The sequence below is a fragment of the Lepidochelys kempii genome, chromosome 2, assembly GCF_965140265.1.
Source record: "Lepidochelys kempii isolate rLepKem1 chromosome 2, rLepKem1.hap2, whole genome shotgun sequence".
Taxonomy (NCBI): Eukaryota; Metazoa; Chordata; order Testudines; family Cheloniidae; genus Lepidochelys; species Lepidochelys kempii.
In genome coordinates, this window is record NC_133257.1 from 100,460,532 (window position 1) to 100,517,413 (window position 56,882).

General features: G+C 44.4%; 1 protein-coding gene across 2 annotated transcripts; it reads left to right on the plus strand.

Moving 5' to 3' along the window:
* Nucleotides 1–28,443: 28,443 nt before the first annotated feature.
* Nucleotides 28,444–54,787, plus strand: CNDP2 (carnosine dipeptidase 2). 2 transcript variants are annotated; one of them, XM_073331770.1, is made up of 12 exons: nucleotides 28,444–28,586; nucleotides 36,950–37,039; nucleotides 38,237–38,380; nucleotides 40,308–40,470; nucleotides 45,370–45,458; nucleotides 47,892–48,092; nucleotides 48,814–48,898; nucleotides 49,722–49,882; nucleotides 51,507–51,671; nucleotides 52,600–52,741; nucleotides 53,255–53,402; nucleotides 53,949–54,787. In XM_073331770.1, the coding sequence occupies exons 2-12, from the start codon at nucleotides 36,980–36,982 to the stop codon at nucleotides 54,016–54,018; spliced, it is 1,428 nt and encodes a 475-aa protein (XP_073187871.1). In that variant the 5' UTR covers nucleotides 28,444–28,586; nucleotides 36,950–36,979; the 3' UTR covers nucleotides 54,019–54,787. The 2 variants fall into 2 exon arrangements, with proteins under 2 accessions (XP_073187871.1, XP_073187870.1); XM_073331769.1 differs by lacking the exon at nucleotides 28,444–28,586 and adding an exon at nucleotides 28,656–28,922.
* Nucleotides 54,788–56,882: the final 2,095 nt, after the last annotated feature.

The window sequence follows — 56,882 nt, forward strand, 5'->3', positions numbered from 1 at the left end:
AAACACACACACACACTCACTTTAAGCACTGCATGTTACACTCCCCAACACACACACACTTTAAGCACTGCATGTAACCCTCCCCTCCCCCCAAACACACACATACTTTAAGCACTGCATGTTATCCTTCATCAATAACACCAGCTCAAAACCTGGGGACCTGCAGTATTTGCACTGCACTCGCTAATGCACTCTCACAAACAAACCGAACAGGTCCCTGCCCCCAAAGAGCCAGCATTCTAAGAGCTCAGCTGTGGTTTTCAGCACACAGGGGTATTGGGATAGTGACTGTTTGCTGGGAGCCCTGTGTATGTCTGGGGCATAGGCACTGCTGCACTTTTCTAGACAGGGAGGGTGTGGTCATCTTCCCCATAACCACAGAAGTGACAGCTCCACCAGTGGCTGGTGTGGTGAGGTGTGGGCCCCTCTCCGCCTTGTGTGAGAGACTGGTGTTACTGTGGGGGCTACCTTCGTTCCATAAGAGCAAGGACTGCAGTTATGATTGGCCCCTGTGCTGCGCAGGATGAGAAAGAGGATCCTTGCATCCTGTCCCCACTCCTGGGCAGGCACTCAGGGCTGTGCACAGTCTGGCCTTCACGCAGAACACTGGGCTCAATTCTTCCCCCTCCCCCCATCCAGTTAAGTAATAATTTACTCTTTGGGTAAGCCCATCACTTTCATAGAATAAGGTGCAATTCAGCATAGCAAGAGCATCTGATTCTGGCCCACTATGAGATATGGCACTAAAGAGAGGACCAGATTCTTCTGCCCTCACTCTTATGGAATTGTACCTCATTTCATGAGCAGTCCCCTTGCAGCAAAATGCATTGAATTCAATGGGACTACCCACCAAGTAAAATTTTACTTAACACGAATAAAGATGGCAGAGTATGGCGCACAGGTGGAGTGAGAGTAAAGGACAAGGGCAAACTGTGAAAGATAATACAATAGTATAATATATGCAGTGTGTAAGTCACTACTTGGGAGTTTTGTTAGTAATTTAATTTCACTCATTTAATTTCACCAAGTGGTGGTCAGTATTGGATAGCTGGGCACAGTGAACCCAAAAGATGTATGTGCTGCAGCATCATGTCCAAATTCATCAGGCAAAATCTCTCTCTGCCTGGCCCAAGACACAACAAAGAAAGATGTGTCTATTGACACAAAGGAATGTTACCTCTCAAAGCAGCAAGGAATCCCTGTGCTGCAGGGATAAAATCGTGTGTAGCAAGCATGCTGCGGGCCACGCCTTTTGCATGCTTAGCACAGATCCCTTGGCAGGATGGAGCAGGGCTTGAAGTAATCTTTTAAAAAGTGTATGACAGAAAAATATGGAGAGAGGAAAAGGTTACAGATGACACCTTAGCCCTCAAGCCTTCTTGAGGCTGGTGGGGGAGGGGGGGGGGAATGAGAAAAAGAAAACAAAAGTACTGCTATTTCATCCTGAAAGAGCCCCTGGGGCTGAAACACTAGCACTAGCCATGATTTCTATTTTTACTGTGTTTTATTGACCTTTTCCCTCTTTCCACATCTACATGCTGACACAGCACCACACCCAGGCACCATAACATGTTTGTTTTTTCCCATCACACCGAAAGGTAGACTTGATTTTAAATGCTGGGGGCACAGTGCGGTTGTAGGGGAATTAGTGATGTGAGTAGTGTGAGCAACGGGCTGGGAGCCAGCAGCTCTGGATTTTTAATCCTAGTTCTCACTCTAAGAGAATTTTTCAGAAGCTGTCTCTAAGTGTGTGCCCAGTATTCGAGTGGCCAGCTTGTGACTTCGACCTGTCTCAGGATGGGCATCCAGTAGCTGAGGCACCACAAAAAATGTGGTGGAGTTTGGAATGTGCAAGGAACCCAGGATGGCTCCCTTCATGCTCACTCAAGGTTCGATCCTTCAACCTCAAACCCATCTAACTAAAGTTACTGCTCTGCTGGTTTGGGACCACGAGATTTATGACAACATTGGAGACATTAATGCAGGAGAAAAAGGTTAAAGAAGATTGGAAAAAACCTAATACAGTTAGAAATCTGTTACAAATATCTGGCAATTTTCTCTTTGTCTTTATCTTTTTGGGTGCTGCTCCCAAAAACATGTCTGCCGACCGCAAATCAAAGCTACACATCTGGTGCCACAACACCCACTCCTTCATAATGTGGCAAAACCCACAGGAACAAAGCTCTCCTTCCAGGAGATTTCCATAGAGCACTCTGTCCGTGGAGTAGTATGTTTCACCTAACTTTGCAGTTCTTGAAGATACAAAAATCCCATTGACTTTAGAAGGAGTTTTATGCATGAAAGGACTTCAGGACTTTGGACCTTATTGGTAACTAAGCATCAAAAGAACAATGATGTCTATGTAGCATTGTAGTTACAATGTGTACTAACACTGGGGACCTTTTGAGCAGAATGGGATCAGAGCTAGAAAGTTGTGGCTCAGGCATGGAGCCAAACATTTCCAAGTGTTTAGATAAAAGCCATTATACTGATGAGGCTATAACTGCAAATTTCAGATCTGGATTCAAACTTCACCAACATTCAGGGATGTTTAGATGGGGGATATTGATCTCAGCCCATCTTTACTTTTTAAGAATAATACTGGTCCTGTATAATATGAATCCATTTGTATCCATGCACTATTGCAATTTTTCTTCAGCATCCCCTCAAAAGTTATAGACTCTGAAGCAAAAAGCTTTTGTTTCCTGTATATATTAAAATATAGAAATAGGATTATGTCACATTGCAACACAGAATATATTACTGGAGGAAGCAATGGTTTTGTCATATTTTGACTGAGAAATAAGCATGATGAAAATTAAACAGAAAGTCCCAAGTCAAAGCAAATGCCATAAAGAATAGTAAAAATAAACCTGGGGTAAATGTATCAATTCATGTCCAATTAAACTGTTGAAAAGTTGGAAAGGACACAATGAAAACATTCTTGGTCTCATCTTCATCTCCATTTGGGCACATCACAAAACCACCATGCATTTTGGCACAGTTCAGGGTTGGAATAGCCAGAGAGTTTGAGGGCCAGAGGTGAGATGCCTTGGCAGAACTGTGTGGAGAAACCTAGCATGGTGCCTACCAACTGGCTCAAGCCAGGACCATTAGGACTCAATATTGGTAGGAGCTGAGCACACACCTCTCCCATTGACTTCAATAGGAATTGACTTTGCTCAGTCCATAGCAGGATTGGGCGCTTAGTCTTCATTTTCATGAGCACGCAATTCATTATCTGATTTTAAAAAGAATAAATAAATAAGACTCACCACTCACACCCAAATTAATGAACTGTGCAGTTGGTTCATTATGTCTGAAAAAGCTCATCACCGAGTATATTTTTTAATGTCATTAGCATGAAAGTTGTGGGACTTGTCTTTGAAAATGTGATATGGTTTCAGTTATCTTCCACTCAGCACAAACAAGTCTACTATTTCTGCTGGAAGCTCAGAAAACTTGCAAACCCCACTGGACTGCAGTTCAAAAATACATTGTAGCATATAAATATTTCTTTCGATTTCCTGTGGCGAAGTTAAGTAATCTGGAAACATCACAAAGTTTGGCGTACATTTGAACATATCCTTCAGGCATGTAATTTTCCTGCTGAGCGCTAGGTCTAGCAGGGAAACCAAAATATATTTTCCTCATTCATGCCACTAATCAAAAATAAAATGTTGCAGGCTGTTAACAAGATTTTCACAGCATTCTGTGCTGTTTCTTTATATTGCAGACCACAGTGAGACAGATGGTATAATATAAAGAATTCATTTCAGAACGCATGTAGCTTCTGGGGCTGCAGGGGAAACTGGAAATCATGAATTCCTTTGAACAAGAAAAGTGTGTAAATGGAAAAACTTTGTCACATTAGTATGTCACGAGGATGATGGGATTTATAGTAGATAGTGGCCTACTCTGGTTGTATTTCACTTGCTTGCAAATGTTCCGTAGGTATAGTTGCCCATGTGACCCCAAACCTGTTTTGTTTTCCTTATTCTCCTTTGCTCTTTTATGGATTCCACCTGTGACAGAGTGCTGGGAACCAATACTTGAGCCTGCATTCTGATCACTTAAACACTAATTAATTCCCCACCACCACCCTGCCTAATTAGCAGTTTAGAATGGGCTGGGGAGGATTAAAGAGCTAATTAGCCCATTAACACAGAGAGTAGAAGAAAGCACTGGAAGGCAGTGCTGGGGAAGAGGGTCAGAGTAGGAGAGTCAGAACCAAGAAGGATCTCTGGGTGACAAGACCTCTTCCCTCTCTTTGCCAGATGGCTGAGGAGAAACTGAAGCTGTAAATGATGTGGTGTATGGATCAGTAAGGTGATGTGAAGAGCAATGTAAATAAACTACACTGTGATGTTTAACAGCTGAAGATCTCTGAATACTGTGTGTAGACAGAGCAGAAGATAAGGGCAGGACCTTGCCCTCTCACAGCCTACATGTTTTAGATGTACAACTTACCTTGTTCTTCTCTTCAGATATCAATCTGGAATCAATGTCTTATCTTGCGCCAGCTTTGTCCATCTCAACTGGAAACAGTGTCACTTTAGGAAGAGAATCAGGTATCATGGCAGTGACTGTGGTATACATGCCTAGATAGATAAGACTGGATTAGACAAAACAACCAGGATCCAAAACCTCCCTCAAAACCAGGAATATTATTCCATGTACCAAAAATGTTTTAAATCCCAATACTTCCAGAGATCATGTAATCTCTGTGGTTCTCTCCTCTGTCAATTCATGTTGCCTCTCATCAAGAGGTTAGGTTCCCTAAAAGCTGTGTGGTGTAGCATGTTGAACCCCGTTATAGTATTGGCCTTCACAACACCCTCTGGCAAGGAGTTCCAGAGGTTGACAGTGCATTGCATGAAAAAATACTTTCTTGTGTTTGTTTTAAACTAGCTACCTATTAATTTCATTTGGTGGCCCCTTGTTCTTGTATTATGAGAAGGAGTAAATAATACTTCCTTATTTACTTTCTCTATACCACTTATGATTTTATAGACCTCGATCATATCTCCCCTTACTCACCACTTTTCCAAGCTGAAAAGTCCCAGTCTTATTACTCTCTCCTCATATGGAAGCCGTTCTATACCCCTAATCATTTTTGTTGCCCTTTTCTGAACCTTCTCCAATTCCAATATATCTTTTTTGAGATAGGGCGACCACATCTGCACGCAGTATTCAAGGTGTAGGCGTGCCATGGATTTATATAGAGGCAATATGATATTTTCTGTCTTATTATCTATCCCTTTCTTGATGATTCCCAAAATTCTGTTCACTTTTTTGACTGCTGCTGCGCATTGAGTGGATGATTTCAGAGAACTAACCACAATGACTCCAAGATCTCTTTCTTGGGTGGTAACAGCTAATTTTGACCCCATCATTTTATATGTATAGTTAGGATTATGTTTTCCAATGTGCATTGCTTTGCATTTATCAACATTAAATTTCATCTGCCATTTTGTTGCCCAGTCACCCAGTTTTGTGAGATCCTTTTGTAGCTCTTCGCAGTCTGCCTGGGACTTAACTATCTTGAGTAGTTTTGTATCATCTGCAAATTTTGCCGCCTCACTGTTTACTCCTTTTTCCAGATCATTTATGAACATCTCAGAATAAACTGCTACAACTGCTTCCAACATTTTGCATAAAAAATTTCTGTTCTTTGGGTCAAATTCAGCTGTGGTGGTACAGCCATTTTACACTAGTACTTGTAGCCAAGGACACAAGATATAAGGTATATTTAGGATATAGTGGTGAAATATAAGTATTAATTAATGCTGTAACACAGGACCTTCAGGACTCAGGCTTGTAAAATATTTAGCTTTGCCAAAATAGGCTTTAGGATTTAGGCTAAATTAGCTATAGTATAAAGATATGTGAGCATAAGTAAGTTAATAATAAATGTGCTGAGCTTCTGTCTATGTTTGCGATATGCTGATGTATTGAAAATAACTACTGAGTTTGGATAATAATGTGTAGGAAAGATTAGTAGACACCCCAAGATGACGGTTGGTAGCCAGGGTGAAATGTGAGAGACTTCCTTAAGGTTACTGCCTTTTACTGTGGTGATAAGGTGATATAAATGCTAATGAGCATAAGGGAAACTAACAAGTTAGCCAATGGAAAACAGGGCACCCCAGAAGTAGTAGGGTGTGGAAGTTCAAATAAGGAAAAGGGGTAAAAATCTTCATAAATACGTATGAACACCAGTGGGCATCCGCCTAACACATCATAAAAGGTGTATCCCGGCCTGTGTGATTCCAGGATGATGACACTGGTGAGGATGATGAGTAATGTTTTGGGTTTTTCCACAAGGCATGGTGTGAATAATGCAAATACTCTGTGTTCTGTGTTGGTGTCTCTCTCTCTCTCTCTCCTTTACCAGATTGCAGTGTGTGTATCGTTGTGGGCTTGGCTAGCTAAAGTAGTTATTATAAAAAGAGCACTGTGTTGTTCCGGTGGTACACCATGGGGTCCCCCTTCCATTGATAACCTCCCTGCTGTTGTCAGTCTTGGAGCTGAAGAGTCACAGATTAAGGGAGGTGTAAACCCTCACTTTGGAGAGGGTGATTGGTTAAAGTAACACATAACTATAGATAAGGCTACGTGCTGAACCTGGCTCTTTGTGTTCTCCCACATGGGGTTCTGAAACAATTGAATAAACATTTTTAACTGTCTAACCCAGAGGTTCTCAAAGTGCAATCCGTGGTCCACAAGCTCCAGTCAGCTGGTCTGCGGACAGTTCCCTCAAAGGTGCACGCCTGGGTGGCTGCACACGAGAGAATGAAGGGCCACCCACCTAATTAGTGGAGCCGCACAGGCGTGGCTCCACTAATTAGGTGCCTGGACCCAGAAGAAGACGCAAGGCGAGGTGGTGGCCTTGGGGGGAATGGGGGTTAGGTGGGAGGGGGCAGTGCAGTGAGAAGAGGGGGTGTGGGGAATTTGGGATGTACAGGGCTGCCGCGGCCAGAGAAAGAGGCATCTTTCCCTAGCTCCAGGGCTGTGGCTGCTGGGGAGAGACAGCCCTCCTTCCCAGCCCCAGCTCGGGGGCTGCCGCGGCGGGGGAGAGAGGGCACATCCATTGCATTAGAAAGGTAAGACTACTGATATTAAAATATGAGTTGTGTGCTTTTATTTGTAGAACAAAAAGTGTTTATTATTTTTTATATATATAGCGCTTTTATCCAAAGCACTTTTCCATAGTTAGCTAATGGGACAAACAACATTTGGAAAGATCATTAAGTGATCTGCTGAGACACTGGGCCGTGAAAAAAAAAGTTTGAGAACCACTGGCCTAACCTATATTAGTAACTTGTTTAAAATTGTGCAAGGGTTATTTAACACACAAAGACCATCATTCATACTACATCATTACAGAATAAAAAATACAGGTCTGATTCTCCATTGCTTTTCATCTCCTGTATTTATTTACAGATTCCATGAATCCAAAGTCCCTCAAACACACACAGATTCTTCCATGTTTTCACGATAGTCCTGTGGGTATTTCAGGGCAGGATCAAGCATTTAGTTACATAGTACAGCAAAAGGGAAGGAGAAGTAATCTTTCCTTTTCCTACAGTATATCACTATGACATATGTCCCCCACATAAGGGGAAGATTCTAAAGGCTTGGACTATTTTAGAAAAGTTACAGTGTTGAACTCAATTTTAAACTAGTCTAGTTACATATGTGCTGACCAGTTTAACTGCATTTACATTACAGGTTTTCACCTATGTAACTAGACTGATTTGAAATCCATTTCATTACACAAATGCAACTTTTGTGACGTAGACAAGGTCTGAAGCTTGCATTTTGTTATGTTATTGTGTTTTAAATTTAAAGAATCTGGCACAGGTGTTTCTAGAGTTTTGAATGTTTTCTGTTACTAGGAGAGAAATGAAAAACAAATATTAAGTTTTGCATATGGAAAAAGGCATCTTCATTGCAGGCATAAGAGACCACCATGTGGATATTTTTGGTACTACATACTTGAGGTTTTGTAAACTGGAAATACACCTTTTGGAAACAAGCTGCTCTGCCCCTTCGCATTCACATGTGTAACTCTTCTACCAGGTGAAGCCAGCAGCAACAAGGGCCGGGTTCAGTATGTAGGGGTTCCTTTTCACCAATACAACACAAAACTGGCTCGAGCCCCCACACAGTGACCTGGAACAATTACACACCACCCCCTAGGCGCCTCTAAGAGGCAATACTTCCCCTCTTGCAAGCACAGAGTCTGAGTGAAGCAAAAACTTTTAATAAAAAGAGGGAATTAACTCAGCATTAATTTGGGAAAACACTGCAAGAAGGGCTCATGAACACAAACCATGAGCAAAAGACCCACCCCCAAGTAAGTTGGGCAGTCTTAAGTCCAGCAACCCAAAAGTCCCTTTAACGTGCCCGTCCCTTCTCTGTACCCCACTCACAATTGCTGTCCTTGGCCAGTGCAGCCCCAGAGTTCAGAGGTTCATCTGCAGAGTTCACCTTCCACCATGTGTGGAAGGCAGGGGGGGTAAGGAGGCACCTTATGCACAGCACTGCCCGGGCACTCTCTCGTCGCCCCAACAGCCAATCGCCACGCCTCTGCAGGGCTCTGCTCTGGTCCTCTCCATCAGCTTTTCTGCTGGCTGTTGGCCACGTCTCTCCACCAGCCTCCTTGCTGGCCGCTTTCCACATCTCTCTGCCAACTGCCCTGCTAGCCGCCCTGCTGGTCGCGCCTCTCCGCCAGCCGCCCTGCTAGCCACTTGCCACGCTTCTCCACCAGCTGCCTGCTCACCAAGCTATCTTCAGCTCCCCCCCACCCCCCCCCACACTTAACACAGCTATTAGTTATTTCAGCTGTTAGTGGGGGAGCCTCACCGCTGGTGCACACTGGGCAGTCTCTTGCAATAGAGACACTGTCCCAAAGTAGGTCTAATACTTAGACCTAGGTATCAGTGATTTCAGCTCTGCAGAGTGTAACAAGACTCTCAATTGAGTCTAAATTAGCTCTTTTATTCCTCTCCATGGATCATCACCTTGTAGTGGTGGAGAGGCTTGTGTGTCTCAATGACCCCGAGAGCAATGCTGCCTGGAATCGTGTACTCCCTTAGGGTCACCCATGGCAGAATGGTCAAGGGCGAGGTTCCAGACAAAGTGTGATCCAGGAAGTCCCTAACAGCAGAGCAGACGAAGGATAACTGCACAACGGAGATAAAACTGTTGTGTAATATTACAACAGCTGTGAAGGTGGATGAAGGCTGCAGCAAATAGAGGATTTCCAATCGTCATGGTGTCCATGCCATTGGTTTCAAGTCCTCTATCTGTCAAGGATAGTGTGGTGACTGTTGTGCACCAGTCTCCCCTCTTTAAACAAAGTCCTGCACAAGCATCTTCTAGATTTTGGGAAAATGACATTTGCACAAGTCAAAAGTCCGGTGGCAATCGACAAGTGGTGACAGGAACAGGACAGTGAAATCTGGAATTTCGTAGTCACAGACCAACTCACAGGTGGTGGGTGTGTGATATAGTTGTCTTACTCGAGGATTGAGGCGGGTCGAGCATCTCGGCAGCTGCACCCACTACTGAGTGGTCCTTTTTAGGATCTACTCTGCTCACCCCACATGGGGAGGGGGTTAGAAAAGGTACCCTAAAAATAGTCTTGCCTCTGTTTTTCCTGGCTGGATAGCCACATCCAGCAGGATCACCACCTCTGGGGTCAAAAATGTAAGAAAGTTTTCAACTTTGGAACTTGGAATGTACGTACTGTGACAGGGTCTGGCCAGATGGCTACAGGAGAGTGATAGAAGGTAGATATATTAGCCCCAGGTTAAGTAGGTCCATTTTCCCTGGGTAAGGTAACAGGGAAGGTTCCAGAATAATCAGGAACTTTCTGGAAACAATTAAGGCAGACAGGCTGATTAGAACACAAGCAGCCAATCAAGATGCTGCCAGAATCAATTAAGACAGGCAGGCTAATCAGGGCACCTGGGTTTAAAAAGGAGTTCACTTCAGTTTGTGGCATGCGTGCGAGGAGCTGGGAGCAAGAGGCTGACAGTGAGAAGGTGTACTACTGGAAGACTGAGAAGTACAAGCATTATCAGACATCAGGAGGAAGGTTCTGTGGTGAGAATAAAGAAGGTGTTGGGAGGAGGCCATGGGGAAGTAGCCTAGGGAATTGTAGCTGTCATGCAGCTGTTACAGGAGCCACTGTAGACAGCTGCATTCCACAGGGCCCTGGGCTGGAACCCAGAGTAGAGGGTGGGCCCGGGTTTCCCCCATCCCTCCATTCCCCCAACTCCCTACTTGATACTGGAGGAGTTGAATTGGACTGTGGGTTTCACCAGTGGGGAAGGTCTCTGGCCTCTTCCCCAATCCACCAGATGGATCAGCAGAGACTGCGGGGATTGTTCTTCTTCCTGTCCCCACGCTGGCCAGTGATGAGGCTAACTGAGTGAATGGCAGATTTGAGCCACGAAAGTGGCCAAACTGAGGGCTGCCATGAACCTCTGAGGTGAGCAAATCCGCCAATAAGCGCAGGACCCACCAAGGCAGGGGAGGAACTTTGTCACAGTACCCTGATGGACAATTCAAACAGCAAACAACCAGAGTGATGTACAGCCATTATTGCTCTTGAATTGAGTCAGTTTAACATCGATATTGCTGCTTTGTCTGAAACTAGAAGAGCTGATGAAGGACAGGTGAGGGAGGAGAAAAGAGGCTACACCTACTTCTGGAAGAAAAAATCTATAGATGAACCCTGATTGCATGGAGTGGGCTTGCTATAAAAAACAAGCTCATCAGGTGCCTCTCTGTGGTACCAGTTGGCATCAATGAGCAGTTTATGACACTCCGATTGAGGCTCACCAAAAATCAACAGGCAACTATTGTGAGCGCCTATGCATCAACACTGGATGCCAATGAGAATGTAAAGAAAGATTTTTATTCTCAGTTTGAAACCATTTTATCAGAGACCCCTACAGAAGACAAGATCATCCTTCTGGGGGATTTCAATGCACGTGTTGGACGAGACTCAGACCTGTGGAAAGACACAATAGGGAAAGAAGGAGTTGGCAAAAGCAATTCAAATGGAATTCTGCTCCTGACCAAGTGTGCTGAACATGAACTTATTATTACAAAAACCCTTTTCTGACAAAAGGAAAAGTTCAGAACATTTTAGAGACACCCATGGTCAAAGCACTGGCATCTCCTAGACTACGTCATAGTTCGTGCCCAAGATCGTAGTGACATACTTCTCACAAGAGCAATGACAAGTGGTGATGACTGTTGGACTGATCATTGATCCACAATGAAAATTAAGATCGCTCCAAAATGGAGGCTGCAAAAGAAGCAGGTCAGGCACAAGCTGAAGGTGCTAGATTTGAAGGACCCTATTAAGCATGACCACTTCCAAGAAGTCTTAGAAGAAAAGCTCCCATCAGAGTTTCCTGAAGAAATTGAGGAACTCTGGAGCCAGTTGAAAGCAGTAATCATCAATGCCTGTGAGGAACCCATAGGCTACCAAACCAGAAAACATCAGGACTGGTTTGATGAGAATGATGCTGAAATTGAGCAACTCATGAATGAGAAGAGAATGGCATTTTGTGCTTTGCAGAACGACATAAATTGTAATATAAAGAAAGAAGCCTGTGCCAAGGCGAGGTCAGAAGTACAATGTAAAATCAGAGAACTTAAGAACAAATGGTGGACTGAGAAAGCACAAGAACTCCAACATCTCACGGACATCCACAATATATGTGGTTTCTTTAGTGCCACCAAGGTTGGTTTGGGGCCAGTTTGTCATGGTATGAATCCTCTTCGCTCTAAGGACGGAACCACACTTCTGAAGGACAACGAAGCCATCAATTCTCACTGGTAAGAACATTCTGAAGATCTCCTTAACCGTAATTCTATGGTTGTAGATGAAGTCCTTGAGCAAATCCCTCAACGACCATTTAGAGATGTGCTCAGAGCCCTCCCAATTTGTATGAGGTACACAATACCACCATCCAGATGAAGAACAATAGGGCAGTAGGTCTAGATGGGATCTCCGCTGAAATCTTTAAAAATGGAGGACCAGAGCTAATTTGGCATCTTTACATGCTTATCTTTAAAATCTGGATAAAGGAGGAGATACCCAGTGAAATGAGGGATGCCTTGATTGTCATCCTCTTCAAGAAAGGGGATAAAGTGGATTGTGCAAATTATCATGGAATCTCCCTCTGAGCCATTGCAAGCAAAGTTCTGGTGCGGATCCTTGCAACTTGCCTTCTGCCCCTGTCAGAAGAAATTTTACCGGAGTCACAGAGTGGTTTCCGACCATGTCGTGGAACTGTGGATATAATCTTCACAGCACGGCAGCTGCAAGAAAAGTGTCGGGAGAAAAACCGACCACTGTACATGGCTTTTATTTTATTTTGTACTTTTCAAAGTACAAACAGGAGTCAAACAGGGCTGCATTATCGCTCCAACCATGTTTTCGGTTTTTATTGCCATCATTCTTTACCTAATTGCTGGGAAGTTTACAACTGGCGTTGAAATCACTTACAGAATTGATGGAAAGCTGTTCAGGCTTAGCAGGCTAAAAGCCAAGAGTAAGATCTCCACAACATCTATTGTGGAACTTCAGTATGCTGATGACAATGCAATCTTTGCCCACTCCAAGAAAGATCTTCAAACTATCTTGAATGTGTTTGCCAATGCTTACGCATGTCTTGGGCTCACTCAACATCAAAAAGACTAAAGTACTCTATCAGCCCTCTCCGAATGAGGTATTACATGCCCCATCTATCAAAATCAATGGAATGGCACTGGAGAATGACGATCATTTCCTCTACCTTGGAAGTCATCTTTCATCCAAGGCAGATGTTGATGCAGAAATTCAGCATCACCTGAGCTGTGCCAGCGTAGCTTTTTCTCATTTATGGCACAGGGTCTTTGAAGATCACGACATTCGAACAGACACCAAGCTTCTTGTTTATCAAGCCTTTATTCTCCCAACATTGTTGTATGGGTCTGAAACTTGAACAACCTATAGTCACCACTTGAAAATCCTTGAGAGGCACCATCAACGCTGCCTTCGTAAGATTCTGAAGATCAAATGGGAAGACAGGTGCACCAATATTAGTGTTCTGGAAGAGGCAAAGATCCCCAGTATCGAGGCAATGATCATCCATCAGCAATTCCACTGGACTGGTCATGTTGTCTGGATGCCAGACCATCGCCTCCCAAAACAGGTCCTATTCTCTCAGCTGAAAGAAGGGTACCGTAACATGGGAGGACAACAGAAGTGTTGTAAGGACTTGCTGAAGGACAACCTAAAAAAAATTTAATATTGACATTGATACTTGGGAGACACTTGTTCAGGATCACTTAAAATTGAGTGAAGTCCTACATGATAGTCCCCTGCATTTTGAACTTGCTCACTGACAAGCCAAAAAGGACAAGCCGCATAGGAGGAAGGAGAGACTGGTCTCCAGTCATGGTCAACGGTCTCCTGCTGAGCCTGAAAACATCTGTTGTCATTGTAATAGAACTTGTGGTTCAAGGATTGGCCTTATTAGCCACCTGAGGACCATAATTCACATGGAAAATGAGCATACTCGTAACAAGTGATCGCCCATCAGCTCTTTTATTATATCATGGATATGGGAAAGGTCAAATGGTGTCTAGTACCCTTAAACACAGCCCACACCTCCAGATACAAGTACCTGTCCCCACCCTCTCTCAACTCATTAGGCTTTGGAACCCATGTCCCCTACCTAGCGAGTGCTGTTGAGTTGAGGGTGAGTCCCTCCATTGGGGTATGCCAGGTACAGTTCTGCTGCCCTCAGTTTACACAACAAGGACAGCAATCCTTTACTACTCCTACTCCAATAACAAGGAGACTGGGGATCCAACACCAGTCACAAGTGATCATTTGGGCAATCAGTCCCAGCATGCTGAGCACCTAGGCAGGGCGGGTGTGTCCATGCAAATGAGATCAGCTTCTGAAGCCTTTTACCACAGCTAACCACTAGATGTCAGGGGAGAGCTCATCCAGACTCTGCTTACACATGAATGAATCTGAACTTAGATCATGAATCTTTTATTTGGCTCATGGGTTGCGTAAGCTGGTATTCTATACTTTCAAAGTATATGATGTGCGGCTAAGTAACTCTACAAATGCACATGCCCATCCCAAACAGGTCTTGATTCTACCTCCTGTAAATCCAGTTCAGATGCATAGGGGACATGGAACATTCTCACGGTATTAGGGTTGAGCAGGATCATAAACCACTTTCAATTAGGGCTGTCAAGCAATTAAAAAATTAATTACAATTAATTGCACTGTTAATAATAGAATACCATTTATTTAAATATTTTGGCTGTTTTGTACATTTTCAAGTATACTGATTTAAATTACAACACAGAATACAAAGTGTACAGTGTTCACTATGTATTTATTTTTATTACAAATATTTGCACTGTAAAAAACAAAAGAAATAGTATTTTTTCAATTCACCTTATACAAGTACTATAGTGCAATCTTTCTGTCATGCTGATGACGGGTTCTGCTCGACAACAGTCTAAAGCAGTGTGGACCAACATACGTTCATTTTCATCATATGAGTCAGATGCCACCAGCAGAAGGTTGATTTTTTTTTTTTGGTGGTGGTGGTTCAGATTCTGTAGTTTCCGCATCGGAGTGTTGCTCTTTTATGACTTCTAAAAGCATGCTCCGTACCGCACCCCTCTCAGATTTTGGCACTTCAGATTCTTAAACCTTGGGTCGATTGCTGTAGATTTCTTTAGAAATCTTACATTGGTACCTTCTTTGCATTATGTCAAATCTGCAGTGAAAGTGTTCTTGAAATGAGCAACATGTACTGGGTAATAATCTGAGACTGCTATAACATGAAAGATATGGCAGAATGTGGGTAACACAGAGCAGGAGACATACAATTCTCCCCCAAGGAGTACAGTCACAAATATAATTAACGCATTCTTTTTTAAATGAGCGTCATCAGCGTGGAAGCACGTCTTCTGGAATGGTGGTTGAAGCATTGAAGCATGAATGTTTAGCATATCTGGCACGTAAAATACCTTGCAATGCCTGCTACAAAAGTGTCATGCGAATGCCTGTTCTCACTTTCAGGTGACATTGTAAATAAGCGGGCAGCATTATTTCCCATAAATGTAAACGAACTTGTTTGTCTTAGTGATTGGCTGAACAAGAAGTAGGACTGAGTGGACTTATAGGCTCTCAAGTTTTATATTGTTTTGGTTTTGAGGGCAGTTATGTAACAATTGTAAGTTGCACTTTCACAATAAAGAGATTGCATTACAGTACTTGTATGAGGTTAATTGAAAAATTCTATTTCTTTTGTTTATCAATTTTACAGTACAAATATTTGAAATCAAAAATAATAATATAAAGTGAGCACTGTACACTTTGTATTCTGTGTTGTAACTGAAATCAATATATTTGAAAATGTAGAAAAACATCCAAAATATTTAATAAATTTAAATTGGTGTTTTATTGTTGAGCAGTGCAATTAAAACTGTGATTAATCATGATTAATTTTTTTTAGTTAATTGCGTGAGTTAACTGCGATTAATAGACAGCCCTACTTTCTATATTAGTTCCTCATGACTAAATTACTTTGTTACTTCCTTGGAGCTGTGCTAGCAGTTTCCTTGTGAATTATAAATGACTGCACATGGAGAAAAATGCACAGCGATCCATTATTTACTTTCAATTTTTTATTAAGCTTTACAATTAATTGGTTTTATTTAGGATAATATACCAAAGTTTTTCATACATCCAATATCGTATTATATTTGTTTAGAGATTGGTGGCCAACTCAGCAATTGTATTTCTTACAGTTTTAGTAATAATGTTAAATATCTGTCACTGTTAATGGCCCCCAAGTGCTCCACTTGTTCCTCCTGTGGAGCAGAGCCTGCACGTGGGGATATGGTTTGGGCTGCACAAGAGGAGGTAGTGCCTCCTTCACAGTGTGCTCCTTTCACTTCTTCCTATACTCCACAGAAGCATCCTTTAAGTAGTACAGGCTCCCTAGATTATGAAGTGGTAGCATGATGCAGAACATTGAGTCATTGCAGACAGAGCATAGAGAAACTTATACTGCTTCCGTCTTTGTGTATGGAAACACCATTATGGCTGCTCTGAGAAAGGCACCAGGAGCACCCAGGGTTGAGAGAGGGAACCCCTGGGCCATATGGATGAAGGACAACTACACAGATGCCCCTTGTTTCAAGCAGATCCCCCAAGATCTAGAAGCCTAGGAGGTGGAACCCCGGCCACTTCCACAGGGGGCAAACTCTGATCCCCAAGAAATAATGGCAAAGAAACGCCACAAACTGCTGTTCATTGAGTTTCCACTCCCCATCCAAGAATAATGTACACAGGGGAGAATCTGACCGTCAGTCACAAAGACAAAACGCTTTGTTAGGCTCACTTTGCAGATGTGTTTTCCAGGCAATTTCACACATCTCCACATCTTTTCCTGTCCAGATATTGGGAGCTGGCATTGAGTACAGGCCTCACATTTTTAAACAGGATTGCTTTCTACAGGAGCCACGTTTCTCTACCTTTTCAGGTTGGTGACCCCTTACTTGAAGCTGCAAATTGTCATGACCCTCTGTAGGGAGCCAGGGTGGCTTCCCTCCAAACCAGAGGGTAAAGAGCCACCCTCTCAGCCTGAGTGGGCACGGCCAGACCAAGCTTACGCCAATCCCCGGAAGGGGAGGGGTGGGACAGGAAGTACAAAGGGCAGGGCCCTTTGCCCAGTGAGGGCAGCACCAGGGAGGGAGACAGACACAGGCTGCTGGCTGCTCCCTCCAGACCCTGCTGCCAACCCAGGGGAGGCCCTGGGCCAGGAGGAACCTGACCTGGAGGAAGGACTGAGGCGACCAGGACTGCCAGCCGCTGAGTACCCGGAGGACCTGGAAGGGCCAGACTGTAGCCCGGGCCAGCGTGAGCCCGACACAGAGGGGGAGCTGGAGCTGCCAGCAGCTGAATACCTGGATGAGCTGGAGGGACCAGAGAGGCCCGCTGGAGAGACCGGGTAGGAAGTAGCCCAGGGCAGAACTGCACAGTATGGTGGACGTATTTGGTCAGCGGGGCGTGGATGGTTCTCCGCTGACCCAGCGGCAGAAACCTCTCCTCCCGCCACTGTCAGGGCCTTGGGCTGGAACGCAGAGGAGTTGGGTGGGCCTGCATTCCCCTACCCCGGCCAACCTGCCTTGGGTAGCAGAATCCCAAACACTGCAGGCTTGTGCCGGCGCTCCCCTGCCGGAGGGGCGCGCCGCAGACCCCTGCCGGCACACCTTCTCCGCTAATTCCCCAGTGCCCGAAAGGTGTGACTAAGGCCTGCCAGTGGGACAGTAGCTCTCCATCGCCCCCTAGAGGCTCGGTGAACCGATTTGAAACCTGTCACACCCCCCTACATTTATGTTAAAAGCAAGAGTAAAAAAAAGTGTCAGGGGTAACAATGATAAGACTATCTAGCTGGTTTGTGTGTGTTTCAAGAGGATGACCGATGAACTTGAAGGGTAAATGTGTGTAGGAAGTGGAGGAGTGAGAATTTCTTTGCTTTAAACTCTAACAACATTTTCCAATATCTGGTGACACCTTTGATTGCCTTTTGGGACCTGGTTGAGAAACACTATACAAGAGAATTATGTGTAAGCTTCACTTGCTGTGGGTCTGATCCAGTGGCCACTGATGTCAATGGAAGTTGTTCCGCTGATTTCAATGGGCTTTTTTTTGCTTTCTGATTGCATCCCTGTTGGGAACACTGGGGCATGGCCACTAGGTAACTCAAGGGGATGGAAGACCACGAGTGTCGATGAAGCCCCCTCGCACTAGGCCACGGTGTCCTTGGCCCCCCCCCTCCTGCCTGGAGGCACTCGCAGCAGCTCTGCGTGCTAGGCCCAAGTGTCCTTGGCCCCCCCGCCTGGAGGCACACACAGCAGTTATGCTGAGAATCTGCAACACTACGTTGCAGAGTCAGACTGCCTGAAACTAAGCAAGGCCAAACAGGGGAGATATGGAAGAACAATGCTGAATAAAGCAGCTTTATGTATAGTTTAACAAATGATACAGAGAATCAGGGAACTAGCTGGGAACTGGATTGGCTGGCTATATGGATACTTGGAGCAGCTTGCTATTGGATAAGTATGCTGGGAAAAAAGATGTATAAAAGCCTGTGTAACTTCCTGCTTTGTTGTACAGGATTTGAGATTCAAATCTCCCTGTACCTTTTTGAAGCTTCAAATAAACTTTTCTGCTTCTCCACCCCGTTGTGATTATTGGGTGTAGCACACCGGGTAACGAACCAACTCAAGCTGTTGTTCAGCCTCTCGGCACTGGGTGCCGGTAACATCCCTATTATAAAGGATGTGTGTGATGTTAGGATATAGATATTCAGGCCTGTCTGTAAAGGCCTATACTCTAAGAATGTAGGTGTATTCTTATCACTTGGCTAGTGATAGAGGTACAAAAGAAAGAAAGAATCAAAATCACTGTCTGCTGGTGTAAGGGCCTTCTCTTACTGTGACAGTCTGAGGCCCTGTTCTTAGGCTAAGGCCTTTGGCTAAGCAGCAGAGGCAGCCATAAGCTGGGAAGCGAATGGTCACATCCTCACATTCCAAACTAGTCACATTGAAAGAAGGTGCTATTCGGCTGTTAGGAATACAATCCTGTCCTGATAGTTCCTATCACCTCCAGAGAAAGGGAAGTGCCTAGAAAATGTAAAAGGAAACTTAGTTTGATAGCATCCTGTCTGGCAAGAACTCACTTATCAATAGCTGGGATGTGAAATCCTCACTTCTGTATTGTCTTGTCATTATAGTTCCCACTTTGCTGTAGTTTGTCTGTATAATCTCTGTCTGGTTCTGTGATTGTTCCTGTCTGCTGTATAATTAATTTTGCTGGGTGTAAACTAATTAAGGTGGTGGGATATAATTGGTTACATAATCATGTTACAATATGTTAGGATTGGTTAGTTAAATTTCAGGAAAATGATTGGTTAAGGTATAGCTAAGCAGAACTCAAGTTGTACTATATAATCTGTAGTCAATGAGGAAGTGACTGGGTGTGGGTGTGGGTGGGGGTGGGCATGTGGGTGTGTGAGATGGGAACAGGGGTAAGAAAATTGGAATCATGTTTTGCTAAAGGGGGAGATGGGAACAGGGAATGGGAGTAAGGAAGTTGGAATCATGTTTGGCTAAGGGTAGGAATGGGAACAGGGACACAGGTGTAAGGCTCTGTGGTGTCAGAGCTGGGAAGGAGGATACTAAGGAAGGAAACTGGAATCATGCTTGCTGGAAGTTCACCCTAATAAACATCGAATTGTTTGCACCTTTGGACTTCGGGTATTGTTGCTCTCTGTTCATGTGAGAAGGACCAGGGAAGTAAGTGGGTGAAGGAATAAGCCCTCTAACATGTGACATGATGAGAAATGTGCTCAGGATATTCAGCCCTACGGGACTGGGACATCTGGTTGTCATCTGTCTCAGTTTGTGTGAGATGGTCCAGATTTTGTCCCTTTTCCCACAAGCAGGACTTCATACAAAATCCTTAAATTTTCCTTTGTTTGTGTGATGAAGCCCTGGTCTCTTGTTCCTGCATGTCTGAGAACTTAATTGGCTTTTCTTGGGAGACAGCCCCCTTCCTGAGACTCCCAAGAAACTGTGCCTGATGAGATGGATTTTTATCATCTTCCTTTCTTCTCCTCTGCTTTCTGCCTCTTCAGTTTCAATCCATTTTCTTGCTATTTCTATATTTTCATCTTTTTTCACTTTTCTCTATATTTCTCTGTTTTGTCCTTTTCCTCCATTGTTTTCCTCTGTTGTCCAGACGTCTCACTTATCTGGTTCCTGCTCCCATTGTATTTCTCAATTCTCTCTCCCCAGCGGGATATTTGCATTGTAGGAGAGTTTGATTTTCCTTTGAATCGTTAAGTGTAGGCCTCTTCTGGAGATGGAAGCCTGATTCTGATCTTACTTGTTTTGGTATAACTCCATTGGCTTCAGTGAAGTTACTTTTGATTTATAAACGTAAGTCGCAGAAAAAGCGGACACAAAGGCCATGACTTAGTGAACCATTAATCTGGTCCGATATGGCAAGTCCTATGTTTCTGTATATAAATACATTGCTCTTCTGCTCTCAGCCCATTTTAAAATCAGACCGTATTTCCTTGCCATGAAGAAAGGCGTGGTAAGCTATCTATGGGAAGATGACACTACCCCAAAGTGAACATCACAGGGGAGTTTTGCTTGTACCCTAGCTTATTCTGGATGTGATCCCCAAACTGGGTAGAGGGCAGCTTCACAAAATGATGGAGTAAGGAACCACACTAGGCCTGGAACAGGCATAGTAGAACACCAGAGCAGAGCTGGAACATGGAAGGAAAGTTGAAAATTTCATTTGTGGAAGCACTTAAACTTTGACAGCCTGTGGCGTGGTCCAAGGCTCTTCAGTATTTCTCTAGTACTTTGACAAATCAACAATTTATAAAAGACTGAAATCAAGTCTCCCAACACTCTAAAACATACACTGTGAGAACTTGACAATGACATTTCCTGAGATTCACAGCCACTTCTAGGAACTTTGTTTGAGGATAGACTGGGCAGAGTGTCTGACTTGGCGAGAAAAGAAGCATAGTTCAGATCAAGGGGCAAGAGGGTAAATGTTCTGGCCCGTGGGCTACATGGTCATTCCAAAGTGAAGATCTGTGCTGCAGCTGTGTCCCAAGTTTGTGGGACTAATTTGCAGCCACATCACGTTTTCTTGGGCCATTGACTCTCGGCTTGCCTGCCCGCTGCATTTCTCATCCAGGATTCTGTCATGTTACAAATACTCCACTATTTTTGTCTGTGCTGGACCCATTTCCTGGATTTATGAACCCAGAGGAGCAGACAGAAGCAGGAACTTCTGACAGTTGAGCAGTGGGACAACTGCGGAAGAGATGGACACAGGTGCGAATCTTCACTACACTGTAGAGTACTACCGAGACTGGCCTTAAACTTGAGTACGGCAAGCAACCACTTTGGGCCCCATGTTGGACGCTTTACAAAACATTCTGGCTCTGCAACCCATGGACCAGTTCTCTCAAGTCCTGGGGAAGAAACAACTTACTGACAGACCACGCACGTGTGTCAGTCAACTCAGAAGGGGGAAGGCAGTTCCTGAGCTGAGATCCCAGCCTGAGATCCCAGAAAGGCTGCCTGTATATACCAGGCTAGGGCCACATTAGGGCACTGCAATGGGAAATACCATGCCAAAATGACATTAACACTGTGGCAACCCACAAATTAAGACAAGAGCAGTCACCTTGTCTCTAGCCTTCAGACAGCCCTCGAGAAAGGCCATCAGAAATCCAGGTTTATTTTGTACTCCCACAGGCTAGCTGAAGCCCCACTGTGTTGCTGTGGCATCCTGACAGCAGGATGCAGAAAGTGTGGATTGTAACAACATCCGGTCTAGGCGGAAAAGAGTTTATAGGGCATAGGGTGACCAGACAGCAAGGGTGAAAAATTGGGACAGAGGGTGCGGGGGTAATAGGTCCCTATATAAGAAAAAGCCCTGAATATCGGGACTGTCCCTATAAAATCGGGACATCTGGTCACCCTAATAGGGGGAGACAAAGGGAGATCTGCCAAAGGAAAGAAGAAAAGGACAAGGAGCCAGCCAGCAGTGTGTAGTAGAGCCTGTGTGTTCTGTCTTGTGCTTGCATTCTCTTGCGGTGCTAAGAAGAGAAACCTCTAAATCCATTGTCTCCTAGAGCTGTGCCCCCTAGAGGCCGCTGATCATTGGAGCCTGGTCTTGCAGGAGGAGGCAAGGTCACCTGGACTCTAGAGCAGGAGGACTTGAGGGAGCAGCAGGTTGACTGAGTGCATTTTTAAATGTAGAAGCTGTAACCTAATCGCCTGGAGGGGCGTGGGAGGGAGGAAACTGAGGGCTGCAATAGCTACAGAAAAGCCTGGCTTGGCAGCTAATGAGACAGGGTGTCTGGGAACAGGAGCAGCATTTGTGAGGAGGGCTGAGGATGGATTTTAAGCCAGTCTCATGATTTTGGGAGGCCTGACTCATACTTTTTAAACACTTGGGGTTGGCCAGATTCAAAATGCCACTATTTTTCTTTAGAATAATTTACCTGCAAGATGCCTGGGACATTACAGTACCCTTTCCTTCAGTGGAGCTACACTAGCTGAGGCTCTGGTCTTATGTTTCTAATGTGTAGTGCCTCAATTATATTAGATTGATACAACCGTATTTGGTTGTTTCAGTTTAAGTGGGTGCTGCCAACTCCCGCCGCGTTTCACTTTTGGTTTCGTTCAAACAAACCCGAAAACAAAAGTAAATTTTGCATTCTGTCAAATACGCCCAGCAGTCTCTCCTCAGAGCTTTGGGAAAGGAGGGGTTGTCAGAACCTGGCATGGTCCATGTTTGCACAAAAGGTTTGAAATTCCAAGAGCCTATCTACCAGCCTGGCCTGAGTGCAGAGTTTGGAACAAACACTAACAAGTCTCACAGGTTTTGAGATTTCATAACTCAGAATCCACATAGAATCATAGAATATCAGGGTTGGAAGGGACCCCAGAAGGTCATCTAGTCCAACCCCCTGCTCGAAGCAGGACCAATTCCCAGTTAAATCATCCCAGCCAGGGCTTTGTCAAGCCTGACCTTAAAAACCTCTAAGGAAGGAGATTCTACCACCTCCCTAGGCAACGCATTCCAGTGTTTCACCACCCTCTTAGTGAAAAAGTTTTTCCTAATATCCAATCTAAACCTCCCCCACTGCAACTTGAGACCATTACTCTTCGTTCTGTCATCTGCTACCATTGAGAACAGTCTAGAGCCATCCTCTTTGGAACCCCCTTTCAGGTAGTTGAAAGCAGCTATCAAATCCCCCCTCATTCTTCTCTTCTGCAGGCTAAACAATCCCAGCTCCCTCAGCCTCTCCTCATAACTCATGTGTTCCAGTCCCCTAATCATTTTTGTTGCCCTTCGCTGGACTCTCTCCAATTTATCCACATCCTTCTTGAAGTGTGGGGCCCAAAACTGGACACAGTATTCCAGATGAGGCCTCACCAATGTCGAATAGAGGGGAACGATCACGTCCCTCAATCTGCTCGCTATGCCCCTACTTATACATCCCAAAATGCCATTGGCCTTCTTGGCAACATGGGCACACTGCTGACTCATATCCAGCTTCTCGTCCACTGTCACCCCTAGGTCCTTTTCCGTAGAACTGCTGCCTAGCCATTCGGTCCCTAGTCTGTAGCTGTGCATTGGGTTCTTCCGTCCTAAGTGCAGGACCCTGCACTTATCCTTATTGAACCTCATCAGATTTCTTTTGGCCCAATCCTCCAATTTGTCTAGGTCCTTCTGTATCCTATCCCTCCCCTCCAGCGTATCTACCACTCCTCCCAGTTTAGTATCATCCGCAAATTTGCTGAGAGTGCAATCCACACCATCCTCCAGATCATTTATGAAGATATTGAACAAAACCGGCCCTGGTTCTGCTCGTGACCATGTGCCTGTTTGCAGAAAGGGATAGAAATAGAGGTCAGTGAATGGACTGAGACTGCATAAATCTGATAGATAGCTAACAGGCCCATAAAACCAGTTATGTGTGTTCAATAATAGAGCACACCAGCATTTTAAGTAGATTTCAGGCTGCCATAGGGCACAACAAGAGCACAGAATTTTAACAAGGCTTGTACTGTGGTATTCCCAATGGTAATAGACCCATAGGAGGGGTGAATAAGCCTACGAGTCTATTAAAGTGCCTCTTAGCCTTAAACAACAGTCAGATATAACTGTAAATGTGCAATGTGCCCTTAAATTGCTTTGAGGAAACTTGGTGTGAAGCAGACAGCTTGAGAGCACTTCCTATTATCTTGGGAAGTAGCTGAGAGAGGAAAACACTGTGAGGACAGAGAGGCAAAAGCACATACTGTGTTACCTGGATGTGCTGGCTTGAGTAATATATGTTCCTTGATCCAAGTACACTCTCCAGACTTTAACTTCAGCAGCCTTCCTATTCACCGGAAGATATGAAAGGAGAAAGGACCCTGCTGACACCAGTACCTTAAACCTTCCAAGTCATTACCCTGGGATTAATATATTTAAGGTAAGCAATGTCATTGTAATCAAACTATCAGCAAGTATACTGTGTATGTAGGTGCACAAGAATTTCTTTGATAGGCAGACAGGGCATGAACTATGTAAAGGGTTAAAGACAGCATTCCTTGGATGAGGATTTCACCCTAAACAAGATAGCCTTTTAAACTGTCACCAATTCACTGAAGCCATTGTGTGCAGAAAACAAAATAAACCCAATTCAAAAATCAATTGTCTATCAATTTATATATGATAAAAATATTCCTTTCATTTTAACAATCAATCTCATTCAATGGGAGACAGGGCTTATTAATCAGAGAGCTGGGCTTTGTTGGGATTCCCTCTGAGACCTCTTTCCACTCGGCTTCCCAAAAACTCAGTTTGACTTCAAACTCTGTTACTCAGATATGTTTATCTGTCATACAGCAGTGCTTCACTGATTAGATTTAAACGCGGGGAGTTGGGCAGTAAATGTAGTGTACATGACAGCACCGGAGTTACACAAAAACTCTCTCTCTTTATTCATAGACATAGAATCGTAGACTATCAGGGTTGGAAGGGACCTCAGGAGGTCATCTAGTCCAACCCCCTGCTCAAAGCAGGACCAATCCCCAGTTTTTGCCCCATATCCATAAATGGCCCCTTCAAGTATTGAACTCACACAACCCTGGGTTTAGCAGGCCAAAGCTCAAACCACTGAGCTATCACTCCCACCCCCAAGCTTTACTATGTTTACACATCTTATTGCATTTGCTATACATTGCATCATATGCTCCAAGTTTCTAATGTGCCAGGGGTGCTGCCCACCGGCTCCACCCCAGGCTCTACCCACACTCCACCCTACTCCCAAGGCTCTGCCCCCTCCCTGCCTCTTCCTGCCCCAGTTCTGCCCCGCCTCTTCCCTGCCACTTCCTGGATCGTGGCCCCACTCCACCCCTTGCTCTGCCCTGTGGCTCTGCCCCGCTCAGCCTCTTCCCCTGAGGCCCCGCCCACCACTCACAGGAGCCAGTGGCCTGCACGTGGGTGAGGGGGAGGGGGCAGAGAGAAGGGAGCAGCGGGCAGGTGGGAGGGGCAAAGAGGAGCGAGCAGTGCGGGGAAGAGAGGAGCAAGCGGTTAGCAGAGCCTTGGAGGGAAGAGACCAAGTGGGGATGGGGCCTCAGAGCAGAGCTATGGGGCAAGGTCCAGGCACCGGAGCTCCTCTGAGTGTGGACATGGCGCCATTGTAAACCTGATACTGATCTGATGACTTTTAGGTGGCTTAATAAGTGAAGTAAGTCCATTTCCCTGAGAGCAGGTGTTCTCAGCCACAGAAATCACTCCCACTATTGTCACTAATGTGTACGTTTGCCCTTGAGTCCTGCAAGTTGTTCCACACAGAGTCCTGCACCTGTGCAGAGCCCCACTGACTTCAGTGGATCTCTGCATGAACAAGGGGTCCACCTGCATGGAACAATTTGCAGGACTGAGGCATTTGTTGATAATTTTGACAGAGGCCAAAGACTGAATGGTTATGAAGACCCCGAGAAACAGACCCTCCAGGTCAGGTTGATACAGATATGAGTGCTGGGGAATTTTTCAGCACTGCCACCCATGCTGTACCTATTTCCTGATAAAATGAGAACTTGAGTCTCCATGGCTGCCAAGCCAGCAGCTTCCACCAGGACTTATTTCACAAACCCACAGGCTGACATGGGATCTTTCACTTCCTCTCACAGACCGACACCCACAAAGCTCCGTGTGATATCTTTCTTTCTCACACACACTCAACAGTATGGATATGACACTGGGCTAAGAGTCAGAAGACTCGAGTTTTCTTTCTGTCTGTGCCACTGATTTGCTGTGTGACCTTGAACAAGTCACCTAACCTCTTTCTAGGTCAGTTAATCTATCTCTAAATTAGGGATGATTATGCCTCATCATCTTTATATAGTGCCCTGAGATCTGTGGATGAAACACTATTTAAAGGCAACGTATTTATTGTTTTTAATAAAGCAGATGATGGATTTGGAACCCCGTGCTAATTCATACTCAATGCAGAAAATGCAGTGCTGACAGAGCTGCCCAGTAATAGGCACCATCTTTAGAACAGACTGTTTAGCTATCCAGGGTAACCAACGTTACAACTTTACTGCAAATCTCACAGTATTTGATAAAAAGAAAAGGAGTACTTGTGGCACCTTAGAGACTAACAAATTTATTTGAGCATAAGCTTTCGTGAGCTACAGCTCACTTCATCAGATGCATGCAGTGGAAAATACAGTGGGGAGATTTTATATACACAGAGAACATGAAACAATAGGGGTTACCGTACACACTGTAAAGAGAGTGATCAGGTAAGGTGAGCCATTTACCAGCAGGAGAGAAAAGAAAGAGAGAGAAAAAAAACCTTTTGTAGTGATAATCAAGGTGGGCCATTTCCAGCCGTTGACAAGAACGTGTGAGGAACGGCCGGGGGGGGGGGGAGGGGAGGTGGGGGGGAATAAACATAGGGAAATAGTTTTACTTTGTGTGATGACACATCCACTCCCAGTCTTTATTCAAGCCTAACGTAATGGTGTCCAGTTTGCAAATTAATTCCAATTCAGCAGTCTCTCCTCAGACAGAAACAAACACCTAAAGATCTCTATCAAGAGTTCTTACAACTACAATACCCACCTGCTGAAGTGAAGAAACAGATTGACAGAGCCAGAAGAGTATCCAGAAGTTACCTACTACAGGACAGGCCCAACAAAGAAAATAACAGAACGCCACTAGCCATCACCTTCAGCCCCCAACTAAAACCTCTCCAGCGCATCATCAAGGATCTACAACCTATCCTGAAGGACGACCCATCACTCTCACAGATCTTGGGAGACAGGCCAGTCCTTGCTTACAGACAGCCCCTCAACCTGAAGCAAATACTCACCAGCAACCACACACCACACTACAAAAACACTAACCCAGGTACCTATCCTTGCAACAAAGCCCGTTGCCAATTGTGCCCACATATCTATTCAGGGGACACCATCATGGGGCCTAATCACATCAGCCACACTATCAGAGGCTCGTTCACCTGCACATCTATCAATGTGATATATGCCATCATGTGCCAGCAATGCCCTTCTGCCATGTACATTGGCCAAATTGGACAGTCTCTATGTAAAGGAATAAATGGACACAAATCAGACATCAGGAATTATAACATTCAAAAACCAGTCAGAGAACTGGTCACTCGATTACAGACCTAAAAGTGGCAATTCTTCAACAAAAAAACTTCAAAAACAGATTCCAACAAGAGACTGCTGAATTGGAATTTATTTGCAAACTGGACACCATTACATTAGGCTTGAATAAAGACTGGGAGTGGATGGGTCATGACACAAAGTAAAACTATTTCCCCATGTTTATTCCCCCCCCCCCCACGCCATTCCTCACATGCTCTTGTCACCTGATGGAAATGGCCCACCTTGATTATCATTACAAAAGGTTTTTTCTCTCTCTCTCTCTCTTTTCTCTCCTGCTGGTAATAGCTCACCTTACCTGATCACTCTCTTTACAGTGTGTATGGTAACACCCATTGTTCCGTGTTCTCTGTGTATATAAAATCTCCCCACTGTATTTTCCACGGCATGCATCTGATGCAGTGAGCCGTAGCACACAAAAGCTTATGCTCAAATAAAGTTGTTAGTCTCTAAGGTGCCACAAGTCCTCCTTTTCTTTTTGCGGATACAGACTAACACGGCTGCTACTTGAAACCTGTCATTATGCAAGACAATATTTGATGTTTTTCTTAAAGCTCCAACTGCTGGAATAATGCAATTACATAAGAATTTCACCTTTCATTAAAAACGAACACTAATTTTCTTGCCCTCAGGAACAGAGTGCATCCTAAAGACTAAACAACCAGAGTCAAATAAAGAGAGCCCCAAAGGTGTCATTTTAAAAAAATCCCTATGGTTTCTAAACTAATCTCATGGGGTTTGGTTGTTGTTTTTTAACTGATTTGTGATTTGTGATCACTTGGGGTTGAGAATTCCAATAGCAGCGGAAGACTCCAGGGCAGATTGTGCTCAGCAGGGGACGAGCTGAACCCTTTCCTCATTAATTTACATTCTCCTCCCTCCCCTTCTCCAGGATCCTCTCCCCGTATCCCCGGGTCCCTGGCTGTGGCTTCCGCTGGAAGGAGCCACCAGAGGAGTCACTAGAGAGCCGCAGCCCCCGTCCAGCTCCCTCCTTTCCCCCTGAACCTGCCGCTCTCTGCGAATCCCGTTGCCCTGCCCCACCCGGGAGGTAGCCACGCCCCCTTCCTTTCTGACGTGTTCCTGGTTCTTCTTGCTTCTGCCCTGCGCTGATTGGGGCTCGCGGCGTTCCAAAGGGGCGGGCTCACGGGGGGATTTAAACTGCAGCTGGCCGCAAGGTTCGGAAAGGCTCTCGTTCTGCTGAGATAGCCTGGTGCCACGTGGTGAGGTCGCTCCGGGTAAGTGGCAGCCCCCCGCCAGGGTGGAAGGGGGCTCCCTGTCTCCGCCTGTTAGTTGCGGGGTCCGCCCTAGCTCGAGGCTTTGGTGGTCACTTTGCACCCGGTCTGGCAAAGTTTGCTCAGGCTCTGTTTCCCCATGATTCTCCGGGCGGCCAGATGGCGGGGAGGGGGCAGACAAATCCCCCCTGGTGCTGCTGGGAGTAAGCTGCTGCAGCAGCTGACGGGGAAGCTGTGTCACTCATGGCCGCGGCGCTGATTCTGTCCCGCGGCTGCCGGTCGCTGGTGCGTGGCGGCCTGCGGCCTCGCAGATGGAGACCTGCCCCGCTCCGCTTGGTGGTGAGTAGGGTGGGGATGTGTGTTTTTTGTTTGGTGGGGATTCCCCCTGCCATGCTGCGCATGACTCTGACGGCATCCCTCTCTGAGATGCATGGGCCGTAAGCACGTTCTTTGCCCTTCCCCAAGTCCGCGTCCCTTGTTCGGAGAGCAGGGATCGGGCCGTTTAACCCGTCCTCCCAGCCGTAATCCGCGCCCGCAGACAGGGGCTCTCGACGTGGGTGGGGATACGGGCCACACTGGGACATGACGTGTCTGCCACTTCGTACTGGGCGGGGGGTGCTGTCTCCTCCAACCGCTGCGTCTTAAATACCCAGACCCTGCCAGTGGTTAAACGGTCTGGTGAAGGAAACCTGGGGAACTCAATGTCCTGACCCACTATCTAGCCTTGGCCCTCATGCCCAGTTCTCTAGCCTGTGGCTTGCACTGACTGACCGTGGAAACTGGTCACCATATGATGCAGCATGTCTGCGTCTGTAGCTGCAAGAAACTCACCATGTCCTGCCTTTCATTTCAGGAAGCTGGTCAATAGGATGTCATCTCTGCAGTGCATTATTTGTAGATGAAAGGGCAGTTTTCCCCATCTAAACGAAAGAGGTGGTGGCAAAAAATAGCAGACAATATAATGACTTTGGCTGTCAATAGGTCTAATGCTTCCAGCTAACCTAGAGCAGGTGCTATTAAATAGGCCCCCCAAAACAGTGCTATCATCTGGGGCTCCATCCTGTGGGCTGAGAACACATTTTCCTACTTTACAGTCAAGCCACACTTCCTCTTATGAAAAGCATAACTTATGCAATCGTGTAATCTCAGTGGTTGTGCAAAAAGAAATCTGAGAAATCAGTGACAGTACTTCATAGTATTTAGCTGGTTCCTTTGTAATACTTATCAATAACTCTAATATTCTAGCCATGTCTTCTTTGGTATGACTAGCCAATCCCCTTTGGAATCTGGGGCGCAGGAGTCTTAAGCTCCTTCCAGAATATAGACATGGGTCTTTCAGTACTGACCCAGAAGGCTAGCATGATCAAGTACTACTTTTAAGTGTGGCTTAAAACCAATTCTGGGGTGAGGGGGGGTAGAGATGTACATTTTTACCAGCTGACTCAAACATGATTCCCCCTGAACAGAACACATCGTATCTTTGTATCCTAGACATTACCACTTACCCACTGGGGTTGCTATGGGAACCACAGCTCACCATGTTTATTATTGTGTAGGTCTTGTAGAATTTTTAAAGTTCAACCATGGAGCACTGACATCACTTTCTGCATTTAATTCCCTTTTAAAGGGGAAAAATCACAAGTGAATAATCATAGGACCTTGAGAGGTCATCTAGTCCAGTCCCCTGCACTCATGGCAGGATTAAGTATTATCTAGACCGATCCTGACAGGTGTTTGTCCAACCTGATCTTAATCTCCAATGATGGATATTCCACAACCTCCCTGGATTATAATAGTGGATTACATATAGTAGGCTCACTGACTACACCTGGAGATGATGGCTGTTAGCTTTTCTGGGAAATTTGATGGGCTAAATTGATTTGATCCTGATTTGAACAAGAGTTATGTGTCAATGGCATTCCTTCCTCTGGTCCAGGCTGAATCAGTTTCTGGCTATTTGGGCAAGAACGCTGAATGAGATGGAAAATATGTGGTCACTAGAGAACTTGAGCATTTTTTTGGAAGAGTCCGGGCCCTGACCAAATTCAATCATAGGTACTGAAAATCCCAGATTCCCCCTCAAAACTCAGTGACTTTAGTTAAGTTTCACATCTTATCACAGTGTCTTAAGTGTTAACTGTTTAACTATATTAATGAGTGCTCAGGTGAAAGACATTACAGGGTATGTCTATACTACCTGCCAAATTGGCGGGCAGCGATCGATCCAGCAGGGGTCGATTTATCGTGTCTAGACTAGACGCGATAAATCAACACCCCCCCCCAAGTGCTCTCCTGTACTCCACCACTGCGAGAGGCGCAGGCCGAGTCAATGGGGGAGCGGCAGCAGTCGACTCGCCACAGTGAAGACACTGCTGTGAGTGATGCTCAGATGAAAGGCATTAGGGTTTGAATATGTAAATGTCTTTCTGGAGTTCCATGCCTCAGTGTGTTCCCATTCTAGTGAGGCAAGAATGTTCCACAATATGCAGTTATGAAGCAGGGTTTTTTTTTTGTTTTTTTTTTTCAAACTTAGGGCTTGGCTACACTTGCAAGTTACAGCACAATAAAGGAGCCCCAGGTGCATTAGCTCACTACCCGTCCACACTGGCAAGGCACATAGAGCGCTCTGACTCTGCGGCTACAGCGCTGCTGGTACTCCACTTTGGCAAGTGGCATAACTTTGCTGCTCCACCGCGGGAGCACTGCGGTGCCAGTGTGAACGAGGTGTTGCATTACTGCGCTCTGATCAGCCTCTGGAAATGTCCCATAATCCCCTTAAGTCAAGTGGCCACTCTTGTCCTTGTTTTTGAAACACTGCAGGAACACAGATATGCCCTTTGAAAGCTCTGTTTCTGACAGCCGGCTGCTTATCTGCTTCAAGAGAAAGCAAGCCATTAGTGTGTGTGTGTGTGAGAGAGAGAGGGGCGGCTGGGGGGGGTCTGCTGCTGTCTGAACTTACAAGACAGCATGCAGACATGCTCTCAGCTCCCCAAAAACCCACTCTCCCCCCACATACACACAACACACTCCCTGTCACATTCCACCCCCCGTCCCCCACAGTTGACAAGCACGTTGCAGTCACTTGCATGATGGGATAGCTGCCCATAGTGCATCGCTCCCAGTGCTGCTGCAAGTGCCACAAATGTGGCCATGCCAGTGTGCTTGAAGGTGTCAGTGTGGACAGACTGCAGCGCTTTCCCTACTGCGCTCTCCGAAGGCTGGTTTAACTCAAAGCGCTCTACATCTGCAAGTGTAGCCATGCCCTTAGATGGCTTAACTGTAGAGTCCTGTGCAGATACAAAATTTGTATCTGCATCTGACCCACAAACATGGTCCATGAATAGATATCTGCAGATTTGCAGGGCTCTACCTTAACTTCAGTTTAAGGGTGCCGGTGCTTTCAACCTCAAGGAGGATAAATCAGTTATCTGACTTAAGTGCAGTGCTGTCATCCTCTCTCATTGCTGAACAGAATGCTATCAACAGTTCCATAAACGTTCAGCTCTGTTTGTGGAGGGGGAAAAAGGCTGAAGAGACTCCACAAAACTTCTGCTGAAAAGGGCCCGCCAAAGAGTTTTTTGCAAGGGTAATTAGCATAGTGACTGTGACACGCCAGTACAAGTTTTTCTTGCTGGTTACTTTTTTTGCACAAGCAGAAAATGCCAATTTCTACCATGTAGATGCTCACTGTGTACTCAGTTTTTTGTCCTAGAGACAGCATCTGATGCTGGCACACTTTGGCATCTAAATATTTGGAAATAAATGCAATCCCACGAAGTATTTGTAAAGCTTATTTTTATTGCAGGGGGGAAAAGCTAGAAATTCCTGGTTAAGTCTCTTATCTGAAATGGTTTTCATTTTTTGGGTCAGATCCTCTTAATACTGCACCAGAGTTCACTCTTTATACAGAAGAGGTATTTATTGGGTGGGTTGAAATGAGATCATTTTGAATATACTGTTCTGAAATCTAACTACTGAGAAAGTGCTGATTATCCCCATGGGAGGGCAGAGGTGAATAAAGTTTCTTTAAAAGACTAAAGATTCTCTTCTTCCTCCTCCCCTAACACCACAAAACTTGGTCAAGCATAAACTCAAGGCTGATGTCACATGGTATCATCTGGCTATACACTGACTTCTTGCTAAGTAGCATGATGAGATCAGTCAGTCTCTGCAGACTGTTTTTGAGTAACTGAGGGCAGGCCTTACCATGAGGCAAACTGAGTGCCAGACTGTGGGAGGGCGCCACTAGGACCCAGAGTGTAGAAAATTGTCTGCTGCTGGTGCATTTGTATTCTCTCTGCTCTAGATGCACAAAGATGGTGGAGTGCTGTGCTGGAGGAAGGAGGGCACAAGAGACATAACTGGCAGGCAGGAGAAAAGGAGAGTGCTAATAACAGAAAGCAGCAGGAGCTGCAGGGAGAGAGAAGAGGAGGAGCCTCTTATGTACCTTTGTAGCACCCCCAGGAGCTTGGACTGATTAACACCAGCTTCTCGGGGAACTTCCTGTTTCCTGCTGCTTCCCTGATCCCACTTGAGAACAGGCAGCCAACTGAAGTATAGGAGCCAGTTAGGCCCTTAAGACGCTGATATTTTCCCTCACTCGGGCCCTGCTACCAGCCTGCTTATTTGTCCCCTTCAACTGAGTGTTGAGAGCCACTATAGCTGGCACGGAACAGCAGTCATGAGTGAAAGAAGAAAACACCCCTCTGGGGTAGCATTCAGAAAAAGGCCGCTTTTCTAACTAAGCAGGAAGGAGCTCTCCTGAGATACATAAACACAAATGTTCACGGTGAGCCTTCTGGCCCCAGTGAGGATGTGAGTGGTGAGGAGATGCCTGATCTTCCAGTTAGTCAGAGTGCAGGTGACAGGAGCTACTGCAGCATCCATGTCAAATGGATGTAACCATGCACATTCCTGAAGAAAAGTGTAGATCAGAGAAGAGTGTTGTGGAGTCACAAGAAACAGCTGCTGCTGAGTTCAGTTCCTTAACTCTAGATGATCCAGGACTGTGGACACACTTGAGCAGTAGCCTGAGGGACTTCCATGTACTGCATGGGCCACAGCAAGTGAAAAACTTCATGTTCCCCAAAGACAATGAAAATAGAAGTTTCCATCCAACACATCACTGGCATAAAATACCCAATGGTGACAAAGTGGAGAGGCCATGGCTTATGTACTCTAAAACCCAGAATGCTGCATACTGTTGTTGCAAACTCTTCAAGTCTAATGTTCCAGCCATATTGGGTTCTACAGGAACAAAGGACTGGAAAAATCTGGCTAGGAATCTGGAATGCCTTGAGAAGGCAGCAAATCACCAGAGAGCATTCCATAGGTGGAAAGAGCTTGAGATGAGACTAAGGTTAAAGGCCACCATAGATGATCAGCATCAAGAGAAGATTGCATCAGAGTCTCTTTACTGGCAAACTGTTCTGAAAAGGCTCATTGCCATTGTGAGACTGCTTGCTACCCAAAACCTAGCACTGCGTGGCACTTCAGATCATCTGTATGTGCCAAACAGTGGAAACTTCCTTAAAATTGTGGAGCTGTTGGCTGAGTTTGAAGCTGTACTCCAGCAGCATCCAAGAAGAGTCACCACACAAAAAATGTACACACACCACTACCTTGGAAAAACCATTCAAAATGAGATCATACAGTTACTGGCAACAAAAGTCAAACAGAAGATTGTGGCAGATCTGAAGTCAGCAAGATAGTACTCTGTTATTCTGGACTGCATACCTGACATCAGCTATATGGAACAAATGGCTTTAATGGTGTGTTTTGTAATAACAACAGAACCTAGTGAAAATGTCCCTGCAATGGTGACTGTCGGAGAACATTTTCTAGAATTTATTGACATTGATGATACTGCAGGAGCTGGTATGACAAACGTGCTTCTTAAAAAGCTGGAAGATATGGGAATTGCGATAGCTGCCATGAGAGGTCAGAGCTACAATAATGGTGCCAACGTGAGAGGAAAGAACAGAGGAGTGCAGACACGGATCTGACAGTTTAAACCCTTGAGGTGTTTTTTTTGGGGGGAGGGGCTGTTTTTTTTTTGTTTGTTTGTTTTTTGTCCCATGAAGTTCTCCTTCATTGAACTTGGTGGTCACTGGTGCAGCATCAGCTTCTAGTGAGGCTGCTGAATTTTTTAATGTAATGCAAAGCATCTATGTATTTTTGTCTGCATCAATTCATCAATGGCAAATTTTGAAGCAACATGTGGGAACATCCTGTCTGACGCTGAAACCACTGAGTGCCACACGATGGGAAAGTCGAGTGGAGGCGATAAAGCCTATCAAACACCAAATTGGGAAGATAGATGGTGCCATAGTTGCCATTATGGAGGATAATGCTGTGACCAGAACGGTTCATGAGAGAACAGTGGCAGAGGGAAACGGAATCACCAGAAACATACATAGACTTAGTGTTGTGGCATGACACACTGTTCGAAATAAATGTTCGAAGCAAGAGACTCCAAGGTGTTGACCGTGATATATCGGGAGCAATGGAACAACTGAACAAAGCAAAGACATGACTACAGTCTTAGTGGTCAGATGCGGGATTTCAAAATGCTCTGAAGAGGGCACAGAAGTTGGCAGAGGAACTTCACACTGAAGCTATTTTCCCACCCATTCAAGAATAAATCACCGAAGAAGACGACACTTTGATTACAAGGCATGGGATAATCCCATAAGAGACCCCAAACAACAATTCAAAGTTGAATTCTTTAACCAGGTGCTAAATTGTGCAATACAGTCAGTTGAACATTTCATGCAGCTCAAGAAACACTGCAGTATATTTGGGATGGTTGTATGATATTCCAAAATGCCTCACTATACCTGAAGAAGACCTACACCAGCAATGCAGAGACAGTGACACATGATGACATGTGTGATATTGATGCAAGTGATTTAGTTGATGAACTGAAAGCCCTTTCAAGATACATTTCAGCAGGATCAACTCCAAAGGCTCTTCTGGAATATGTGCACAAATAAGATGCCTTCCTCTTGCCAAATGCTTTTGTTGCTCTGCGCTATTCTATTCTAACACTTCCTGTAACAGTTGCCAGTGGAGAATGCAGCTTCTCAAAGCTGAAGTTAACAGATCTGTGCTCCACAATGACATAGGAGAGGCTGGTCAGCCTTGCAACCATATCAGTAGAGTATGAGCTGGCCCAGAGTGGACCTTCAGGAAGCAGTTCAAATCTTTGCAACCAAGAAGGCATAGAAAGAACTACTTTGATTATTCAAACAGATAAAAATGCCAGTGTTTACTATGCAGTCAAGAAAAGTTACATTTGCTGTTCAGGCATTTGAAAGTTAAGTGTTAAGATTTTTGAACAAGGTATTTTAAGTTCTCCTTTATTGGGGTAGGTAGCAGAGCAGTACCATGAGAGGAGTAGAACAGGAAGAGGGCAAAGTGAGACCTTTCACAGTTTTGACCCAAGCGAGGGGACATGGGGCGTCATTTGAGCTCCCTGCCTCAGGTGCCAAAATGTTGTGGGCCAGCCCTGTCCGTGACTCCACAGATAGTTTTATTATGTTTTGAAATTCTAGAAGGCTGAGTGGTCAAGAATGACTAAGAAATAGTTATTTGCTACTAACTGTCCCTGAATGTTTCTTGTTCCTTAACTCTCTTGCAAGCAGTGGAAAGGAAATCCGCTCCTAAGTACAGGTGTTCTAGTATTTTGCAGGAGTACAAGAACGGGCTAGAGTTGGTGTAGTGTAAATGGTAACACAGTATTTGCTATCTAGGTGCTGTCTTGCATTTAAACTTGCAATATGTTATGTTCCTTGTCTAATTCTCAAAAATACAACTTTGGAAAGAGTACCCAATGCAGAATAAACAGAATACTATGAAAGAATACTTCAGATTAAAATTACAACTCAAGCTATACTTCCAGTACAGTATATTTACATATTGTAATGGAATTGCTGTCTCTTTACAAAAAGGTATAGATTTAAAGCTTTTTTTTTAAAAAAAAAAAACAAGCAAGATGCATGATCTTGCTAGAATAAGTTGGCTTTAAATTGATAACTGCTCAAAATCAATTGCATACATTCTTTCTGCTGAAATAATTTGAATTATGCTTTCATAGTATTGGTCTCCAATGTTGTCACTGCTTTTTTGTTTAAGAATTCATTTAATCTGCTTCCATTCAGCTGCACTCTCCTGTCATGTGATCTCTGGACTGACACAGCAAGAACTCCCAGGACTTGACTATTTTGCTGTGTTGCAGTTTCGAAGGAGGGTGGAGCTCTAGTGTTAAACTTTAAAGAGGAAGTCAGTTTATCTGAACTGCTTTACCAGCTTGGCTGTATCTGGCTTAAGGCTCTAGACACTGAACTACTTCTCTTTCCTCTTAGAGTTTTCAACAACTTCATTCTGATAAGAAAATGCCTGTCCTTGAAAGACTTTTTCAGCACATTGATGAACACCAGGATCTCTATGTTCAGGTAAGAATTCTTCCACACAGCTATTAAACTAGTTAGTTCTACTGTAATACAAGACAAATAAATTTGTATGAAATTGAAAAGCATCTCAACAGGTGAGACTGATTAAAGGTCAGCTTGGTGATTTGTATCCTTTGGTTCTATTGGTTTCCCAGTGATTTAAGTGGCATGTAACTTATGGTTGGAGAGACTATAAACAGCATAATTTTAAATATAATTGTATACTACCCTATTATAGTAAAATGTCTAAACTTCTAGTGAACAAGTAGGAGAACTTTATACTAAAACCAATCATTTTCAAAGTGCGTCATAAATTGCAACTGAATTTCACAACAGACCTACAAGGTAAATGCTTTTACAGTGGGGAAAATGTTCAACTTGCCATGAACAAGGCCTAGAGGGAGTTGGTGTCAGAGCCAGGATTAGGATTTAGTAGTTCCTAGATTCCAGTCCTGTGCTGCTGACCGTCTTTCTCTTACTTCAGTAAATATGGAGAAACTAGAAATATCGCTGCATTACCAAACATCCCATTAGCTAATGCCTTTGACATGTGTCTGATCACTCTGGGAATATCTGGACAGTACAAAACAGGCTGCTGCATGCTAGATCTTCACATGTTACTAAATGAGGATTGTATTGCAATTCTCTTATCTAAAACTCTGGAGAGACTTAACTACAATATAGTGCTTAAATGTTGTATAGCTCTTGTGTCTATAAGAATATAGGAGTAATCAGCACAGGTGCCCAAGATTGTATTCCTGGGCCCTCTGGTGGTAAGGCGAAGGACTAATATCTTTCAGAAAACTATAGCTGGCACTAGATGTTGAAACAAAGCACCACTGGTAGAAAGACCTTGTATAGACTTGAGGTACGGCATGTTTTTGCTGTAGTGCATTTACAACCTAGTACTAAGTCAGGAAAGAGTTAACACTTTCCTCCTCTTGCTACTGTATGTGATTGGGGGGTGGGGTGTTCCTCAAAAGCCAGCTCTAAAGGAAGCTTTTCCAATTATAGCAGCCATCGTATATTACTAACCCTCTTAAAACAGAGAAGGCCAGAGTCAGCAAAGGGTTAATATCGGGGTTTTTTTTTGCCCATTAAGTAATGTATTTCTAAAGTGTCTTTCATCAGCTACTCTGAACAATCTGGATTGCACACGAATGCTGTAAAACCACTCAAACCTTTTTCCCCTATAAATAGCGGCTGGCCCAATGGGTGGCAATCCAGAGTGTGTCGGCATGGCCCGAGAAGAGGGATGAAATCAAACGAATGATGGAAGTTGCTGCCAAGGACATCGAGCGGCTGGGTGGCACAACTCAACTGATGAATATTGGCACCCAAAAGGTATGAAGAGATGCTCACCTAGTTGCTACCCCATTACTAGAAAATAATTCTCAAGCAGAATACTTGCATCCTGCATGCCAGTTAGATTCCTGACAAAGCAACTAACTATAGGCTGCAGCCTATATGTGGGTGACCAGCAGTTGCCCAAATGGAGACATATGAGCCTGCTCCCTACTCCCCAGTCTGAAGCCTCTTGTTGACACTAACTTGCTCAGCTGCTGAGAACTAGTCCACTTCAGATCCCAGACCTGATCCCTGAATTAGGTATGGTGGGAATCTGTGCTACAACTTTAAATGTTCTGTGAGCTGGGATTTTCTCTGAAGCACCGTAGTAACAAGAGTCTGGGATATATTGGGAACAACTGAATGTGAAGAGTCGCAGTACAAGCAATATGTTACAACATGTGTGACCACAAACAACTTAAATCCAGGCCAGCAGATCTTAAATGTTGGCTTTCATACATACTGCTGCTTCCATGAGTGACTAGAAGATGCTATTCTGATAGGTTCTCTCACTAACTGGATCTTCTAGGTTTAAAATCTTGTTCCTCTTCCCTCAGAACCTTTAATTTAGAATATGCTACATCTAGTCCAGGCAGGGCTGGATGCAGCTAAAGCAACACTGACCATATTTCTCATATTAAACTGGTAAACTGCAGTTACCAGGAAAACGGCACAGCCGAGTGTGTGCATATTTTCCCTTATACTTACAATGCACATGACTTCCTTGGTAAAAGTTAAAAGTACTTTGTCCTGTAACTAAATTATGCCTAGGTTTTTGGAACTGCACAGACCATTCCAACATAACTGTGGCTACTTTAGTCATGCATAGTCCCTTATAAATTGCTCTTCCTCATACATAGTCTAAAGAATGATCCTTGCCCTATTTTCTTTTTATCTAGATTAAAATCTAGTTCCTTAATCTTAAAGGGAATTTAAAGCTTGTTCCAGGTAGTGAGGTGACTAATCAAAAGTTAAATATTTGTAAATGTTTACATTTGTAAATGGCCTTCCAAACATAAAGATCCCTGAAAGAACATGATGCTATAAATTTATTTCTCTAAATAGCACCATCCCTAGCCTCATTATGCTTATTACACATAAGCAGTACCAAAAATGACTGAAGGAATAGGATTTGGCTTCAGAGGTCTCCTGTTGCTTAATTCCAGCCAAATGAAGGATATGGTGAAGCTGCACTGAAAGTGAAGCATCCGTCCTGAATTTCTTGACGTGATGCAAAGCAATTATTTTAAACTTCTGGCCCCACAAAAAACCTGCTCACCTGAGGAGTTTACTGAGTGTTAAATTGACTGTTGGAATTTCATCCAGTGAATATAAAACTTCAGGCTGCTGTATTCAGTTCTCCACTGAAGTGCATTTGAACATGTATTTTAAGACCGCCTCAAAAGTGTTGGTTTCGTATAAATATTTAATCTCCTTATTTGATGTGGTACAGTAAACACATGGCATGTTGCCTAACGCTTCAACAAATATCTTACTGTGTTTTTAGGCTCGGCCTCTACTACATGTGCAGCCATGGTTTTGTAACTGGTTTGTGATGCAGTTTACCTGGCTAAACTGGTCCTATTTTGAATTGTAGCCACGTGATCGTTTTGATAGTATTAACTTCACTGTCCACTGTAGCTTAGACCATGTCAGTGTTTTGCTACTTCCACGTGGCTTGTAAAATCATTGATTCTCTCTCACCTGCACAGTGCTGGAGTGCTTAGTTTGTCAAAAACTTGTGGGGAAAGAGTCAGTCAAAACTACTCAAAGCATACGTTGTTTTTAACAAAACCGAGTGTGCATGCATTGGTATTTAATTACTCTACAGAGCCAAATTAAGGATCTAAAAACTGTGCTTCTAAGTACTTTATCCTCTCCTCTATTAAAATGCATCCTATGCTAAAATTCCTCTTATTTCTAGCTCCCTGATGGATCAGAGATCCCACTACCTCCAATTATTCTCGGCAAACTTGGCTCAGATCCACAAAAGAAAACTGTGTGTGTTTATGGGCATCTGGATGTCCAACCTGCAGCCCTGGACGATGGCTGGGACAGTGAACCCTTCACCTTGGTAGAAAGAGATGGTAAGATGGGAAGAGTCCAGCAAGTGTTCTCTTAAACTGGGACGATCCCTCCTGTGGGGAGGAGTGGAGAATGGAAGAGCTTGCAGCACTAATTTTCAAACCTTCCTCTAAAAGTGTTAAGAACAAAATGGTAAACAAGCCCTGCCCTTGAAGTAAGGGGGAAAATGTGAACCCTCAAATTTCCAAGTTCGACATATTTTCTTCCCTCTCGGACAGTCCAAGTAGTGTTCATACCCACAGTGAAATGGCGGTGTTGAATTTGCCATCGGTTTCCATGGTAACTCACTGGTCATAAGCAGGTGTTCGCTAGGGCTGAATTCTTGTGCTGTCAAAACTAGCGGGCCAGAGCAAGGCAAGTAGCTCTGCATCACCTCTTGACCCTGGGATTCTGGGCTGCAGCAGGCACAAAAACCACTTCTGGCAGAACTTAAACAGTCCCCTATGCCATGGTTACAGCACCTTCCCTGGGCTGCCCTGTGCCTTGCAGAACAAGCCAGAATGGCTATTCTGGCATCTGCTTCGGCTTAGCTAGGTGGGGTTTGGCCACTGCACTAGGTGGCATCACGGAAGACTGCAAGCTGTCTTGCACAAAACCTGTGCCCAGGGGAATTTTTCCCCCTGGACAGACTGGCATCAAAGGGCTATAGGGATGAGGGCCACACTCCTCTTTGTGAGCAGGAGTAGTTGCAAGATCTCACCCACAGCCACCAATAGTAAAGCATGCTGAAAATACTTTCTCCCTCTCTCCTGATTCTTTAACGCCCGCCCTGCTACGGTGGTCCCTCCCCATGTTCCAGCAGATCACAAGCTATTTTTATGGTCCTGAGATTCAAAGGCTGTATGACAAAATCTATTGGAAAGATAGGCTACATTAGTTTAAATTGATCTTGATGCATATGCATCAAAGTTAACAATCAGTGCCTTGCAAACAGGCTACTTAAGCCTCTTATCGCTTTTTGATAATCACTTGGTGTTAGCCAGCTTCATGTGCTGGAGTAACTTGGACTTGATCGTGTATAGTAAGTCTGTCTAAATCATTGCTGGTAGTTAGAGCAAAGGGCTGCGTGCAGTGTGTCCTTGTTTTTGGCCCCACTGTGCCACTGAAGCAGCACAAAGGGGGTAGTAAAGCGGTGCATAACAAGGGCTGATGGTTCCTCTAGTGTAATGAAACCTGAGGCTTGCTGGAATTGGTTCTGCCCTGCCCTGCCTTGCCTTGCCAGTGCTGGCACGTAGGGGGCATAGCCAGAGCTCTGCTGCAATCGGGCAGTCCTCCCAGTGTAACGTGTCTAGGAGTCCTGAGACTGCTCTGTTCTGGTTCCTGAACCAGCCCAGGCTGGCCTTAGGTTTGTAAGGATGGAAGATGCATAAAGGCAGCATATAGACACCTTTACTCTTAGCTCTTCTGCTGAGCACATCTTGGTTAGACTCCAGGACTGAGCTCATAGTGCTTAAAGAGGTGCCTATTCATTTAAAACCTCTTGGCTCGAGTGAACTATATTAACCTTCAAAAAAAGAAAAGGAGGACTTGTGGCACCTTAGAGACTAACCAATTTATTAGAGCATAAGCTTTCGTGAGCTACAGCTCACTTCCTCAGATGCATATCGTGGAAACTGCAGCAGGCTTTATATATACACAGAGAATATGAAACAATACCTATTCCCACCCCACTGTCCTGCTGGTAATAGCTTATCTAAAGTGATCAACAGGTGGGCCATTTCCAGCACAAATCCAGGTTTTCTCACCCTCCACCCCCCCACACAAATTCACTCTCCTGCTGGTGATGTCACTTTGGATGGGCTATCACCAGCAGGAGAGTGAATTTGTGTGGGGGGGTGGAGGGTGAGAACCTGGATTTGTGCTGGAAATCACTTTAGATAAGCTATTACCAGCAGGACAGTGGGGTGGGAATAGGTATTGTTTCATATTCTCTGTGTATATATAAAGCCTGCTGCAGTTTCCACGATATGCATCTGAGGAAGTGAGCTGTAGCTCACGAAAGCTTATGCTCTAATAAATTGGTTAGTCTCTAAGGTGCCACAAGTCCTCCTTTTCTTTTTGCGAATACAGACTAACATGGCTGTTACTCTGAAACCTATATTAACCTTCAAGTCTTCTAAATATTTCAATGAAGCAAAAACAGTGTAAAACTTTGCCTTTTGACTATTACCTATGTTTAGAGGAAGTATGTGGTGTCTCTTCAGAAATGTGTTAGGCTAAAGTATCATTTTAATAAAATAGCACAGGGGTGGGCAAACTTTTTGGCCCAAAGGCCACATCAGGGTTGCGAAACAGTATGGAGGGCTGGGTAGGGAAGGCTGTGCCTCCCCAAACAGCCTGGCCTCTTCCCCCCTGGGACCCTCGACCCATTCAACCCCTCCCTGCCCCCTGTCCCCTGACTGCCCCTCAGGACCTTCTGCCTCTTATCCAACCCCTCACTCCCCACCGTCCCTTACTGTGCCGCTCAGAGCAGCAGGATAAGCTTATTAGAAAGCCTGGGAGGTGGGCGGGTGCAAGTTGTGCTGGCCACTCGGTGGCATAGCTACAGGGGAGGTGGGACAGCAGGGGCCGGGGGCTAGCATCCCTGGCTGGGAGCTCAGGGGCCAGACAGGATGGTCCCACAGGCCATAGTTTGCCCACCTCTGCCCAAAAGGTTCCTTTCCATTTTTTCCCAATGCCAGTTGTCAGCCTTTCTGTTGAAAGTGCTAAATCAACAATTCTCCTCACAACCTCAGCCGAGCCTTGATGAACCTTGGACTCCGCTGAAGCCAGCAGCCTCATCCTTTACGTTCTGGTGTGGGATGGGGCATGCAACTACCCATCTGGGTACAGCAGGAGGGACAGGAGAGTGAGTGCTTCTCAAGGGCCCGTCCACAGCAACCGAACTATACTCCCCACTTACAATCTTATTAGTGGCCCAATCTTGATATAAACCAGTTTGGCTCTGTCTATTACATGAGACCAAACGCTGTTTTAGCTCCATTTCTGACCTGTGCCACAGCCCTGGCCCGTCTCCTATCACCTACATGGGCTCTAGACCCCCTTGTTCTTACACCTGCTCATGCCCAGGCTTCTGCTTGCTCCATCTTTCAAACTGGTTCTTTCACCACACTTTCTTTGGAGGGAAGTCTGCAACCGCTGCCCTGCCAGTAAGGAATGCATCTTTCACAGCGGCTAAGACAGAGGTGGGCAAACTTTTTGGCCCAAGGGCCACATCAGCATTGCAAAACTGTATGGAGGGCTGGGTAGGGAAGGCTGTGCCTCCCCAAAGACAGACAGACACACACACACACACACACACACACACACACACACACACACACACACACACACACACACACACACACACACACACACCCTCAGAACCCCCAACCCATCCAATGCTCCTTGTCCCCTGACTACACTGACCCCTATTCACACTCCTACCCTCAAAGAGCTTCCCCCCCCCCCAGGACTCCCACACCTATCCAAACCCCCCTGACTGCCCCTTTGCCCCATCCAACCACTCCCTGCCCCCCAGGACCCTTTGTCCCTTATCCAACCCCCCCCTTTACCATGCTGCTCAGAGCAGCAAAGCCCTGCCGCCTGGCCAGAGCCAGCCGCACTGCCCGGCAGGAGCAGGCCAGAGTGCTGGCGTTGCGTCGCGCTGAGGCTGCAGGGGAGGGGAGACGGCAGGGGAGAGTCCAGGGGGCTAGCATCCCCAGCCAGGAGCTCAGGGGCTGGGCAGGACAGTCTTGGGGGCCGCAGTTTGCCCACCTCTGAAATAGCACCAAATGCTTGATGATTAGACTTCTAAATGTACAAGGCTGAGACTTCAAATGCAGTCTAGCTGTAGTTGCTCTTGCTGTCAGTCTGTGTTCAATCGATACAATCATATCAGAGATTGGAAGTTGAACTATGTAGGAAAGCACTAATTATAAAGTATATTTCTGGACTATACCATTAAAGTTTTGCTAGCAAAATAAATTTATACACCTAGTATATTCTATTCCTTGGTATGAAGGTGAACCTGGTCTACAAAATGCCTCTTTAAACACCAAATGATTTTAAAAAGCAGTACCCTGCAGAATACCCATATTTCTGAATATATATGTTTGTGGGGGAGGGGAACGAATTCTATGCGAAGTTACAGATTTTTAAGCTCAGAAGGGATCATTAAATTATCTATTTTGACCTCCTGTATATCACAGGCCATTGGATTTCTCTCTGTTACTAGGCCCTGTGTTGAACTCAATAACTTGTTAGACTAAAGCATATCTTCCAGAAAGGCATCCAGTCTTGATTTAATGACTTCAAGGAGAATCCACCCCTTCTCTTGGTAGCTTGTTCCAGTTGTTAATTATTCTCACTATTTTAAAAACATGCCTTAATTCTCATTTGAATTGGTCTTGGCAGCTTCCAGCCACCAGCTCTTATGTCTTTCTCTAGTAGCTCAGAGTCCTTTAGTACCTGGGATTTAGAATACTTTCCTGGTAGTACTAGTTTCACTGTCTGACGGTCCGTACTTGGCTGTGGAGGAAATAGCAAGGACTTGGCCCTAAAGTCAATTTAGAGCTCTTGTGACTTGATCACTTAAATGTTCTCCAACCATGCTTTTTTCTGCTGCATTTTCATGAAAATGAGTTTTCGATCTTGTAAAGATTTTTTTTTTTTTTTTCCAGTGGAAAACTTCAGTGTCTGTCAAACCTGATGTTAGGCCACAACTCTGAGCCTAAAGCGTCAAGTGACGCTGGCAGAATCTGAGGCAAAGCTGAAGACACATTAGTGCTAAGAATGTCTGATGTGAGCAGCATATTGCTAGCATATTAAGGCTTGCCTGTGTGGGTTAAAGTATATCTGGGATGAGCTGTATGCATAAGACTTCATACAGATGTTCTTCTCCCTGTATCTGGCTACCGTAGGAAAACTGTACGGGCGAGGGTCAACAGATGACAAAGGTCCAGTGCTTGCCTGGCTGAATGCCCTAGAAGCTTATCAACAAACTAAACAGGTATTGTACCTAGAGTATATTCTGCTAAACTCAGCTTGTTAGTATAAGGCAGTTCAAAGGTTATCCTAGCCACAGATTAGTCAAAAGTCTAGTGAATGATACAGTAATTGTGTGGTATCAGTCTAAGATTAAATTAGTACTGTCATTTTGTGTAGGTGGACATTCTATTCTAATTGCTCAATTTAGCTCTAGCATAACTAGTTCATTGACAGGTCAGCTTTGTGTCTTTCTGAGCAGCAATTAGGACACTTGTTAGTCTTACTCCCTCAGTGTTTCTTATTAGCCAAACATGGAATGAGACAAATGGGGGGGAAAAAAAAATGCTGAAACCTCTTGCAGGAGAATCAGTCAAGCCTAGCCAGGTCCACTAAGGACTTTTTGTCAAAAGCTGCTCTGCTCTGATTTTTAACAAAGTTTGACTCTGAGGAGTAAAACTGACACTGCAATTTGAGGCTGGGAGAGGCAGATGAGTTGAGATTGCCTCTGAATTTGCAACTCTGCCAAGTTTAGGAAGATCATCTAACTTGAAATAGGAATATGATCAGAAATGTAGTTCAACTTGCCTATTGAAAATCACTACTGAGCCTCAACAAGCTCTCTATTATAGTAGCACAATAAAGCTGACACTCTGAGAAGTGACACGTCTGTTTTTTCTTTTTAGTAAAGTTCACTGCATGTTCCTTACATGCAATCATCATCATCCTTCTTTAAATAACACTTTTTGGTACCAGCTGCCTCTGTTTTCAAAGGAATTATGAGTAGATTGAACTGTTCTCCTCTCTGTAGTAGGCAGTCTCTATGGGCTTCTCTTATGCTAATAGCATCTGCCTAGGAGATCTGGGGTCTGATGTCTTTGGCAGACTCTATCCCTCTGCCTCCATTTCTCCACCTGTAGTAATGTGGATGACTGACTAAACTATTTATTTAAAATAGTACATACAACTAGAGGTGTGTATATATACAACTACTCTTGTTGAAAGCTAATTTAATGCCAAAATCCTCTTCCTAATTCTAACACAATGAATTACACAAAATGTAACTAAGATCATGGATGAGGAAGATCTCTCCAAGTACTGCCAAGATGGGATATGTTTCTGTGGGAAAGAATGGTAAGCATAACTGCTGAAAAAGCAACTAGCTCTTAAAACAAGCACAAAAGGGACCACAGAAGTTGCAAGGGGGACAGAGGTGCCTGAATACAACAGTTAGGCACCACTGGCATTACCAACCCCTGCTTGGTTACCTACAGAGTCAAGCAGCAGCTAAAGTCCCAAGACACAAGTTTCCACCAACAAATTCACGAAGGTACCTACATTTCAGCACCTGGGCTGGGCCAGTGCTGCCCAAGACCTGATACTGCCCAGCAGCTCATGTGTCTGATACCCAAGCTCTGATAAGGATCACAGATTAGGCTGTCTGTCTTGTCTTTGGGACTTGATCCAGTGGGTACTCTCTGAGCACACCACAACCAGACAAAAGGAGAAGGGGGTGCCCTTATCCCTCAGGACAGGGGTAGGAGCACTTCTCTGGGCTGTGTGAGACCCAGGGCTCAGATTCCACCTGAGGTGGATCAGGGACTTGAACCTCCCACATTCCAGAAGACCTCCTATCCACTGGACTATGGGGGAATTGTGGGGCAGGCATCTCATTCTCTTCTGTTGGAACTTGTTCCACTGTAAAATAAACACAAACTGGTCCAGCGAATAAGTGACTCTGTAGTGGTCAGGACTCTCGCCTGGGAGGTGGGAGACCTGAGTTCAAATCCCTGCTCCACATCAGGCAAAGTGAGGATTCAAACCCAGATCTCCCATATCCTGGATAAATACTCAACCACTGGGGGCTGCTGGTATCCCCACCACTACCCCTTTGAAAAAGGACTGACCTGGTTTATGCATCTCTCTCCAGGAGTGAATCCTGAGTAGAGGGAAGCACATACCTCAGACCTAGTGCCATGGGCCTAACTCCCTTTGAGGAGCAGGGCTTCGGCCACACCTCTCTACTCAGCAGTTCCTACTGGCTAGCTTATTTGGCTTTCTGCGCAGCATTCATGAATCCCCTTTGGCACATACCTCTCCCTATGCATCCTGTGGGCAGCCTGGATTTCTGTTTCAGGGTTGTGAATTCCACTAAGCAGGAGGGAGCTGCAATGCTTAAGTCCCCCTTGTGAATCCCTCCCTAACAGTGAAAATATTCTTCAAATAGAACATAGCAAGTCTGGCCTGTCGTCTTGGGAACTGTGTACTCTGAGCTTTTGCTGATAATAAGGACTTTGCATCAGTAGAACTGCAAGCACTCCCTAAAGTTACACTAGTGTTTGTGTCATGGAACTAGAATGCCTGTATTCTATACTTTAATCGCAAGCACACCTAACAAATATGCATGAAGTGGTATCTGAGCAATGTTGAATGTCTCCATGCTTGTTTCACTCCAAAGGAAATCCCAGTGAACATCAAGTTCTGTCTGGAAGGCATGGAGGAGTCTGGCTCTGAAGGCCTAGATGAACTGATTTTTGCTCAAAAAGACACTTTCTTCAAAGATGTGGACTATGTTTGCATCTCTGACAACTACTGGCTAGGCAAGAAGAAGCCCTGTATTACATATGGCCTCAGGGGAATCTGCTACTTTTTCATAGAGGTAAAGTCCTGAAGAGTAAACCCTTCATTTCTGTATTTTAAACTCCTGTTGCTCACAAACTGAATCTCATCTCCTTTTTGTTTTAAAGAGCTGTTATTTTTAATTCTTGGCATTAATATCCATTGCTGATCTACACTTTTTTTTATTTTTAAGATGAGCACTTATGTCTTCCAGTATGATAGAACTAGCTCTATTCCTGTATGCCCCAAGCATAGCACCCTCACCCCCCCCCCCAACTCCCCATGAACAACTGTCATACTTTGGGAGGAGGGTGTACCTCTAAAACTGTTGTACAGGATATTTTGTTGACATTAGCAATGATTCAAACATCTCTAGTGCCAAGTTGTAGCATGGATCTTTTAATCTAGGCAACTGACGTCCTGTAAGTGAGCTAAGATATATAGGTTGAACAACATGGCAGATGTTTTTGTAAGTACTGTAGACTTATGCCATTGAATCAGATTGTAAGGCCTTTGGAGTAGGAAATGTCCTGTGCTACACTTGTACAATTTCTGGCACAATATGGCCCCAGTTCTGATGGAGGCCTCTTGCTGCTATCAGGCTCAAATAATAAACTGTCTCTCTGCTCCAGATGCTTGCAGTATAGCACTGTTACCTCTGTGTGTTTGCTGACCTTTACTTGGGGTATAGGCCATTGAGGGGCTATTAAAAACACTGACGAAACTAATGTCTGATTACAAGCTTGTTTGCGTCAAACCAGGTGGAATGCAGTGACAAAGACCTTCACTCTGGAGTTTATGGCGGCTCAGTACATGAGGCCATGACCGATCTCATTGCTCTGATGGGTAAGAGAAACATATTTGCCTTTTATGCTACAGCATCAATGTTGCCCAGTCCATGCTTGAGTAACTGTCCTACATATAATGCATAGTAAAGAAGCTCTTCCGTTATAGTTAAAACTATTAATTTACACTGTAAAAGGCTCCAATATAAAATTTACTAGGCACTATTTGACTGACTTTAAAATTAGCCAACCCCACTGAAATGGTGGCTTTCCAGGAGAGACAGGCAGGAGAAACTGCAGGCAAAATGCCCTGGTCGCTGAAATACCCATCTGAGGAAGGAGGAGTTGTGTTGATGATTTTTCCATCAAGGGTTTTTAGGGAAAGCTGAGGAAGATGTTGACTTATGGTCCTGGAGCTCACACTTGTCCATAAATGGCTGCTTCCCTGCCAGCCATCTTATAAAATGTAATGTACAACTCTGTGTTTGAAATCAGGTTCTTCCATGGAGTCTGACAAAGAGGTTTATAATTCAAGGAAATGCAGGTCTTGAATATACCTATTGAATGAGTCACTTCACAACTAGAGCTGACCTGAATTGACAAGTATCCCTTAATTGGGTTGTACGCCAGTTGTAGCTACCCTATTTATGGTATATAGAGAAGGCTTTCAGTGGGTTAACTAGTCCTCAGGAGTAGCCTCTAACCTGTGTCTCTAGAACTGCATTTCTTCCTTTCTGTCTCCTGACAAAGGAAGCCTTTAAAGAAAGCAAGATTTCAAATGACATGGGTTGCAATTTTTAACAGTAACTTGGAAGCAACACTCTCTGAAGAGTGGTACTTAAGTCTGGTTTCAGACACTGATCTTACAGGATTTTCTTTTGCAGGCTCTCTGCTGGATAAAAGGGGGGAAATCCTCATTCCTGGCATTAATGAAGCAGTGGTGCCAGTCACTGATGAGGAGCTGGAGTTGTATCAGAAGATTGACTTTGACCTGAAGGAATATGCAAAAGATGTGGGAGCAACAAAACTACTGCATGACACAAAGGTACAGTGCCTTTCTTTCTTTTTTCTGTTCCCACCTCAAATTCCTCTTTCTGCTGTACAAATTCAAGGTATTCTAGACTGAAACATTCACTGCATCTGTGAGGGACACTTACAGCTGCCTCAATAGATGAATTTGGCACTGAATTAGTTTTTTTTCCATAGGCAGAATATCTTGACTTCAGCACAAAGCTCCTGCTGCTACATGCTAGTGTGCACTGCATTTGTAGTGAACTAGGAAAAACTGGCTTCTGGCTTTGCTATAAAACCTATCCCAAAGGGTAGATAGCATGTATCTCCCATGGAAGTCTCTTCCTGTTGTTGTATAAAATTGTTACCTACAGTAATATACTATCATCATAGTACAAACACATATCAGACTTTTCTAGTGTATGGCTTACACTAGTTTTCAAGATGACCTGAAACACCTCAGTCTTGATGTACCTTACGTTAAGGTAATATTCAGAGTCTCCCTAAGAAGAGCACTGATCTTGGCTAACTAGGTTAGTCTAGGTTCCTAAGTGTCGTTCCTTTACACATTCTTAGATTTAATGTCTCCTAGCAGCAGTTTCACTTCCCCAAATCTCCTGTGTGAGAGAGCCAATGAGAAGGCAATCTGCATCCTTACTCCATTGAGCCTGGATAGAGGTGGAAGGGTGTTGTAGATAAAATAATCACTCTTAAAAGGTGAATAAATATCCTATTTCTCTACCTATTAAATGTAGAGGAAACACTACTATCTCAGATGCAACTAATAAATGTTGGTGCTCTTCTAGTGCTGATTACTGTTGGCATGACTGCATAATCTGACGAAGTCCCATAGCTAGTTCTTAACATGTCACCAGACTCTCAAACTTTAGACACAAGCTTGCTAAGTCTGAACTTCCCATGCATAACCACTCCAAAACAACACAGAATTCCTCTGCATGCTGTTCACATGTAGTAAGGTACAAGCGTATTACAGGTCTGCAAGCTGAACGTACACACAGTTTCCTATGCCTATTCATCTCTGATCCTAAAAGGCAGAACATTGCTTTCTCAGCCTTGTATAATCCTTTCCCACAAATTTTGCACTCTGCACCCCCTCCGCCACCTCCCCAAAAAAAATACTGGTCCGTCAAATACTGACTTCCCAGGCTGACCCTATGCTTCACTGGCCGTTCTACACATCACCAACTGTTTCCAGATTAGATATGAAGGAAGAATCAAATCGGTTGGCAAAGCTTTTCCTACTATCTGAGCACCTTAGCCAGTCAGAAATCCTAGGTAAATGCAATTTCAAGATGAATTTTTGATTAAGTGGCAGTCCACTTAATGTTGCGCATCGTATGGAACTTATTGAGAAGAGCTGTTGCCCCACCACTGGGCAAACGTCTCCTTTCAAGACTGCTTTTATCAGTCCTAAACTGAATTTTCAGGGTAGGAATTAACTGACGATCTCTTTCAGAGAGGACTAATTCAGATACTGTATACGGACATCTTGTGCAAATTGCCGCTTCAGTTGCGATCTATGCTTGAACCAGACCGACATGGTTTAATGCAGGTTGTCTTGCCCACCTTGGGTAACTACTTTTGGTCTTGAAATTATGGCTATAAGTAACTTTAATAATTTTTCCATTCTTCTGCAGAAAGATATCCTAATGCACAGGTGGAGATACCCATCCTTATCTCTCCACGGAATTGAAGGAGCCTTCTCTGCATCAGGAGCCAAGACTGTGATTCCAAGGAAAGTAACTGGCAAATTCTCAATCAGGCTAGTGCCAGACATGGCTCCAGCAGATGTTGCCAACCAGGTAGGTATAAGTTGGGAATGGCTGAATCTTTGCTTTCTTAAAAAAATTCCCACTTCCACCCTTGTACACAGGTGGAACCATGTTAAAACCCTGCAACCACAGCAGCAGTTCTGTCTTCTCTGCTGTCCTTTACCTCCAAGACCTTTTATTTGGATCCAGCAGATGTAGGATGCATCTTAGCTCTGACATGACCATAAACTGAAGTTTTTGATATGGTGTTGGTGTCTTAATCCAGCTGTGATAAATAGTTCATAACTTAACAATAAATACCTAACTCCAGCGTGCATTATGCACTACTTGAAAGCATCACTTGCATAAATCTGATACCTAGTGGGTTGACATCCACTGAAGGTGAATAACTTCTGGAGTTGGCTTAGTGAGCTTTCACTTTAAGGTTGGATCTTACAGGGGGTGGCAACTTTCAGGGTCAGACTTTCAATAGCTCAGCATCCAGAAACCCCCACGGAGAACCACCAAGCAAGTGGGGCTTTTCTGAAGGTCTGGCCATCCTATGGAGAAGCTCCTTGAGGTAGGGGTTGTCTCTGTGCAGTACCTAGCCCTGTGTAGGGTTCCAAGCTGATTTGGGGCTTCTGCATGTTACTATAATTCTAACGGCAATCTAGCCGACTCTTAAACTAGCTAATACTTTTTGTTCTGGAAGTTGGCCTCTTGCTAGTCTAGATTTGTGACCTGTTAATTGACTCTTTGTAATTCTAGCACTGCTCGCAAGGTGCTTCCAATATCCAGGAAGACACTGTCCCTGCTCGGCGTTTGTGTTACAATAACAGCCTCCAGGCAGACCTTTCCTGCTACATTAGCTTCACTTACAACCTGTCTATCTAGTAAGACAACCCAACAGGAACTTTGTATGACACTTCTGAATGTGTTAATCCTAGACTTCTAATTGCTCAATCCTTTGGTACCAAAGGTTCAGGATTACCTCACCAAGAAATTTGCTGAGCTGCAAAGTCCCAATAAGTTCAAAGTACACATGGGCCATGGTGGAAAACCTTGGGTGTCAGACTTCAATCATCCCCACTATATGGCTGGCAGAAGAGCAATGAGGACAGGTCAGTAGAATTAAAACTTGGGAATTTAAGTCTAGCCCGTTCTGACACATCAAATGTTGATCTCGCTAGTACCAGCACTAAATGGTGATATCAATGTAGCAGCAAGATGTCAGGATTGTACACACAGTATGGCTGGTAAGCATGGAGCTATGCAGGTGTAATACCAAGATGTACATGGTCATATTTGGTCAATACTAGGATGAAAAGCCAAGGGGCTGCAGCAAGTAGTGGTTCAATAGGAAGTGTTTTACCTTAGCATCATACTAAAACCAGTCCATTACTCTGGCTTAATGTTTTTGTGCATTAAGCTCTAGAAGTTGGAATCAGGAAGCCAGTTCTACCTTTGGTTGCACCCATATAGGTCCTCCTGATAGCAGCAAACATTTGCCACCAGTGGGTCAAATCTGCCCTTCCGAGTTCTTTGGGATCCCTAAAGATGGCAGGTGATCTAGTAAGGAAGCATGCTGGGGAAGATGCACTAACTCAGGAAAACTGACACAAACTATTTTTTAGTTTTTGGAGTTGAGCCAGACTTGACGAGAGAGGGAGGAAGCATTCCTGTCACTCTCACCTTCCAAGAGGCAACAGGCAAAAACGTAATGCTGCTTCCTGTTGGAGCTGCAGATGATGGTGCCCATTCTCAAAATGAGAAACTGAACAGGTAAGGGACACTGTGGTGTCTGGACAAACTGGGTGAAATTTTTTGACCAAAAAGGCAAATTTAGCAACAGCCAAAGCACTTCAATTTTTCACTTTGTTTTCCTTCAATTTTATTTTAAAACAAATATTAAATGCCCCCAAATCAAAATGGTTTTGGGTTGAATAAAACATTTCATTGGTTTGGTCAAGTGTAGTTTTGGAACTGCAACCATACCAAAAAAAGCAGCTATTTGCACAGCTCTGCTTGTTACTGTACAAGTCTTGAAATGCACCAGTACCTACCTGTGGCGCTGGTTGCGATCTCTCTCTTCTCTCAAAGATTTTTTTGTTCCTTCTGTAGAGGAGCTGTGGCTAGCTATGTACCTCTGTATACTAAATGCTCACTGCATACAGTCGCTTGCAATTCTACAGTCTTGCTAGCTTCCTCTTCACATAACTTCTCTCACACTGTTGATCTGGCAGCTCTTGATGCAGGCAGAATGATGTCCGTGGGCACTCACAAGAGACCAGACCAGATCAGACTAATGCACAGAACTCTTCTCCCCAGGTATAACTACATCCAGGGAGTGAAGCTGCTTGGCGCATACCTATATGAGGTATCACAACTAAGGGACTGAGCTAAGGAGGTGAAAATCCCAAATATGAAATCATTTTGTGGTTCTGGAAATCCTGCTGACGAGCGAGCTTAGACTACCGAATACCTACAGCTTTACTTCTCTCTCCCCCCGCCCCCCCTCCATTTTTCACCCACCAACACTCAAACTCCTGCAGCGGAAAAGCATCAGGCCCCCACTCTAGAAGTCTTGGAACACCCAGTAGCAAAATACTCTTCCAGTGCACACTCCACGTCTTCTGTAGCTGAAGAAATGGAATGAAGAGACCCTTTCTAAGGACTGTCTCCAAAATCTGACAAGTGGTTCTGAATCACTTCACACCTGCCCTTTCTGCTTCTTTGAATCAAGCCTATAGCTTGTCATAGGCATTCTTTCTCCTGGCTTGTTTAAAACTGAAGTGAGAACTAACAACTCTCCTCCAACTTAATTCAACTAGCTAATCCACTAAAAGAACTCAACATCTTGACCATCAGCAGTTACTGAAGGAGGTTAATCTAGACTCCATGGTAAGTCCTGGAAGCACTCCATGACAGACTACAAAGGGTATACTGGAATTTCTGCAAGCTGTAATGGGGCCATCTCTGCTGCCACGCTGACGAGGAGAGGGGTGGGATTGCTAATTTGTTGTATGTAGCTCTTGCTGCTCATGCTTGTTGCATCAAGGTCTGCAGACAAATCTGGATATAAAGCATGCAATGAAACTGGCATTTTTCTAAAGCTGGCTTTGTTCTTGTGTAAATTTTGCTAAATTAAAAAAAAAAAGATGGCTCTATCACTTGGCTGTTGTGTTTCTTTCAAATACTTTATCTGAGACTGTAAAGGTCTATTCTGGCCCATGAACACCAGCCCACCCCCATAAAGGCCATGAAAGAACTAAGTGGCTTTTTTGGTGCGAGAATATCCTGCTTAGAAGGAAAAGCAGGGAGGAGGGAGGGCAGCACTGAGTGCTATGGGCAATCATATCTGTTGCACGACACCTTGGCAGCCCTGGGGAAGCTACTGTAGATGTGAGCATGATTATAAACCATCTAAGAGTGAAATGAAGTATTAAATCTTACCTGCTTGCTGTGGAAATGCTCATAATGAACTTCTGGTTGACCATATAGGATTCATTAATAGGTGGAAGGCTTTCCTTTATAGCCTACCTCTAGTTCTGGAAGTGTGTGTGTCTTTTTTTTAAATACTGACTTTGCATGCAATGGTTCAATTTCTAGGTGTGCTTATTCCTGAACCATGCAAAAACATTCCAGATAAAATGCAGTTCCATCTCTCAACGCTCCACTCCCCTTGCCTTGACACTTCTTAATCTTCTGGACGATGGACAGAGTTAACTACCTCTGTAATACAATCAAAATATGACTAAACCCCTCTGGGGCAGGGAGAAAATACCAGCCATGATGTAAGGCATAGGACAACATCCCTGACTGTGGTAAGGAGTAGTGCATGACCTGCTAAAGAAGGTGAATGTGGGGTGGGAGACTAAATGTCCTGTTCAGCTAAATACATGTACCTCTCAATGAGGGATACTGAGGAGAGGGTTGTGACATGTACAGTTGTATACATGTCCATGCTCAGGAAGGGTGTCTTGCAGTCTTCTACAGTACCCCAGGCAGTCTTCTACAGTACCCCAGAAACCACAGCAGGAGAAGCAGAGAAATGGTGGGTCACTGCTGGCCTCGGCAGGGTGAGGACAAACTATTAGGGCTAGAATTTTATATTTGGTGGGTGGGTATTTGTAGTGGATTTTGTTTTTCTTTTAGTTTTTTAAATAAAAAGAGGTAAGGGCAGTGCAGGGACTTGAAGAGGGGGGCTGATCTGGCCAGGTGGCCTGGCAATGTGTGATCCTGTACATGAGTGGGTGTCAGATGAACATACAAAACTGGGTATGGATGAAGTTTTTGCTGTTCAAAGAAAATGAAAGAGGCCTACTCTGAAATGCTGAGGGAGGAGGAAGAAGCAGCAGCAGGCTTTGGCTTGCCTACAAGGAACACCAGACAAGATTGACCTAAAATTAAACCTAATTCTCCCCCACTAAAAACATTGCTTTCTTAGGATGGTATTTGATTGCTGACAGATGGCTACTGTTATCCACACAGACAGCCATGGTTTGAATAGTTTTTTGGACATTGAAGCCTATGCCGTAGTGTAGTTGAGAGTAAACTGGATTTACTTGCTTTTTACTTGGTAATTTGGAGTTAGATTAGATTTCCCATTACACTGCTGAGGGCATGCACTACATAATCTTGTAATCATTGCTTGTTGATACAAACATCTTCCTTTTGTCTGAATTGTAGCAATCTTCTAGATCCTAGTAGTGGCTTGTATACATGAAATGAGAATTCTTTTAATGGCAGAAACCCCAAGTACATTTAGTGAAATGTAGAATGTCCTAGCACCATCTGCTGGGTGAACAGACTGTAAGTAAAAAGAAAATGAGTACTTGTGGCACCTTAGAGACTAACACATTTATTTGAGCATAAGCTTTCGTGAGCTACAGCTCGCTTCATCCAGTGAAGCGAGCTGTAGCTCACGAAAGCTTATGCTCAAATAAATTTGTTAGTCTCTAAGGTGCCACAAGTACTCATTTTCTTTTTGCAAATACAGACTAACACAGCTGTTACTCTGAAGACTGTAAGTAATCATCCATATACATTATGCACAGCACTCAACAGGCTATCTTTACTGCTTGCCAGTGTAAGAGCGGGTATAGAACAAACCTTTGCTGAGCAACTCCTCAACTAAATATGCATTCCATCTTCGGGCTCTGATTTGAGTGCTCAACTAAACATAAGGCCTTGAGAGTTGAACTTAGTTTTATTAACTTGCCTTAACAGCAACTAATAGTATTGTACTATTTGTGTCTTATA

What these genes read in the sequence shown, in the direction of transcription:
- CNDP2 (XM_073331769.1), top strand. Translation starts at nt 28,827, where the DNA reads ATGGCCGCGGCGCTGATTCTGTCCCGCGGCTGCCGGTCGCTGGTGCGT. An exon ending in ACCAGGATCTCTATGTTCAG is followed by an intron (nt 37,040 to 38,236) that starts GTAAGAATTCTT and finishes CCCTATAAATAG; the next exon opens with CGGCTGGCCCAATGGGTGGC. An exon ending in CAGAAGAGCAATGAGGACAG is followed by an intron (nt 52,742 to 53,254) that starts GTCAGTAGAATT and finishes ACTATTTTTTAG; the next exon opens with TTTTTGGAGTTGAGCCAGAC.